The sequence below is a fragment of the Pollicipes pollicipes genome, unplaced genomic scaffold (genome assembly GCF_011947565.3).
Source record: "Pollicipes pollicipes isolate AB1234 unplaced genomic scaffold, Ppol_2.1 Scaffold_3447;HRSCAF=4054_pilon_pilon_pilon, whole genome shotgun sequence".
NCBI lineage: Eukaryota > Metazoa > Arthropoda > Thecostraca > Pollicipedomorpha > Pollicipedidae > Pollicipes > Pollicipes pollicipes.
In genome coordinates, this window is record NW_023596297.1 from 10,619,205 (window position 1) to 10,680,152 (window position 60,948).

Consider the following 60,948-nt stretch of genomic DNA (forward strand, 5'->3'; position numbering starts at 1 on the left):
GCGGCCCGGGTCGGAGCAGGCGCAGCCGGCGCCGACCGCCACACGAGACAAGGCCGCCGCCAGGGACGCCGGGACCGCCGGCTCCCGCGAGAAGACCCCCTCTTCCGGAGCGCGGGAGAAGACCGCCTCTGGTTCGCGGGACAAAGCCGGCGGCGGCTCTTCCAAGCGCGAGAGGGTCTCTTCCGGCGTGTCGTCCAGTGCGCAGGACAAGACGCCATCCAGGCGCGAGAGGACCAGCGAGTCCTCCGGCACCAAGGAGAAGACATCCCCTGCGGGCTCAGGTCGGCGGGACTCGACCCCGGACTCCGGACGGGACTCCGGGCGGGACTCCGGGCGGGACGCGGGTCGGGACAGGGCCGAGCGGGACGCCGGCCACGCCGAGGACGTGCAGCCGCCGCGTCGCAAGCCCTACATCCGCTTCAGCTCGGTCGAGGACCACCTGAGCCACGATGACCTGACGTACTTCAAGCAGACGATCGGGAATCCTACCGGGCGGCGGCGCCATCACGCGCACGCAGAGCTGCCACGACGGCCTGAACGCGCCGCCCAGGCCGGCGCCGGTGTCGCGCACGCTCAGCTTCAGCTCGCTGGCCGACGTGGGAGGCGAGTCGCGCTCGCTGAGCGGCAGCCGCACCAGCCTGCGCCGCGTCCCCTCCGTCGAGGAGATCCTCGAGTCGGTCAAGGTGCTGCGCGCGCGGCGCCAGCAGGACGGCATGGTGCGCAACACAGAGCCCGAGGCGGAGTACCAGAACGTGGGCGGGCTGAGCGGCGGCGGCCAAAAGTCGCGCGCCAAGGGCCGGCCGACGCCGTGGAGCGGCGTCAAATTCAGCGGGCCGGTGCGCGCCGCCGACGCCGACGAGGGCTACGAGCTGATGCCCGACGACGCCTGCTACGAGAACGTGGCGCCCGGCCAGGCCGTCTACCAAAACGCGCCGCTCAAGTCGGAGGTCATCTACGACCAGCCGGTGAAGCAGCGTCGGAAGCGACGCAGCAAGGCACCCGAGGAGCCGCAGCAGCTGTACGAGAACGTGCAGTTCAGCGAGCCGGCCGGCGGCGAGTACCAGAACGTGGCGCCGCAGCCGACGTACACCAACCTGCCCGAGCCCGACACCGTGTACGAGAACGTGGAGAAGGGCGCCGTGTCGGTCACTGGTAATGGCCTGCTCGCGTCCGGCCAGTACGACGTGCCCCGCACCGCCTCTCACATCTACGACGCGCCGCAGCGCACGCGCGTCAAGCACGTGCCGCCGGCCGAGGCGGGCGAGTACGACGCGCCGCGGCCGACGTACGCCGCCGCCGGGCGCGCTGAGGAGGCGCCGCCGTCGGTCCGCTCCACCAGCATCGTGGTGAAGGGTGATGCGGCGCGCGGCCCGGCCGTCGACCCGGCCGCCGACTGCGACCGAGACTCGCTGGAAGGCGAGGCCAGCCGCCGCCCGGACATCCCCTCACCAGGTGGGTCGCATGGCGCCGTCACCCGTGACATCTGCCGTGGCTCTTCCGTGACATCTTACATGATGTCATCCGTGACGTCTTCCGTGATGTCTTCCGTGATGTCTTCCGTGTCCGGGTGACGCCTGCTGAGAGGTGAGATGTCTGCTGTGATGACGCTGTCTGTTGTGGCGTTGTCCGCTGTGTCTGATGTCTGCTGTGAGAGCGCTGTCTGTTGTGGCGTTGTCTGCTGTGTCTGTTGTCTGCTGTGGCATATTCCTGGCTGCGGCGGTCGGTTTGCCGTCTGCTGCAGACGACGCCCGCCGTCTGCTGTCCGTATAGCGTCTTGTGTGTATCGTCTGCTGTCTGTAGATGTGGTCCAAGTCAATATTTTGTCTAACGTCTGTACGACGTCCTGGATGCAGGCGTGCCGTCGACTGTAGACCGTGCCACTGGCTGTCCATGTGACGCCGCCCGTCTTATGGACACAAACCGTGACATCTGGTGACGCCTGCTGCGATGTTCGCTGTCGGCGTGACGTCGTCTGTCACCTCATACCGTCACGCCGTCGCGTGTCTGTCGGGGCGTGGTGATGAGGATCGCGCCGTGCTCTCCGCTTGCGTCACGTGAGAAGGCAGGGGGGGAAAGGCCCGACACCTCACGCGCGAGACGGACTGAAGCCGCCGGCTAGACGAGACCCGCGGGCGCGGTTGAGGCCTCGGCTGACCCACGTACCCTGTGTGGGATGCATCAGACTTGGCTTAAGAGATGGCGCACCGCAGCTCCGCAACACGCGTGTCATTCATATGGCCCGTCGATGACGGCCAGCTTGCCGATCGGCTACGTAACGGGCGGCCACGCGCCAGAGGCCGCGCTCTGCGTGCGGAGCCGGCGAAATTGGCCAACTGTTTCGGCGGTAACGGTGTGCGGCAGATCGGCCGCTGTGATTTATTGATAAGCAGCTGGCGGTGGCAGACGCACCAGCCGAGCCGGACCACCGATACCGCAACTGGATCACACCGCTGAGTCAGCGGAACAAATGAAGCATCAAACGTTAGGTCGGCTGCTATTCACCAAATGAAAGTTCATGCTGGATTGGCAGCTTTGGTACACTCAGGTGAACGCACGTTTCAGTGGTCTTATGTTGTATGTGTGCTTATAGGCGTATCGAATTGATGCGTATACACATATATACACGCGTTAAATGAAGCACTATTAAAGTAACACTACGACTCCGCTTGCTTATTCTCTCAAGGAACTTGAGGCAACAAGATGGACGGAAGTGCCATGCTCGACATGCCTGGGTAATACCCAGCTCCGCTGTGAACTGTTCTTCCCTGAGAATCACCTTCACATCAGGACAGTAGAGCGTAATGATCATCGGGATAGCTTAGGACAGGTCAGCTGCGTTTAAATGATCGTAATCTGTACTGTCTGCCTGCAGGATGTCTCCACTCTCACCGTCCTGGGGCTGAGCACTGACTCGGCACCATCCGGATGGGTTGTTCAGATTGCTTTGAAAGACTCCCGCACTTTTTTTCGTAACCCCCAGCTTGCAAGGCAGCTGAGTCGAAAAGTGACAGTTCTTCGTTGAAGAGCCACTCGTGGATGGAATAACGGGTCTAGACTTCCTCTCCATAAGCTGTTACGCAGTTGTGCCGCCCGTGTCTGTTTTGATCGGCGTGCGTCCGTGCCGATGTCACACCTCAGCACGGCTGCCGTCCAGGCTTGCCTGGACGGCAGCCGTGCTGACCGGGCCTGTCTGTTCTGTCCTCCCGTCACGATCGGGCCTGGTCTCACCTGCCACGTCAGGTCATCACAGAGTGCCTCGGCCAGACGCCCACCTGAACCACTAGGTGCTTGTGTGTTATCCGGCTGCAGCGTCCTGGCCCGAGGTCATCCTCAGACGTCTCCGCCAGAGACGCACATAATGCCAGGCTTTTATCTGGCTTCATCCTTAATCGCCGGCTGGGCCGTTAGTCCTGCCGAGCTGCCTCCTCGCGGCGGCTGTCCTCCTGTCCTCCCTATAACGTCACACCGGCCGTCAGCCGGCCAATGGGCGTGCCGGGTCGGCGCCGGCCGTGTCCCGTAGGCCGCTGCGTCTGCCGGCCCGCCGGCTGTTCCGGGTGTGCGGTACGGCCGCCGCCCGGCCCCGTCCGTTAGGGGGCGGCTGGTGCGGCTCTGGCCTGCGCCGAGAGCATCAGGAGCACCTGGCAGCTGCCCGCAGCTGCTGCGGCCGGCAGCGCCGCAGGTCTACACGTCACGTGACCTCGGTCCGGGCCCTGTGTTGTAGCTGTCCGCAGCTGCTGCGGCCGGCAGCGCCGCAGGCCGGCATGTCACGTGACCTCGGTCCGGGCCCTGTGTTGTTGGCTGTGTGTAGCGTGGACGCGTATATACGTGAGTCGCCTCTCTGTTTACGTGCGTGCGTAACATAACCTACGTGCGTGCGCCGTGCGCGAGAACCTGGACTGGTCTGCGTAGTGGTGCGTGCGCATGTGTTATGGCGTTGTTTTAACATATGGGGGTCACGCACGCTTCATCGTATCTAATCGCATGCACCTCACTCGTGTGTGTGAGGCTACGCTCTTTTTCGAATAAGTTTTCATGTCGTGGGCATGGAGCAGCAACGGGCTGTTTTGTGCGGGCCTGGCCTTCCGCTGAAGCGGTGCAGACTCACAGATGGTCCCCGTTTTCACACGGAGAACGCTTCTTGTGCTTTCGCCACAGAGATATTCGCCCCTAATTGTCGTGAAATTGTGTCGCACCACCTGTTCCTTCGCCCATCATAGCCCGGAGGAATAGGGTCTGAACTTGGGGGCGACAGTGTTATTATCTGGTGATACATTACAGCTCGCTTTCATTTCTCTGGGGACATAAGGAGTAGCTCTGATGTGTGCATATACAAGTAGCAACGAATTATTCTGGTATGACCACCGGCGTACCTTATTGGACGACCGTGTACAGGTTGCATAATACTGGACACGGGCCAATCCAATGTTATTGCTTCCTGCAGGGTCTGATAACGAAATGTAACCATGCATGTGAAAAGCATCCGGTCAGGCTCCCATCCCACCTGTTAGGCGTCCCATATTCCAGACGAGGAGGAGAAAATTTTACCCCTGTACTGACTGAAGGGTTGTGTCACGACTCTGCATGACATGTTACAATCCCCAGTGCTGATTGGCTATCAGACTGACGCCAAATGCCCACACAGCCCGCGCCAATGCGGCCGATGGCAGTGTCACCGCCCACACGAGAAGCCACGCTAGACGCATAGGGCACCCTAATCCCAACGCCATTCCAGTAAACCTTCGATGCGGCCAAATGAGGGCTACACAACTACTGCATTAGCTCATCACTAAGGCATACCGCACATTTTGCATTCTTTAGAGCAGCCGTCTTGTACAAGTGTGCGAACGTGCTCGGTGGATCGTAACGCGAGGTCGGTCCGTGTGCTGCAGACTACGGCAGCGACGCCGAGGACGTGGACGGCATCCCCAACGACTACATCGGCGACGACCAGCTGGACGAGGGCCTGGGCGAGTCGGACGCGCGCAGCTACTACAACGAGGACCCGGGTAAGCGCGCCGACTGGTGCCGGACGCGCCCAAGGGTCACTTCGCCCGCTGGTGAAACTCACTGGGTGCAGGTGAAATCGCCGAGTCCTTTGTCAAGTCTGATGCCTGCTAGGCTGCCGCTGCCGCCGGATCTGTCTGGATTTGATGGAGATGGGCCTTAAGCCCTGGTTTTCCGCCGTCGTGGGTTGATGTTAAATGATCGGCATAAAAACTTCAAAACCGACTTGATTTAATCTGACCCCATCCGACCTTACTTTTGTCTGATCTGGCGCGATACTACCTGATCCGACCTGAGTTGATCCTATCTGAACCCGATTCATGCCGATCTGAGTGAAGAAGGCCGTGCCTGCATCGTCGTACTTCTAAAGTCATTCCATTTCGCTCCATCCAAAAGATCCCGTATTGCACGGGCCTACGTGACCCCACGCGGCCTGATCTGACCTCCGGCCGACGGTGGCTGCGTCGCCGGCTGGTGAGCAGCCTCAGTTCCGGCGGGGCGTGCTGGGCGCCGCAGCGGGCGTGTCGGACCGCTGCGCCGCCGCGCCGCCGCGGCCCGCCGCTCGTGCGGCGCAGTCCGCTGCTCCGCCCGCCGCCGCCGGCTCGAGCCTGTCAACAACAGCCTTCCTGGTCCCCCTCCCCCATTCCCACCCATCCCGGACCTGGCCGAGCTGAGGAAGCGTCAGATCTTTCTGCTCAGGTGCTCTCAGCAGGTTGTTCGGTCTCTCCCAGGGCAGGTCCTCTGAACGGACTGTGTTGCTCTCGGTTTCGTCATCGAGACCCAAACCAATGCAACAAACGGTGTGCCCCGTCAGTTCAGCTCCATCTGCGCGGCAGTCCGTGTGCAGCTGGCTGCTGTGTTATCTGAGCACACCGCAGCCCGGGCCTATGGGGGATTTGTTTGCTCTGCGTCGCCGCCGGGAGATGTCGCGCGCATTTATGGCACCGCTATCAAGGTGGCAGAAACCGACAGTCACGCCGCGCGAATCGCTGCGATGACTGGCAGATGGGGCTGGGAGCCTCGCCTCCGTCTCCATAACTGTGCCGAGTGTTTTCAAACCAACTGAAGGGAGAAGGGCGCACGTGCTGTAACCGACTGATGAAGGGATAGGAGCGCACGTGCTGTATGCAAGGCAGCCATGCATGCAGGGCTCGGGCAGTAGAATGCACTTGTTCTGTGCGGAGTACCGGGCTTTGGCCAGCAGGGGCACATGCCAGATCGGCAGAGCGGGGTTTGTCGTTCTTGCCACGGGTCAGTGCCCAGTAACGTTTTGCTTATTGATCTGATCAGGTGATTCACCGACGTCGTGTGGCCACAGGGCCAGAACGTCCGACCAGGACATCGCCTGGGTACCTTTGCCTGCCATTCCCTTCTCGTACAGTCTGTCAGACCAAACGCCAACAATATCTCACGTGCGCGTTGTCCACGGCCAGTCTCTTCTATATCCTGCGACCATACCCTGCAACCAACCTTTAAACTCTGCAACCAACCCATAGAAAGAACTCTGGATTCGCAGTTCTTTGTTGGGCCAACTTCTCCCGGCCTTGCAGTGACTCCCGAGCGGGCGCCCTGCCCGCGGCCGCGCTGACCATCATGTTAAGTGGAGCGGAAAAAACGGCCGACCCGACATGACCGAGTCGGCGGCAGATGGGAGTCGGCCCACGCCGCCGCGTCGCGGTCAGATCGCGAACGCGGCGGTCAGGCGGCGGTCAGATCGCGAACGCAGCGGTCGCGCTGCCCCACTGCGCAGCTAACTGTCGCCGCGGACGTGACCGGCGCGGGGCCGCGCCGCCGCTCCGCCAACTGGCCTTCATGTGACGGGACGACACGGCGGCGGCGGCGACAGTCACGTGACGTCACGTGACCGTGACGGTCCTGTGACCTGAGACGCGCTGCCGCCGAGCGTCGAGTGACGACTTTGACGACGACGATGGTTGGTGTGGCGTCCGTGGCCATGCCGTGACTAGCGCCCCGCGCAGCCGAGCGTCGCGTGAATACTGTTTACCCCGTCGCTGAGCGTCACGCAATCGCCGCAGGCCTGGAGGTGATCCTCGAGGAGCCGGAGGACGAGTACGTGACGTCATCAGAGGAGGAGGAGGAGCCGGCGCAGCGCAGGTCGCTCCGCTCACTGGAGGGCTCGGAGGGCATCGGGTCCGCCGAAGGTGACTCCGGCTCCAACGCGTCCGTCGAGTCCAGCAGCGGAGTCCACAGTGCAGGTGAGGACGCGCCGGCCGGCTCGGGGGAGGGGGGGGGGGGGGGGCACGCCGCTGTGGCGGAGGCCTCTGCTGCCCTGGTGTTACTCAGTCGGCTCCGCCCCGCAGCAACTGCCGACGCCTTAATGCCTTGTTAGGTCCTTATTTACTTGCTCGCCTAGCAGATGCTCACGGCCCATCTGTCGGTGATTAAGACCGAGTTTACGCTCCGATGGGTTGGTCCTGCGGTCCTTTTTTATCTACAAAGTTATCTTTTCTTGTTTCTCTCGCATTTCTTCAAACATTTTCGTGCGACATCGATCACGCCCAAACCCGGGGCAGGCAAATCCTTCACGGCTAGACAGTAGACACCTAATCGAATGAACTGTAGCATGAAACCACAAAGCTAACGTCACGGACACAGCTTTACGAAATGACTGAGACGATGTCATTCCGTCCGTAACGTGACGGGGCGCCGGCACGCGCCGCGAGTGCGAGAAAACACTCGGGCTCGAGGTTTTGCAACAGAACCTGGCCGGACCATGACATGCAAAGAAAACAACAGACTCAACGTGGCGCCATGTCACACGAACTTAAGGACCAGAGCACAAACCAGTGTAACACTGCCACATCACCTGCGGCGTGCTATCGTGTGGGCAACTGCCGCATCAGACAACGGAGAGCGGCGGGGCTTCTTCGCCGGCTGTGTGGCCCTCCCCCCCCCCCCCCCCCCCCCGATGCGCCACCGCGAGACAGCGCCGTGACGGTTTACAACGGACCGGAGCAGTTTCACCGGGCACAGGCGCGCTCCATCACTGCCAGGCCGGGCCACCGGCAGCCAGTCGGCGCGCGCGCACGGACGCGCCGCGTTCGTCGCACTTTCACGGCGCACGGACGCGCAGTGATACGCGGCCGGGCGGCACACCGCGCTGCGGGCCCCGCGCGGCGAGCTGGTACGGCCTGGTGCTGGCCACACGGCGGGCTGGTCCGGTCTGGTGCTGGCCGCCCGGCGGGCTAGTCCGGTCTGGTGCTGGCCACACGGCGAGCTGGCCCGGTCTGGTGCTGGCCGCCCGACGGGCTGGTCCGGTCTGGTGCTGGCCACACGGCGAGCTGGTCCGGCCTGGTGCTGGCCGCCCGGCGAGCTGGTCACCTAGCTGGCATCTCCGGGCTGATCTGACGGGTACTTGGTGGGATAGGTGCCGTTCAGGCCGTCGTGCCGTGGACCACAACGCCTTGAAAATTATGCGGATGACAAGGTATTAGAGTTTACTGTCATATGTAAGGGGATGCGACCCATATCACGGACTATTTCCGTCTCTGAATACGCTGCTCGAGCGCCGCACGGGGATACATAGAATATGAGGGCGAATTTGGAAGCCAGACAAATCTGTTATCACAGCTGTCAACAGGTCTTGACAATCTCTTTTTGCTTTCGCTCGATACCGTTTTTACCAGCATCTACGTATTACATTCACGCTGCCGTACTCACCTCGCAATCCTTATATACGCTCGGGATCAGTGTGAATCACCTCGGGATCAGTGTGAGTAGACAGTCCTGGGAAATTCTGTCAGCGGTGAGAAACACAAGGCAGACCATAAGGCTGCAGGCAATTTTCTCGGTAGTGCGTCTCAGGTGCGTTTCAGTACGCCCGGCAGTGGTTTCAGTAGTGTGTAGGCGGCGAGCAGCGTGCAGCCCCCTTCGGGGACGACTCTGTCGTCGGCAGCCAGCCCCGATGAGCCGCCAGTGCTCGCCGGGCGCTCCCTGCGGGGTGGGCTTGATCTCCCCGGGGCCTGTCTCACTGGAGCGGGCCCGCCGCCCCCGGCCCGGCCGACAGCCGTGACGCTCGGCCGGCGGGCAGCCCGAGGTCGGCAGCGGGCCGCGCCGTGACCGCCGCCGGACACCGTGACCGCCGCTGGACACCGCGGCCTCGTTGCTCAGTCGCTGTGTCGGCTGACGGACAAGCCGGCGGCGGCAGCGGCGGCGCCGCTCGGCCCGTCTAACGGAGCGCGGGCCCGCGCGCCGGCACTGGCCTGATTAGGCGGCAGTCGTCGACGCCTCGCCGGCCTGCCTCCGGGCCGGGGTGTGACCGGCGGGGACGAGACAACAGGCCGCCTGGGACCGTCACCGATGGGTGACCGATCGGCTGAGGTGATTAGCCCAGACGGCCAGCGGGGCTGACCGTGCTGGGCCTCGCTCCGAGCTCCGAGCCAACAAACGTCTTGACATTGAGTGATCTCCGCTGGCGAGTGGCCGCTCGCAATGGCTTGGTGATTTGCCGTGTCTAATGGCGCCAACGGCTCGTTATGCAGGAAAGCTATGGTGCGTGCAATGATAAGCCGCGCAAGCTGCATAATTGACTGAAGGAATGCAAGGTTTTCGCAGAAGGATGCATTGTTGCATGCTGTTGCTATCGCGTACGGTTTTTGCAACGGCAAAGGCCTGTTGTACCTCGTGGCTATCGGCACGCTCCACGAGACTCGGAACTTCAATTTCCTGTGTGAGTGAAGATAGTGTGAACTGCGACGCACGCAGCCGCCGAGGTAGACGCTGCGACACCGGACGGATATTAATGGATGCACTTTCTAGTGAGGCGAGACACTTCCTAGCAAGGGCACGTTGTGTGTGAAACCCTAACAATAGCAATCGAATCCGAGCGGCATCATTGCGGCAGGAATGCACCATAACAAAATCGTGACACCATGCTCAAGATCCTCTTTATTCTACAGTTGCTCTTTCCCTTTGTTCCTACCGAAGAACCCCCTCATGCGCTATCAGTCAGGGTCGCAGTGCTCCTCGAGATTTGCTTTAACGCTGAGCCGCGCCTGTGTTCCGTTCCCCAGACGCCAATCCTAGCCCAACATCCAAGCTGCGCTGACGTTTCCCTGCGCGTGCCGCTCCTCTCAGTGCTGTCGCGTAGCGGCGGGGGCTGGCCACCCGTTGACCAATCTCGCGTCGATGCGGCCCGTCCCCGGTGCGGCACGTGTGGCCCGTCTCTGATGCGACCCGTCCCCGATGCGGCCCGTCTCCGGCGCGGCCCGTCTCCGGTACGGCACGTGCGGCCCGTCCCCGGTGCGGCACGTGCGGCCCGTCTCTAGAGCGGCGCGTCTCCGGTGCGGCACGACCGCGTGCCGCCGGCCGCGGTTCAGTGGACTGGCGTGTCCACGCTCTCCACGCAGCGGGCCGGCCATATGTCGCCGGCCGCCGGCCCGCTCCCACAGTATGTCCGGCCCACACTTCCTGGTGCTGCGCCGGCTCCTGCGTCCGGCGGACAGGCGGGACAGGCAGGTGCCGGTGGCCAGCCAGGGCTAGCAAGCACGGCAGCCAGCCGGGGCTAGCAGGTCCCGGCAGCCGGCCAGGGCTAGCAGGCCCGGCAGCCAGCCAGAGCTAGCAGGCGCCGGCGGCCAGCCAATGCTAGCAGATCCCAGCTGCCAGTCAGGGGTAGCAGATCCCGGCAGCCAGCTAGAGATAACAGGTCCCGGCAGCCAGCCAAGACTCGTATGTTCCGGCAGGCGGCCGAGCGTATACAAGGCTATTTATTTAATGGTGTTTCATTTGTTCGGCTTACCACGCGCCGGAAACATGTTTTTAAGCGAAGCTCTTTTACATTTAGTTACAGTTAGTTTTATCCTGATTTTATCGAATAGCAGTAGGTACGGGCCATTTCTGGGCTCCTGCAGCGTTGACTCACTTCATCCGGTAAACATGGGTGCCCTGCTCCGGCGCTTAAGGAAATTGGGGTAAGCCACCCTACTCGTTTCGAACACAGAATGTTTTCCGCTGTCCCGGTAGCCTGTGGCTTAAAAGGCTTAGTTGGGTCCATGTGGAGCGACCCAGGACGACACGAAAGGCCCACTTCCCAGGCTGTGAGTGATGTGATGACGGACTAGGTGTGAAATGTGACGCAGCTTGAGCATGTATGGCCGTCAGAGGCCGCAGCCGTGGTCTCTGAGTAGCCCGTGCCGAGGCCGGCGCGGGAGATGGCTCGACGCGGCGCCTCCCGCCGGCCGTGCGACCACGAGCGTGCCGTGCCGTTAGTCGGGCCGCCGCGCCGGAAGACTCGGCCGTTTCCCAGCCGGCGCGGCTGGTCGCACCTGCCTGGGAGTCTCCGCCGGGTGACGGCGCCGCCGTAATCTGCCTGGAACACATAACTCTGGCCTGGGGCGCCGGCGCCGCCGCCGCCGCCGCTGGCGGACGCACCCCGTCGCTCGGGATTTACTCCGGGAATGGGCAGAGGAATCGTCGCACGGCGCCGCTCCGGCCAGCTCTGGCGACCCCGATGGGCCGAGCGATCCCGACCAACAACTTGATGGCCAGGGAAATAGGGAAATGATGTAAGATTGTTTCCGGTCAGTGGAGACTTGTAATGCTGCGGCCGGAATGTGATGGGTCGGCCTGGATCATCACTGTTGACCGACATCAGCGTCGCGCGCCCGCGCGCATCAACTAGCAGTAAGACATTAAGACTGACAGAGAACAACTGCCAGATCATTTTTTCCAGCTGCTGATCGCCACGGCCCGGCTGTTTTGCTGAGCATCTGTCTTGTCTGAGAGGGGCTAACGGGACAAGGCCTCCGCTATGTGGGATTTATTACGGTTCAGCGCCGCTTGCTGTTGTCTGGCCTTTTCGTTACGCACGAGAGGCACGGCACCGAGCGTTGTTTGGCTCTTGTGTACAGCTGTTTTCGCGCGTGGCAAACGTTACACGTAGTTTTTACTAGGATCTCTGTTAAGTTTTTCAACTTAAGTGCTTGAAGACCGGCTACTGCCATAACCCAGTCTTTGGTGAATGATTTTTTTGTATATCAATTGCTGTAGTATGTATCTACTATCACATACAAGTATTACCCATATGGGATTTATGTAATTATTTGTAGCATAATAACTGACTAGACGTTATATATCTAATGAACTGTCATCTGCTATATGACGATGTTGCGGAACATTGAAGCTGAAGACCACTAGCGACCTTCGGTGGCCAAGCCGACTCTAGAAAAGCGTACTTCGAAACTTGATCTTTATGACTAGACTATGGCCAACGCGGCTTGCAATCTTCGGCGGCTCTCAGCCGCTCTGTGAGCGCTCTGAGCCCGCTCTGTGAGTGCTCTGAGCCGCCCTGCGAGTGCATGTGCGGCCGCTGAGTACTGCCGTGGGGAGGTAGCTCACCAGCCGTGGTCCAGGCTGCCGGCTGCCGGCAGTCAGCGGTCCGAGGCCGCACAACTGCCGCGGGCGGGCGCCGATAGCCGTTATTGGATGTGTTCCGGCCAGGTATATGGCCTCACCACGTGACGGGAGGGTCTGAATGGTTGAGCGACAGGCAACAGCGGGTGGGTCATGTTCTCGAGCGAGGAGAAATGCATTGACGGGTTAAGTCATCGAGTGGGGAAATGGGTGCCAGGTACGTGCTAAATTTCCACCACTGACCGAATAGAAGCTTGAATCCAGCTATGACGTCGGGAGGTGACAGATGTTTCCTCGCGGAGATATCGGTACTGTGCCTTGCGGTGCTTCGCTGATGTCAGTCACTTGCCTCGTTGCTAATCATTCAACCAAATGTGATGGCATTGGCAAACATCTATGCAAATCAGAGCTGGCACTTTATGGTGATGCTTGGTGCAGCGAAGTGATGCACCGTTTGACAGGTGACCTCGTCACCACCCACCCGTAACGCTTGCAGTGGTCGGTCGGTCAACCGGCGCTTGGGGCGCCACCTATGATCTACAATTTCCCTTTGTGCCGCCAGGTGGCTCTCCGACGCTCCGCCAGCCCACGGACGAGCGTGAGGAGAGAATCCAGAAGGACCGCTGCGTTGAAGTCTATCCGGAGACTATGCGGCAGCGGAAGCAGGCCAAGAAGCACAAGCAGGTACGTCCCCAGTGCCAGGGGTGGGCGCGGCTGTTATGTTAGGTTATGGTTATGTTATGCTGTTATGTTATTCTCATACAAACGTCTGCAAATTAGGCCCGCCCGCTAGTGTGGATATGTCATAAATTGTTAAAGAAAAGCCTCTGGTTTGGGGGTGCACCAAGTAGAATCGCCATTCCATCCGTTACACCGGATAATTCTGGTTACTTTAGGCGCAACCCCGGTCACCTCTTGTGACGCGTTCCCCGTTACCAACAGCTGTCCACAAGTTGTAACCTATGATGTCAGAGGTAATTGCGTCGCAACAACTCCTGCGGCTTGGAGGTCAGGCACTTATGTGTGACGTGGGTGCTTGCGACATCATAGGCAGCAAGTCAAGTAGGTACTTTGCCAATGAGGAACGCCGGAGTGCCGGTAGTGCAGTGGTTAACACGCCTGCGCCTGGGAAGCCAGAGGTACGGGGTTCGATTCCGCGCGGTGTCCGCCCTTTCTGCCAGGGTGAGAGGCAGGCGACGCCATATAGCCTCAGCAGCTGAGTGCGTCATAAAGCCCCAAACACAATGAGGAACGCCACGCTGGTGTCGCCGCCTTTCGCCTTCGCACCCGCCCGCGCCCGCGCGCGCGCGGGCTGACACGGCACGGGCCGCGCGGGCTGACATCTAGCGGACGCCGGCGAAGTGACCGGCGGCGTTCGGGCAAGTCCAACGCCCGGCGAGGCTGGAGCGGACGGGAGACGAGCGTGAGTCGGTCACGCTCGGAGCGCGCCCACTAGTGGCAAGGGGTGCAGTGGGCGCCGCGCTCGCCAGGAACAGCTGGCCGGCGCGGTCGGGAGCCGGACGCCAGTTGCCCCGCCAGACGGCCGCTGCCCCGGACAAGTTGCAGGCTGTAGACTGGTGCTCCTGTCAGAGGAGGCCGAACACCATGGCGACGCAGACAAGCTAGAGGCCGTGCGAGCTTTCCCATTTTTCACAATAATCACCCCTCATGGATGCACAAATTATAAAGGCTGTGAACATTTTGCCAGCGTTAACTTGGCACGACAATGTAGCTGTATGTGGAGAGTAGTCCTTCCACTACGACTTTGTCCGTGCTTGCCATTGTATTTTGGTGATCGGCAGTGAACGCATCCATGGATAACAGGCACCTACAGAGCTTTGGTGCAGTTTGTATCGAAATCCGCAGTCATCTGTAACTGTGTGTACAAGTGCCGATGATCAGAAGTGATCAGTTTCAATGTCATTGGGTCTGAGTGGCGCGATTTACAAGGTGCTTAACTTCGGATCTTGAGGCACGAGACGAGATCCCAAACAGCTCGCAATATATCACCGGTTCCATCGCGGCATTCGGCTTGACAGACTACGTCGCTTGTGGAGTGCTGGCCGTATGAACCCATATGTGATCGAGACAAATGTTTTGTCAAGTTTGAGCTGAGTTTGTTGAACAACTAAGGCGTGTTTTGGTCATCCGACGCTTTGTGGATAAGTAGCGATGCGCGAGCGAGGCCACAGACCGAGAAAGTCTTGATCTATGAGAAAATGTTAATCTGGAGCGACCCGGTCTGGTCCGGCCAGCCGTTGCTGTTCTTGGAATATTCACAGCCACTGATAACGTGTGCACGTGATTAACAAAAACAAGAGACACAATTAGTTAAAAGTTGTCCGTTGCAAATTGTTGGACATCGCTACGCAAGACATTGCACCAGGTGGGTCTCCCTGCGACACTGAAATATCACGGTAATCTGGCGTCCCCCATTAACTATTAGACTAGCACGAAAACCGTAAATTTTCAAACAGCGAAAACACAGCGCAAAAAACAGATGGAAACCGATCCAGGTTTAAATGACTTGGTGTCGCCACGAAGCGAAAACGACAAATTGGCGCTATGGCAGAGAAAACGGACGATCATGTCGGCAAACGGATGGGTCATTGTTTACAGACCGTTATGCGATCTCGTCTGCAAACCATGGATCTGCCCGTTTGCTGGGCGTTCTAGTGATGCACGTCAGATCTCAGCAACCAGAGTAGATTAAGACGTGATACCATCTGCACGGTGTAGTTGGACGTACCGGTTACAGGACGCTATCGCATGGCTAAGCCGTCCGCCGCGTATGCGCGCCTCTCACAGACCACTAGCGAAAGCGTCGCGATTCCGAAACCGATCTCGCGCCGTTAACACGTTGTGGCCAAAACCGTAAGATATTGGCGACTGAAACAAGACAAAACTATACGGGCGCTTAGTTCCATTTATAATGATTATCGTGACGGTTGCGCGCCGAAGATGTCAACGTATTTTTCAATGCTTTGATCACACTCGCAAAACCGTAAATCATGGCAAATTCATCTACCCCGTGGGACTGCCAAGCCTGAGAAGACTTTATCATACCCGGCCATTATTTAAGCGACGCCATTTGCGATTATCGCTCGCATGCTACATCATGGGTCATGAAATCCTCATCATTATGCATCACGCCTGCTAGGTTCCCATGACAGTTGGACTTTCCAACACATTGATCAAACTCACTGGTGGTGGTGGCCGAAGGCGTCCCGCCCAATTAGCCCACATTTTAACGCCATCTATGCGATGTCAGCCGACAACTCTCACATCTGCTATTGCCCGACTCGTTTGACAACGCACAAGGTGTCCCACCGGTGCCTGTAAGAGCGTTTGTGTGCGGAGGGCTGCTGGGCCGGCTTAGATAACGTTTATCAACTGTCATCGCGCTGTCAACACTTTAATAGGGCGCGGAGAACTTGTAACATAATTGCACTTGGGCTGAGTGGTCCGATTTGTTTTTGTTGGACCTTGCTTGGTGTTCATAGTTTCCTCCTGGAAGTGACACTACTTGCATCGATTATTACGCCGCGGGGCTGCTCGACCTCACTATGCCTGTTTCTCGTGCTGTTATCCACTTTTTTGCCAAAGCCCCAAGTTTGCGGTATTCCTTTCCCCCCTTCAAATTTCCTGGTCCCTTCTTTTCCACATTTTATTCACCTTTACCTTTCCGTTTGACCCTTCCGTCCCTTGCCCGGTCCCCGGCTGGCCGCCCCGGCCGCCCTGCCCGCTGGCGGTGTCCCGGTCCCCGGCTGGCCGCCCCGTCCGCCCTGTCCGCCGGCGGTGTCCCGGTCCCCGGCTGGCCGCCCCGGCCGCCCTGCCCGCCGGCGGTGTCCCGGTCCCCGGCTGGCCGCCCCGTCCGCCCTGCCCGCCGGCGGTGCCCCGGTTCCCGACAGTCGTCCGCGACAGCCGTCACCCGTATCGGGCCCTGTCTCGCGTCAGGGTCGCCGCCGAATCGATCGGCTCACCTGTCCGGGGCGCCCGGCACCAGCGCCGCCGCGCGCTGCGTGTTGCACGCGCCCCCTGGCGGCGCGCACCCGACACCGGTGCGCTCCGCCCTCCGGGCCGCACGCGCCCTGCCGCCGGCCGCCCGGCCGGCCGCGCTGCGCCACTGTAGCGGCAGCGGCACGGGCGTGCGGCGCGCGGTGGTGACGGCGGCGGTGCAGCCATGGAGACGGCGCTGCCGCACCTGGAGAGTGTGAGTGTGCTGAGGCTGCCGCGGCTGCCGGGAGCAGGACACGGTGGTGTTGCCCGGGTACCAGAAGTGGAGACGGGGCGCGGGGCAGCAGGTCTGGTCTCGGGATTTGTGGTCATGTGTGATTAGTGGACATAACTATCTAGGAGCTCGGTGACTGAGGCAATGGTTTAGAACCATACTCATCATGTTCGGGTTGGATGGATAAATGGTCGTGATAGCTAATTGCCGTCATTTGCGGGCTTAAAGCCTGCATATCCGGGATTATTTTGATCTCTTTTGTTACGCAGCCGTGTTTTTAAGAGTTGGTCATTGCCAGGTGTATTGCTTATTGGAATCAATATGCAGGCCAGTAGACTAACATCAATTTTCCTGGTCAATGCTTTTTTTTCATTCGGCCGCTCTTATCAAGTAGTGTCCGTTGCATATTTGATCCATCAGCGCTGTTTTGACGGAGCATGACACAATCTGGACCGAGCTGTTACGTGTGCATATGCTGCGGGTCTATTTGGTTACAAAATTCCGATTGTAAATTTCAGCTTAGAATGAAAAGTGTGTCGTTAGAAGCGCAAGATGTAGCAAGATGTATGATGTAGACCGTCCTCTGCTAACTAAACACACCGTTCTCGGCTTATGCCGTCTCGCATGTCATCCATATGGGAAAGTTCCACCTGCCGCTGTACACCCCACTGCGCTGGGAATGGCGAATGCTCGGTGGTCGGCCGTTGCTCCCCGCAAACGTGTGGGCATGAGAACGGGCGCTCACGGCCGACACTCCCGACGTCTGGGTCTGAGAACGGGCGGAGCGGCCGACACTCCCGACGTCTGGGTCTGAGAACGGGCGCTCACGGCTGACACTCCTGGTGTCTGGGTCTGCGAACGGCCGCTCACGGCCGACACTCCCGGCGTCTGGGCCTGACGCTGAGACGCTGTTCCAGTGGAGTGTCTGGCGATGTCTCCGTCGGGATCCGCGGCCCTGCAGTAGCCGTGTGGAAAGCCCCAGACGCGACCCGCCCTCTCCCCTGCTGAGCCGGGCGGCCAGTCCCATGCTCAGACCAGGCTCGCGGCTCGACTGGCGGCCTCGCTGTACCGGCCTTACCGCTGCCGCTGCCCGTACGGCACCGCACGCCGTCTCTAACAATGACGCGCATTGTTCTGAAACGGCGCGCTGTTCTGGCCGGCTGCGGCGGCACGGGTAACGGTGTGAGTCGGCCAACCCACCGAAAGAGAGGTCGGGCAGGCGGTGCCGGCCGGCGGGCGCCCGCGGTGGTCAGGTGCCCGCCGGCGGGTGAGGGGCGCTAGGGGCGGAGTCCGCGGTGGACCGCGCTGGCGGGAGAGCGACGCCAGTGACGCAATCCGCGGCGGACCCCGCCGGCAGGTGAGGGGCGCTAGGGGCGGAGTCCTCAGCTGTGTACCCGTGCTGTCGATCGAATTACGGGGCGGCGGAGACCCGTGTTGTGGTGCAGCAGGTGGCGACAGTTTTAACAAGGCCACGTCATTTGCTGGTAGTTGCCAGAGCCGGATATTGTTGTTTTTATATGAATCTAGCCTGTGTTCAACGTGTGTAGAAACTGAGTCGTCTGCTTCAAGCCTGCATCAGTTTTCGTTCTCTGGTGGGCGGCAAGCCGGCCAGGTGGCGACGGCTGGCGAGCTGGTCGATTTGTTGGCCAACTGGTAGCTAATGGGCAATTTAGGGACTAATTATTGGTTTTAGTATTGATTGTGAATTGGCAAATGCATCCCCGTCGCTTCAAACCCGACCAAATCTGTTTTAAATGATCTAGAGCTTCTATAACAACGTTAATGTCTAAGACCTAAGTATGTTTTTAACTCTGCCAGACACGCCTCACGACAAGCCGGACAGTGCAGTAACCATGGGGTTGCTTCGGTAGCACCTTGCTACCCTGCAATGCCGGTAAATTTTGGGGAAAATGGCTATCGGAAATCACAACACCACCGACTTTTCCCAAAGACAAGCAGTTTGTTGCTCTTCTCTCCTGTTAGTGTTTTTTCCTTCCCACCGGTCAAGACTCGTGTTTTAGGAAATGTCCCATAGGATTCGTGTTTACGTGTTCGCATTTTAATCAAGCGTAACACAAAGGTGACGTGTAATTAAAACTCTACCAAATAAAACGTATATAATCAATTCAGTGCATATGGACGTTTTTCATTGTGGTCAAATGGCTAACGAAGTGGATTTATGCATCCCAAATGCATGGCTCAAATCCGCACGAGATTGTTTTTCATCAGCTTCCTCATGTTTCCACGGGTGGTTAGCCGCTCATTGCGGCTAGCCGATCGATCGGCGGCTAACCGGCTAGCTAGGTAGCTGAAAAAGTGGATTTGGCATTAATGGCATCAATTTGTAAAGGCTATTTTCTTCCTTCATGGTGTTACAGATCGCATCCTGTCAATGATGAATAAGTCATCGCTCGTATGTGCGTATACCGGCTTCAGCCATTCGTGTTACCATTTTTGTGTATCCTCATGTCTGACTAGAACTGGCTGTGATCCACGAAGCCAACTTCGACGCGTCTGTTTATTGGCGCAGTTGCCACTTTGATTTATTGGCGGGCGTGCTGGAAACGCGGGGCGGCTTAAGCTACTGCCGTGCACGCTCAATCAGAGCGTCTGCTCTGTCCGGGCGTGTGCTGCACGTAAGGACCGATTTGGCATCGGCTACACTTGGAACTGGGCGTAACTCACAGCGGCTGTATCTGCCGATCGCATGAGGTCACCGACTGAGCGGGCCGGTTGCCGCAGGTGGATGCCAAACAGTGGCCGGAGACCAAGGACGGCGGCCGGCGGGAGGACGGCACCAAGACCATCGACAGCCCGTCGAAGATCAAGAAGCTGCTGCCGTCGGTCAAGGCGCTCAAGTCGCAGTTCGAGAGCGGGCCGGCGCCGGACGCGCCGCGCAGCAGGTCCAAGGACAAGTCGCCGTCGCCGCCGAAGCCGACCGCCGACCGGACGCCAGTGGCGCCGCCTGCCGAGCGGCCGCGGCCGACAGGTGTCGCCGCCGGCGAGTCTGCCGCCGCGCCGCGCACCGTCAGCCCTCAGCGGCCGGCGGCGCCGGGCCCCGCGTCGGCTCAGGCGCCACCAGCCAAGAACGGCGCCGGCGCCAAGAAGGTGTACATTCCCGACGATCCGGTGGAGGCGATCTACGACAAATTCGGCGAGGTGGACGAGCGGTTGCTGAAGCAGAGGATCACCACCCTCTCCTGGGACCCGGTCAGTCATCCGCCCCCTGTTCCCTTATTATCGCTTCAGCCTGCATCCTCGTGACCCCCCATTTATCTGGGGCAAGCCACATTCGCCGGCCATGAGAGAGCCTGTGTGCACCTGGTCAGGGCCCCGTCCGAGCGCCGAGCACTACCCTTGTATATGGGTCCCTGTGTGAGCTACGTCTCGGCAGATGAATCCCCAGATGCATGTATTTTTGTCCCAAGATTATCCACTCTCCTTCATCCCATGCCCCGGAAATGGTCACTGCTGGCAGGGAGGCTCTGATCCAATCCAAACGAAGCTCGTTCATTTGAGCCTGACTCAAACAGCAGCAGCAGCAGCAGCAGCGGCTTTCTATCGTTTGTATGGTCGTCCCGTTGCTCCATCCGACAGTTCGTTGCCCCTCGACATTCTTAGAACCCCATTACTTTCATGCCGGCAGAACGTTCCACGGTAGACGATCACGTTCTGCGCCGCCACCCGGCATGTTCAGCCAGCCATTTGTCGGCAATGGTGCTGCCTGTCAGGCAATGGCTGAGCCTCGTGGGTGGATTCTCCAACTCGATCCGTCACGGTCCACAGACGTCGCTGGTGAGCCGACTGTACGAGGTGCCCGAGCCGGCGCACCGGCCGCAGGGCCAGGAGAAGGGCTACATCAACATCGAGGGCTGGCTAGAGAAGCTGCCGTCCGGCCGGAAGAAGGCCACCTTCTGGAATGCCTGGAAGCGGCGCTACTTCAAAGCCAAGGACGGCTTCCTCTATTACTACCAGGTGCTGTGTCTTCTGCTGCCATTTGCGATTCGCTGCCGATGCGATGGTTTATGCTCAGCCCGGCCCTTGCTTTATTATCATCCGTCTTCACAACAAACTTTCAGACTCGGTAGCGTACTCGAAATATACATCCATACAGCCACAAGTCCGTCGCTCCGGCCTGACACATGTCGCCGCCCACACAGTGCAGTTCCGGCTGACGCAACAGCGCTGTGTGTGGGATCCACCAACGCCGACTGATTGGCAGAGAGGCTGGTGACGTCACTGTTCCCACTCCAACAGACCAACACCACGGAGAAGCCGAGCATGGTGCTCCAGCTGATGGGCGGTCACGTGGAAGCCATGGACTCGTCCGTGGTGGGCGTCGACGACGGGGTGAGTTCCCGTGTCACGGAACACCCCCCGCCCCCCCCCCCCAAGCCGATGGAATGGAGAGGCATGATGGGGATGGTGCTGGAGGGACTCGACGCCGCCGGTTGGAATCAAGGAATGCGGATTGAGAGCATGGTTTGTGTAACAACCAGAGGTCAGTTTCAGATGGTTGCGTTGTTTTGTACTGGGCGGTTCACACGCCCGATCAGCGCTGACATGCATTTTTTCGGTCGATACACTCGCGCACGCAGAATAACGGGACAACGGCGATTTATAAAAGGGCATGCCCTGAATGCGTTCGAGGCGAGCCTTGCATGTACGTAACTTTATTTTGTGTGACATCAATTAACCCGGCGGGTGAAATGTATGTCAGTGACTCTTTGACGCGGTGTGAAGGTTGTTGACGTTTCCGATGAACCTGGTGTTTGGCTTTGGTTGTCTGTCCCATTGACATTGCTAATCGCACCGCTTACAACTGTCTGTCGTCTTCTTAAATATGAGCGAGGTCGTTTCCACACATAAATCTGATTTAATGTGCGGGGCGTAGCCAGGCTGACGAGGTGCCGTGCCTTTCCACTGTCTAAATGACCTCTGGGAGGCACATGCGAACACTTCTGGGCGCGCACACTTCTCGAACCAATTATATTTGGGTTAGCATGCATGTAAGGATTGGGAATGGCTACCACAATAACAGCCGAGGCTACGCCCTGCCCTTGACTCGACACACACGTGTTAACGATGTGCATCGCTCTAATCCTCCATCTGTTTCTTCTTCGTCTGGTGGAAGGTGCCTCAAACGGTCCCCATGCTGGGGCTGGATGATGGGGTGAGTGAAACGCATCTCGCCACGCGCAAGGACAATGTTGGCTTTGCATATCTGAGTTGCTTGTATTTTTTGGGCGAAGTTATGTAACAAAGCTTAAATTAGCAAATGCTCAACGGTAGTGTTTAACTTGTTTGCTTCAAATTCATGTTTCGTTGCGCATTGGTCACAACTTAGCATGTCCCCGGGGGCTGCTGGTTGGGATCTCCCCAGTCCTTGACTCAGCGGTGTGGTTTTACGAAATGAGTGGAGGGCCCGAACAGTGAAGATGACTCAATGTATCCCCAAATACACCAACAAATGAGTTTCTACCGAGACTCGGCCTCTTTCTTTTCAAAGCTGGGAGGGTGGCTGGAGCTCAACTTGGAGGAGTAGGTCAGAGCCTCCCACTCCCGTCAACTGAATAGGAAACTACATATCTGCCCTGACTGTGTCACCTCGCGAACATTCGCTCCAACGCTGCCGCTCGTCCTCATCTGACTGCCCCGGCCGCTACCGCTCGTCCTCATCCGACTGCCCCGGCCGCCACCGCTCGTCCTCATCCGACTGCTCCTGCCGTATGAGCCGCTCCTCACCGCCGGCGCCCCCCGCCCGTCGCCCGCAGAAGGGCCGCTACGTGGTAGTGCGCTGCAGCAGCCGGCAGGAGGCGGAGCGCTGGTCGCGCGCGCTCCTCTCACACACAGTCGAGGACTACAACGCCACCTACGTGCAGCCGGTGGCAGTGCCGGCCAGCGTGGCGCCGGCGCGCCGCTGCGTGGTCATTGACCTGGGCAGCTCGTCCATCCGCGCCGGCGTGCTGCACGATCAGCGTGAGTACGAGCTGTCACCAGAGGACGGAGAGCGCCACAGGGAGTGGCGCTGTGGCGCTGCGGGGGCGGGGCGGGGATGGGTGGGGTTTGTCACGTTGAAGCCAGTTTTTGTTGTGCTATTCAGATACAACGTGTGTCACTGGGGCTTTACGACGCACTCAGCTGCTGAGGCTTTATGGCGTCGCCTGTCTCTCACCTTGCAGAAAGGGCGGGCACCGTAGGGAATCAAACCCCGTTTCTCTGGTTTCCCACACACGCAGTGGTTGACGCAGACGCGCTAACCACTACACTGCCGGCACCCCTGTTCAAATACAAGGCGTGAATTAGAGTGCTGCTGACGTTTCAAACGCCTGACAGACAGTCTGAAAGCCTGTGCAGTTGTTGCTAGACTGACATGTAGAACGTCTCACCGCCAACGTCGGCGTGCCGCGTAGCTGGAGCGTTGGTCGCTGGTAGCGCCCGCAGCGCCCTCTCACCGGCGCCTCCGTGTCCACAGCCGCGCTGCCGCAGCTGTTCTTCCCGGCGGTAATGGTGACGTCACGCGAGGGCCGTCAGCTGACGTTCGGCGCGGCGGCGCTGCGGCCCGAGGTGCGCGCCACCGGGGCGCTGTCCTTCCCGCTGCGGCCGTCCAGCAAGATCACCAAGTACTCCGTGGACGTGCCGGCGCTGGCCGGCCTGCTGCAGCTGACGTTCCGCGAGCTGCGCGTCAGCCCGGCCGACTACAGCGTCCAGCTGAGCCTGCCGCGCAGCTTCAACACGGCCACGCTGGGCGAGATCCTGCGCCTGCTCTTCGACAAGTTCGGCGCGCAGGGTGTCAACCTGACGCACCAGAGCATCCTGGCCATGTGGTCGTACAACGCCACGAGTGGCGTGGTCGTCGACGTCGGCGACCGCATGGATGTCGTGCCCGTCATCGACGGTGAGCGGCGGACGGGGAGGCGGCCCGAGCGCTGCGGCCCTCGGCGGGTGGGGAGGAGGCGCGAGCGCCGCGGTCCTCTGAGAACGGCACATCGGAGGTGTCTTAGATGCGGGCCTGGGACAACTGTTCATCTACGCAACAGTCCATTTTAATCAGCGTGAGCTGGCGCTGCATTTTCCGTACCTCGACGCAGCTGTACTGGCGATACTTTGACAATGACCAGCTCGTTATGCATCCACATGCAATGTATGATATTTGCCCCCGTGATATATTCGTGTTTATCCCATGTTCTATGATGTTATCTATACTCCTCGCATATCACGTTACGAAAAGTGTTTGTCTGAGTGGTCTGCTCGCCTTTACATTGCAGTGCCCCGGCTCGGTAGCATTGGTCCCGCGTCACACCGTGTCCTCGCCGGTCTCCGGCCACTGAACGCCACGCTCTCCGCGGCAGGGTACATCGTGGAGGGCGGCGTGTCGCGCGTGCCGTACGGCGGCGTGCGGATCCAGGACCACCTGCGCCACTTCCTGCTGCAGAAGCACTACTCGCTGGTGACCGAGGTCGAGTCGCTGGTGGTACGGCTGGCCATGGAGCGGCTCTGCTTCGTGTCCGAGCGGTACGCCGCCGACCTGCAGCGCTTCCAGGCCGACCCGGCTAGCCTCGAGAAGTCCGTTTCGGTCAAGGAGTTCCTCGGTGACAGCGTGTCCTGGAGGTGGGTGCCGGCCGCTCGGCTCGACGGCGCCCCCGCGAGGCCCAGCCGGTCTAGTGCGGCTAAACTTGTGGAATCCGGTGCGATCTGTCGGATCTGGTTGCTATGTGAGACGTGCGCGGAGCCAAGGCGCTGCCGCTGAATTGGGGAAGCTCTGGTCGGTATGTGCTGCTTATGCCGCAGGAAGTTCTCCCATGTCGATTTGGATTACTCACCGCATAGCTGGCATCATCCACGTGTACTAAGCTGCCGGAACCACCTTCCGGTCGCGCCTCTTCTGCTGTTGTCACCATCCCGTGCTCCGACAAACCTGGTGTTAGCCGGGCTGGGGACGGCTATTTCGCCGACGGCGGCGGGTGCGTGAGCGCTGACTGCTGCTTTGCAGGCGGATCACGCTCGACAGCGGCCGGTTCCAGGCTGCCGAGGGGCTCTTCACGCCCGAGGCTTGGGGCCTGGACAACAAGGGCGTCCACAAGCTCGTCCACAAGGCCGTGCAGGTGCGTAAGTCGGCTGTCGTTCCGGTGCGTGGTCCGCCAGCATGTGCATATGCTGGCGTACATATATATATATATATATATATATATATATATATATATATATATATATATAATTTCCAGCATATGCCAGGCAGCGACCTGCATATGCTTGGAAAATTCGGCGGGAATTCCTTCTTTGAAATGTGTGTTGATGGTTTTACTTCTTTAGTTTTCACAGAGCAAAGGCTCTGTAAATGCGATATCCACGACGATCGCCGTTTAAACGTTTAACAGTCGGCGCAGTCGGTCTTCAACGTTTAACAGTCGGCGCAGTCGGTCTTTAACGTTTAACAGTCGGCGCAGTCGGTCTTTAACGTTCAACAGTCGGCGCGGTCGGTCTTTAACGTTTAACAGTCGGCGCGGTTGGAGTGTTGCTGTGTAGATGCTCCTGGCACTGGAGTGCAATCCGCATGGTTATGGTCTGGCTCCGTGCGAGCTGAGCCAACTGCTCCGCTGCGGCCCTCAGGAGTGCAGTGTGGACATCCGCAAGGAGATGGTGCGCTCCATTTACCTGGCCGGCGGTGTGACGCTGCTGCCCGGCTTCGCCGAGCGGCTGCAGGCCGAGATGGACAAGCTGACGCCACCCTCAGTCACGCCCAAGGTCAGTCATCGGCCACATCCCGCGACCGGCAGATGTCACATCCGGGCTCAGAGGGCCGTCCGATGACCGTGGGCTAGATGTTGGCGATGTCGTCGGTGGTACGCTCGCTGCATGGGCTAGGCGCTAGTCCCGTGTCACATCTCGGGTCAGATGTCCGTCTTCAGCCGGGCTGGGACGTCCGTCCCGCGTCACATCCCGGACTTGACGTCCGTTCCACGTCACATCCGGGGTTAAATGTCTGTCACATCCGGCGCCAGTCCTCCAGTTTCGCTCCTAGGCTAGCCGCCGGTGACGCTTCGAGTAAGTCTGTAGTCTCATCTTGGCCCAGTCCATGTGCCGTACTCTGGATCACAGAACTGAACTCGGACTGCTCACACGCTGGCATGAGACATCAATATTGTTATTATAGGTCTACTATACCGAGTTGGCGTAGGCTTGCGACCTGTTGCATGCCAGCGACGCACATGACATGGATGTTGATGTCATCGTGCTGGAAGTTTTTGTTTTACGCCGTGAGTTAGAACGCTTTGCTGACATAAATACGCTCTTCTGCCCGTTTCGAAATAGCACTTGCAGCGTCAGTTCTGCGTTCTTAAGCCGGTGATGTTTGATGCTGCCGACCCGGTTTCTTCCCCTGGCTGACAGCCTTCCCAGGCCGCATAGCATGTCCAGTTGACTAACCCAGTTGACACGAGCCCTCCGCCCTGCCGGGTCCAGCTGACCTGTACCCTGTACCGCAGGTGCATGCATCTCCGTACCGGTACCACGCCGCGTACCTGGGCGCCTGCGTGTTGGCCGGCTCCGACGGCTTCCAGCAGGCGATGGTGACGCGCGACAGCTGGCTCAAGCTGGGCGTGTCGGCGCTCAAAAAGTGGACCGTGTAGCGCCCCGGGCGCCGCGCTACCAGTGACGTCATCGAGGGTGGTGGTGCTTCGTACTGGCCATGTGGCGGCCGCGTGAGGCCGCCCTGGGCCGTCTGTGATTCTCTGTGTTTCGGAGACTTTGCCGCCTTCGGCGGCATACCAGTTGGTGAGGTTGTACAAATAGTCGAGGAGCAATTATGCAGCGTTGTGTGGTCGAGGGCGCGCGGTGCGAAAGATGTGTGCGACTACACCCTGAGTCAGCTCGTGGGAAGGCGAAGTGCCCGATGTTTGATGGCAGCGCCGCAATCCAGTGACGTGCAAGCTGATGCCAGATCCATTCCGTCGTGTGACGACCACAGCTGGGTACAGCTAGCGTGTCGACGCTGTCCGCCGGGTTCAGCGAACGGTACCGCGACCGAGCCTCCATTCCGATTGGCTGACGCCGGCTGACGTTATAGGCCGACGTCAGACGTGCTTCCCGACGTCGCCGCGCGATTGGTGCAAGGTCGAGTGTTATTGCTCGTGAGCGTTTTGACGGTTTGAGACGCCGAGCTGCTCCTGTGTAATGATTTATCTTTGATGTTATGATTTCTTGCACTTGTAACTGCTGATACCAGTCCATAGTTGGTGTTAATTTATTATATCAATGACTGGTTCGACCATAATACATTCTATAACGGACATCACATTGTTTTCCATCTAATATCTCATTGCGACACGTTTGCAAACATCTCATGTGTGTAGCTGCTAATGCACGTACGGCAGTTAATGTCATCGATGGCCGTAAACGCATATGCTCGCAAACGCTAATGTACGTGCAGAAGTTATCCATATCGCAGGCCGTACAGCAAACAACACCTTTCACACGTTGGTCTCGCTGAACAACAATAATATCCGAGTGTATGTATGCCTAAATGGGCTACCCATGGTTGAGAACAGGGCACTTTTCACTCATTTTGGCATTCGCACGCCACCTACATGGGACATCTGCCTACCAAATGGCATGGGACTCTAACGCGTTGTTGATGGCTCCGCCTCAGGCTCTTTCGGACGGCGGCTGGTTTCATCACCCCCAAATACCGTCACATGCTGTTTTGACATGACATGTAAAGAAAACTCACCCAGCGCATGTTTCAAAATATGTGTGAAGACGATGAGCGACGTAAACACGCGTTCGGTTAGGGGTCAATTTGCCCCCACCACCCGGGGGCTTTACAGAATAATTTCGTAACGGTGATTGGCATAGTCGCGCCAGACTTTGCTTGCCTGTCAGCAACTGACTAGCCGATCTTTTCATATAAACATTAGACATGCCTCGAAAGGTCGCTGACCTACGGCAGGGCCAAGCCTGGCCATTACTGTCAGCAAACGCATTCGCTAGGGAATCGTTTGACATGACACGATAACGGAGCGTTGGACGACGTTATGTAACTTGATGCAACAAGACGCATTAGATCTCCTCCCAGCGGGAAGAGATCTGAGAGCATTTCAGGCACTGATCTTCGGTTTGACCTTGTTTGACCTAGTTTTACCCGACAGCTAGGACCTAGTGACATCCTTAGGGAGAAGGGAGGATAGGGATAATAATTCATTCGTATCTGGCCAAATATTTGATAAACACGTGCAAAATTACTGCATTGTATTTGCTACAATCCCATAGCATGCAATAGTTTTGTGTTGCGTCATTCCATTTTCACCAAGGCTATGAGTGTGTTAACCGTGTACTGGAATTCATCCAAGTACATCCCCTAAGTGGCATCCTGCTGAAAATGGGTATAATGTCAGACAAAATCGCTGATAACCAGAGCTTCATCAAGCGGGATGGACGCCTTTGTTTGCGATGTCACGATGACGGTCGAGTTTTTTATTCTGCTCAACGTCACCACACAATCGTGGACATGTTTGGCCACCACCACACAATTTGAGGCAGCCTGTGGACACCAATGGCTGTACCAAGGAATGAGGAGGTATTTTGCGTAATTTCCTTGTGCAACAGCACGGAGGGCAAATCCAAATCCAATGGACGCAAGCTCCAAAAACACTTTGAGCCATATTTTGTGACCAGCTGGCCCGGCACTATAGATGTTATGGTCCATTACCCTGATCTGTATTGCCCCACACGATAACTGCACTCGTGCAGCCTACTAGTCAACTGATCCAACGCAACTGCGTGCACCCAAGCTGCCCTGAGGCCTGCTAAAGCCGGTGCATGCGCACCCCACGAGGGTCTGACGCTGAACATGTAGTATACGATGGCGATAACGACGAGGGTCAAACGGAACCGGCGGCCGAGGGTCGTTGCCGGCGCTACATTGTCAAAGTGTAGGAGCAACGTGACCTTGTTTCTTAACGCTCATATTAGTCAAGTATTTGTATATGTGCTACCACAACCAACACATATCAACGTTACGCGAAACCCTACGAATACCCTCGTGATTTTATATATATATGGGTGCATCATGATACGCGTGTTAAATAGAGATGATACTGTGCTTGATGAATTAAACGCGCCTGATAGCTCCTGATATCGATTTGTGAATAAATCTGAGTGATTATCAATACTTAAGAGCCGCGTTACAGTCACTTGACAAGCGTCCCAACCTCGGTATCGTCCGAGCGTCAAAATGAATGAAAAGGGTCATGTGTTGGGGTGCGTGAATGCTTCTTAGCACTCGTACCCACGAATGTCGCTTTTGTTTGGAAAATATGTCATACGAAAGGTAGGGGTATCGCTTTCTGCAGTCGGTTGGGGGGAGGCTGAACCGGTAAGGCTGGCGTAACCTATCCACAAAACCAGATTCCTCCCGGATTTCGGGCGCTCCAGTTTGCAGAAGGGTATATCAATATACCTTCACGCCTCATCACTATTCATGAACGCACCGATTTCCGAAAGCGTTAAAATAATGCCTTAGTACGTTTACTCACACGTGTCCATTTCAGCGGTGTACTTACCTGGAGTTCTTTTCTGGAGGACCAAAAAATGTTTGCACATCTGCACTAAAGACACGCCCTTTTAAGAACTCCTTATGGCGCACATCAAGTGACGAGCTATCGGCGGTACGGAAACGAAACCGTGCACATACTGTCGATATATTGACGACGTGTTCGTCAGTATATTCCCAGCGAGCAGCAGCTTCTCTGCCAATGTTCAATCCTTGAAGAAACCTCAGCTCTAAAATACACAGCAGAGCCATCGTTTGGCCACACAATTCCGTTTTTAGACGTAGCTGTTGATGCGTCATGCAGAAAATATGTAACTTCAACATTTCGAAAACTCACAGGAAATAAAAATTGCCTCAGTGGTCGTAGTGAGTGTCCAGATCAATGTAACAAAGCGTGATCCGATCATACACACAACAGGCATTCAGACACTGCGCGGCATGACCGTTCATGACCGATAGTTCGACGGTATTAGACACATCCTGGTCAAGAACAACTAGTCTAACTTGTGTAACTGGCAAGAACTGACATTAAAAACCGTATTACCAAAACAATATGCCAGCTACATACAGGGATGAGGAAAAAGCTACTCGCGTTATGATGTCCATAAACTACTTCCCAGCAACATCACGCCGCTTCCCGCTTCGCGCAGACAACAGCAAGCTGACAACTTACAAAAAGTCCTAGCATATGAAACCTTAGTATGCAGAGCAACATATCCACGAATGGCTCACCACTGAAAATGACCAACGTTATCTGCGGGTTCTAACGGCCCATTGACAATTGCGCGCGTCGACCACACTCGTATGTCGTATGTATGTACCACATATGTATGTCGGCCGTACCACGACCGTACTCAAGAGATGACGATGTACTTCCAGGACGGTGCGCCAAAGCGGTATGTGACACCAGGTCATGGAAGGACACTACTTTGGTCCGAATTGGTGGAAAATACCACTATACTGGCTAAGTGCAAACAAAAAGTGAAAGTGAATGTGCTGGAAGTGTCTTTCTTTTTGTCCGGAGAAAGAGCTGGCAATCAACCGGCAGACGGATATGCCGGGCACACTGTGAGTGTAGGATGGGCAGCCCTGGCACATAAGAGCGTATTTACCGTACTTGATCTCTACTCTGTTTATGCGACAGCGTGCTGCATTCGAGATCAGTTTCAAAAAAGAGCATCGCTGGCTTACCGATCGATTACTGGCGTCACCGACGGCCAGATAGTTTTTGGGCTGCGAGGCCATCTGTAGACAGTGCATACACCTACTGCGTGGAGTTCGTAGCGTCACACAGACGGACTGCTGAGATCTGAGATCAATTCTGGCCCTAACACCCCGAAATCTGGGGATTTAGCACGACCTTACGTGCACCACCGCACGCATTGGCCCATATTGTCGTGGGTGTCATTTCCCGTTCTTTGCCAAGTCGAAAATGTGCTGATTTCGTATCGCTGTAACTCAGCGATACGAAATCAGCACATTTACAGCACAACATGTAACCCTTTGTTGTCAAACTAAAAACCTGATTTTCGCCGGGCATTTTGTCATTTTTGGAACTTTACAATCTTTGCGTTTACTGTGTAAAACGAACGCATTTGCGCGTCCCGCAGGCAGCAGATCCCGTTGAGCAGTGGCACATTTCACACGAGTGCATTTTGCTACCAGATCTGAGAGTTCAACGCACTTCGAAAACTACCAAAAAAAACCCTGAAATAATCACCACGAGCTTAGGGATATGTTGCACCGAAGGTGTCTTTTGCAATTCATTGCACAAATTATTTTGTTTTACGTGCTGCTTTGGAGAGCGCAAGAGCCATGTGAGAGCCTTCCATTATCCTAAAAAATAGTGAGTTTTTCAGTCCTCATGCTTTGTGGGGATGGGACGGGATGGCTTTCGGAGGAGGGATATGTCTTTATTGACTGGTTTCCACTTGCCCCTCCCACTGGTACCTGGCAGCGATAGTGGCCGAGACATGACGTGAAATATGCAATTTTGTGGCCTCTCTTATAGTGAACTAGGTGGCTGACTCTAGCTACTCTTACACTGGTTATCACTCAAGACTCCGGAGGCTCCAGATCTATGTTTCTGTAGTGTACCGTTGCGCCAAAGAGACAACATTGAACTGCGATCGGCAAAACAGTAATTTGCCGATCAATTCTCTTCAATGTGGTAGTGATGTTCACTTACCTTATTTATTTTTGCTCTGATATATTCATGTGGATAAAAAAAGGCGCTGAAAATGTTGACGAATGTACCAAGCAATCATATAAATATACATTTTGCTTCCTTCATTGGTGAATAGCAAGCAAAAACAGCAATACATCAGTAACGGTATCTGCTCACTACTATTGGTTTGGCAGTAGTCGGATCTGGCGTATTCTTCTGTTATTTTGCTCTCAGGAAGCTTGTATTTGATACAGCTGTGATTTATATGACTCGCGAGATGACTACAGCATACTATTAGCTCGTTTGACTGGGTATATTGCGGCCTGTTGCATGGTAATAGAAGATTTAAGTGCTGCGCCAGAATTGCCCCAGTGCGAATGGGTATGTATGCTTTTAACTCAATGGCCGTACCTGTAGAAGGGAGAAACTTCGTAGAGTTCAGCCGTATGTTATTAGTTCCAGCACTTTCGACGTCCTGCCATTTCATTTAAGGGCTGGGTCTCAATGCAGGCCAATGGACCTTGTAATATGGCAAATATGTTCACTTATCATTGCCATGCATGCCAAGGTGTGCATAAAAGGGCTATGTAGACTGTTCCCAAAAGCTGCCAAATGTTTTGCCAAATGAGCAGAAAATTTTCATTTTTGAAAAAGACTTAACCCTTGTTAGTTCAGAATGGCTAAAATTTTCATTTTTGTGTTTTACACTGTCCTTAGACTGCTAAAATATTTGTTATGCCTGAGATACTTGCTGTAGCTGCAAATTTCTTTACACATTTTGCAATGAATTTGTGCAGCTACCCTTAGATGCTCTATCTCCACAAATTGTTGTGCTTGGAGAGTCATTGTAGGTGTGATTAGGGATAAAGTAGTGGTAGCTTCAGGGTGCAACAATCTGAATAGTCCCCAAGAGGTGTTGTTTTGAGCTTAATTTTTAGGTAACATAAGCTTTACTTAGCCCTAAACCATGCCCAGTGCACAAATGTATGAGGTTAAGAATATCATTATCACTTGAGCACTTGGCAGGTTGGTCACATTTGTTTCAGATTGGCATTCTCCTGTGATGTTACATGCCATAAAAAGATTACCACTTAAAGAGGGTCTGCTGCCCTTTGGGTGTATTTCAAAAGCATACTGAGGTGAAATGTCAGGGTCAGATATTTTGGTAACACTTGTGGGTAGTGTCACCAGTGCACCAACAAGATAAAGTAGGCAGTCAAATTTAATTATTGTATGGTCCAAATTACAATCAGCATTTGCCAAAGAACTTCTTTATTCTTTGGAGCCCCAGGATGCAGCATTTGTCCATATCAGCTGATAAGGGCAGAATGTGCTGCCGGCCATGATCAGCTGTTCCAGGCCTAACATACCACTTGTTAGCTCTGTTAACCTGAACATTGTAGGCTTGCAAGCTGAAAAGTGGCATCTATACTGGTATAAATTACATAATTTGAAACAAATATATGTTGATCAGTACAGTGGGTGGGGCCATTTGCAAGAAGCTCATCAGCAGAAGCCTGTACCAGTACCAGGTACTCTTTAGAACACATGATGCATCTGTTTTCATAAGCCAAAGTATACTTATAAAAGAATCATTGTGTTAAACACCTTAGGGAGAAATAAAGACTATTGTGTAATGTTGTGTTGAATTTGTGTGATAAAGATGGTATATTCTAATGTTTTCTTCCTAGATAGAGAACTCCAAGCTGTTATGGTCATAATTGCAAACCATTTTGACATGTATATTGCAAGCATTGTGTAAGGCTATGGAATAGCCTTAACAATAGTTGTCATAGTAAGTGAAAATGCCATTGGACACATAACTATTACATTTATGGGCACAAGCATGTGTCCAATAGGTTTTCCCTTTGGAGTAGCCACTGCAGATCAAAATTCTGAGCTAGTATTTTGGAAAAACTGGTTGACTGATCAAGTGGGACACATTTGATAGGTGAAACAATACATAACACAACAATAAGGTAAATGCCAAAGAGGTGGCATCTGATTGAGTATCTAATCTTAGGATTGTGGAACATTGAAATGAAAGGTTTGACATGATTCACAACATCATCTCAGTTGGACATGGGGACAAAGGCTGGCTTCAAAACTGACAACAAAGCTGAGACAATGACATGAGCAGAGGTCAAAGCTGAAGGGGATGGCTTTGAAGTTGATAACTGTGAAGCTGAAGTTGTAGACAAAGACTTATATATATATATATATATATATATATATATATATATATAGTTCATTTATATTTAAGGCTTATGACTTTGTACATGTTGATCCAAAGCCAAATATATATATATATATATATATATAGTTCATTTATATTTAAGGCTTATGACTTTGTACATGTTGATCCAAAGCCAAAGGTTTGAAACTCTGGTAATGTGAAGCTAAAGCCAAACCCACCTGCCAAAGTCACTAGGTTAAAGCCCAAACTGAATCTAGAGTACAGTGATGCTTTGCAGGCCTGAAACCATTTTTCAATCAGCTCAACTTAAGTGGCATGAGGAAATACAATGGTGCTGCAGAGTGGGTGAGACAAGTTGTAAGCTTATGTAACAGAAATTCTCAAGTAATGTTTGTGTGTTAGTGTGCTACCTGTGTGTACAACATTTCAGAAAGTTAGCTCTTATGAGGTGTTCTTCATCAGGTGTTGATTGCTCTTCAGAACAGCTGCTAGTTTTGGCTTTCAGCAATGTTTGTGTTGCTGCCTTGCATGGCTGTGTGGTATATTGGGGGGTAACAGGAAGGGAACTGGTTTTGTGAAATAGAGCCTGTAAATAGAGCCAACTGTAATGAACAATCATGACAAAGCCTTAGCCAGCAGATTAAAATTGGGTGGAGCCAAAGCTGGAGCCATAGCTCAAAGCTTTTTTAAACTGAGGAAGCAATGGAAACAAACTGTTTAAGTGACAGGAAGCTGAAGGCAGGGCTGAAGCCAGATGTGAAAAACGGCTCAAATCTGGAGCCAAATCTAAAGTCTTTGAAGGAAAACTGCAGCTTCATGAAGCAGAAGCAGAAGCTGGCTTGGTCCTTTGGTGCAATGACAGCACATTGCTATCTTGTTCCCCCTTGGTATGTTATGGGCCCAAAAATGACCTTTGTAATAAGTGGGCCCTGAAACATCAAAACACAACAAAAAACATTGTGATGCTTTGGTTTTGGGTACTTAACTAAGTCATTCCCTCTCCTTTACATCTTTTTCCTGCAACCCTTTTCAAATTTGTTTAACACTTTTTAAAGCCCTTAACCACAACCCCTGTCGAATATAATCCTTGTCCATGCATACTTATACTGATACAAACATACAACAAACTTCCTGCCAAGAATTTTCCCAGTCAGACTTTATTCTACATAAATGGTGAGAAATTCGTCGTTGCATTATTCTACATCGAAATTTACGTTATAATTTTTCTTCGGGACGTACGCTCTCCTGATATTTTCAAGCACACAGGACTTTATGGCATGGACAATTTATGTGCGAAGGGTTTTCTATGCATACTTTTGTCTGCAACTAGTGTAAAAGGTATGGCAAATGCGGCTGGTGCAGCTTTAGAGTTCACAGTTGTCCAAAATGATCGGGAGGGATTGCTGTATATGGTTTAGTCAATTACATTACACTGCTCTTACTGATTATATCCTGCAGATGGAAGTTGATGCTGGTTGGAGTATTATGGGCTGGGAGAGGGCGACACAAGGTTGTGTGGACCTGCTTACCCTGTGCTGTGCTGCAATCGCTGTGAGATGGAATATCGCGATACTATGATGGTGCTAACACATTGTTTGGATGCTTCCAAGCATATATATGGGACACATTGCAACCAATATTGCTCAATGCAGTTCTGGTTTGCAATGCTTTTGCTAGTTTGCGTTGATCGGCATGTATCTAGGGGTGCTCAAACTCTTAAATGATATTGACTACATGCCAATTATTTTGTGTTCAGGTCCGTCCATCTGCCGTAAATGCTGTTCTGCTCGCCATCGCTTCCTCTAAAAGCGCACGTCCGTCCCCATACGTCATCCGTGTCCTGGTCTCGGACCAGCCATCATCGCCTCCCCGCTGTGTCCGCGGCCGCGGCCGTGGCCCGGCCGGCGGTCGGCGGCTCTCGTCCGGACCGATGGCGCTGGCGGCCGGTGACGCGCGCCCGTGTGCGGACAGTGTGGCGCCGTGGGGGATGGTGATCAGCAGGGTGGAGCGCCGGCACGCTGGCGGCGGCAGCGGCAAGACGCTGTCGCCCCAGGAGCTGTCCGACTGCGACGACATCGCCACCGCGCTCACCGTCGACCCCTACCTGGGCTTCAACACGCACAAGATGTGCATCAGGTGCGCCGACTGTTGCCCGTACAGAAGATGGCCTGAGGTCGGACTGCAGCATATGCTATGTGTCCAGCTTTTCGCGAGGGCTCATTTGTATCCTGTGTAGAAAATGTCTGTAGGTGCTACATGTATATTGCAATGGGTGTATAGAAGCAGCAATCTCAATTGCTTATCCGATCATGTACTCGTCCACGATTTACCCCTGTGTCGCTCCAGTGCCCCGATGTTTCCTTCCTCGCAAACAGCACACATCCGACATGGTTGTTCGTACCTTTACCGTGTCGTCACGGTCACGCCCTCCCACTGTTAGCGCCACCGGGGCGCTGCGGCCGTGCGGTGCCCGCCGCGGTGGCCGCGCGGAACGAGGCCGTAACTCTCGGCGAGCCTTCCGTGACGGCCGGGCACGTGCGCAGGGTACCGGCCGCCGCGCTGCAACAAGGACGTGCTGCGCAACATGATCTTCTCGTTCATCAAGGACCAGAACTACGAGGAGACGTACGAGCGGCTGGAGCGCTCCGAGGCCATGCACCAGCTGATGGCCTTCTATAAGCACCGGGTCAACCGGGATGACCTGCGGGACCACGTCAGTGGGGCTTCGGTGCCGACCACGGGGGGCGCGGCTCATACGGGTCGATGGTGCACTCGAGTTTATCCCGATCGCAGGAGACGGGAAAATCTAAAACAGGGACATGGTATCTTTATGGAATGGCCGCTGAGATTTTTACCAGGGCATATTTGTCAGGATGTAGAATCATTTTTGCGATGTTGTATGGGCTCTGTAAATGCTGTCGCGAATGCGAGTGAATAATCTAGTCAGCAGCCTGAAGTGCATTCATGCAGACGGTCCATTAAGCTCAGAGGCTTATCTGGACTTCTTTTATGGTCCCATCATAGGCTGGTATGTGCTAATGCCCCCTCACCGTATTTTTAACTGGTTATTTAGACGCTAAATTAGGTATATATTTAGCCGCCTTTATGGGATGTGTGGGTCATATTGCGTTCCTGTGATGGGGTCGCCCACCATTTATCGGCCGCCAGCTGAGGATTGTGTCTGTCGGCCGCGCTGCCCAGCCGTCTGACAGCGTGCTGACCGCCGTGCAGATAATGCGCTTTCTGGGCGTGCTGGACGTGGAGTCCGGGATCTCGATCATGGGCTGCAGCCGGTACTCGCTGGAGGATAACGCCGGCGCCCGGGTCTGCTCCACCAAGGCGTGGTGAGTCACGGTCGGCGCCGAGGCCGGCCGGAAGCGGGGGCGGCGCGAGCTCGCGTGATCGACTCGCGCACCTGGCCGGACAGGCGGCGCGACGCAGCGGCTGCCAGGCGCCAGACGTGATGTCGGCATTCAGGTCAAGGCACGATCTAGCTGGAGTACTTGCGGGATCCGTTGGTAGCGGCACCGCGTCGCGCACGCTGTCGCCGCGGGGTGCTAAGACGGCATCGCGTGCGGCTGACCAGGATCAAGGCCATCAGGAATTGTGGCCACTACTGTCCGTTGTTCCTCAGGTCTGAATCATTTGCTAAGTCTCACGCTAGGAGGGTTGCGTCATTGCGGTCAATTGCGACGGCATCGTTAGTTTGTTTTACGTGAATTATGCTTGCCGTAGCAATTTAGGTGCACATAACTAAGCGAACCTGCGGATAGCGTAGGAGCCAGCTTAGCTATGTTCACACTTGCGGCGAATGTGGCATCCACAGCCGACGATTTCCGCAGCGGCGCTCAGAAAATCAGCGGATAGGTGTTGGATTCAATATTTCTATGCAGCTTCGTAGGGCAATCGCAGTTTTTCGATTGGTTACGAAACGCGTCCCCGTCCCCTCTCACAATGGCGCCGTCCCCGCGTCACTCACAAGTCAAACTTATCAAAGGTCACTTAAGTTTGATGCACTTAAAGTGCGAAGGACTGGTCATATTCGTGTATGTTAAGTGTATTTGGTATTACCGACGTTCATTTATCACAATTTGTATTCGCCCGTTGTGTTGACGACCATTCCAGTAGATTGCTATGCCATACTGTTATGATGCATTATGATGCCTGGGGGACGTGTAGCTTGTCAGTATATCAAGTCAGGCGCATTTCTTACCAGGGGCCGGAACGAGGAAATCCAGTTTTTAGTGGGTTGCATCGCTGAACTTTCGGAGGAAGAAGAGAACCACTTTCTTCACCCGGGCAAGAACGATTTCTCAGTCATGTACAGCACGAGGAAGAAATGCGGCCAGCTTTGGCTCGGCCCGGCGGCCTACATCAACCACGACTGCAATGCCAACTGCACGGTAACGACGGGCGCTTTGCGAGTTGCATGATTTATGACCAACCCCCCTAACTTACCGTGTACCGTGACCGGCCTGCCACATTGCTGTCTATGTATAATTTGTCAGGAACGATCCCTTTTATCGCCAATGCGAGCCGGGCTGCTGTGCGCCGGTGACTTCGGAGTTGGCCAGGAACGCTCCCTCCAACCAGGTGCGGAGTGGGCCGGTCCGGAGACGCCCAGCTGCTAGGATGTTCTCGACGAGACACTCGCGGGGTCATGACCACGCGCGCTGACCATCGGAGCGGTCCTGCGCTGCATGTTGAACCTAGAGGTCAGGCCAGCTCCCACCCTCCCTCCCTTGCCGCGCCGTGACCCGAGCCGCGCGTCTCTGTCGGCAGTTCGTGGCCACTGGCAGGAACACGGCGACGGTGCGCACCCTGCGCGAGATCGAACCCGGCGACGAGGTTACCTGCAACTACGGCGGCGACTTCTTCGGCGATAACAACTGTTACTGCGAATGCGAGACCTGCGAGAGGTGAGCTCTCTGGTGACGGCCCACGCTGGCGTGAAGCGTGCTAGATTACGATGCGTAATGTCTTTCGATTATAACAGCAAAGGGAGGCAAACCGTGGTTCTTAAGGGCACCAGGCCCACATGATGATGATTTGGGCTTTGGGGCGCACCGACTACGTTGGTCATATGGCGCTCATAACGTGACACCACCGGGCCCACGCGTGGAGTCGTTGTGCATATGATTTGGCCGGATGCCTGCATATTGAATGCTGTGACCCGCCGCGGCTATGGTAAATCAGCCGTGTCTGTGCGCGGCTCACTCCCCGCCGTGCATCCGCCAGGCGGCAGACGGGCGCGTTCGCCAAGAAGGACGCGGACCAGCAATCGGAGGGCTACAGCTGCGCTACTCGAGTCGACGGCAGGCGGCGCCGCCGGCCGCCGGCTCCCACAGCCTGGAGCAGACGGTCGAGACGCTGCGGCAGCGCGGCATGACCCGCTACGATGCCCCAGATTATCGCCGAGCAGCGGCTGCGGCTGGAGCCGGCACCGCCGCCGCCACCGCCGCCGCCGGCTCCCAGTGCCGCGCCGCGCGCCCGGACACGCACCCAGCGCCGGCTGTCGGCGGTGGCCGAGGCCCCGACAGCGGCGGCGGCGACGGCAGGTCGGCGCCGCGGCTCGCTGGCTCCGTCCGAACCACCGCTGCCGCCGCCCACCGCCGCCGTCGCTTGCCGCCGCCCGCGCTGCCGGCGCCGGCGCGCCGAGGGCCGGGCCGCCGCCGCGGCGACTGCGGCCGCTGCCGCCGGCTCGTCTCCCTGCCACGTGAAGCTGACTCTGCGCATGAAACGCAGTCCGGCCGGCGACGACGTCAGCGAGTCGGCGAGCAGCCACTTCAGCGACGACAGCGCCACCAGCGGCGAGGTGCAGTACGAGGTGCTGCGCGTCGAGGGCGTCGGGGAGCTGCCCACCGCCAGCTGGCACAAGAAGAAGAAAAAGCACAGCCGCGAGCGTCGCCGACGCGCGCAGCTGGAGGCGGTCGTGTCGGGACTGGGCGCCGAGCGGCCGCCGGGTGCCAAGCGACTGCGACTGAAGTTTTGGCGGCGTGTCGCGGACCATCGACCTGACGGGGTGACGCCGCCGCCGCCGCCGCTACCGCCACCACCGCCGCCGCCGCCGCCGCCGCCGCCGCCCGCCCCGTCTTTCACTGGCCGTGCGCGCGCCACGGCCCATTCCATAGGCCGAGTACAACGTTGTTATACCTCCAGTGGCCATGGCCGTCGTGCGCGGCCGCTGTTCAGGGCCCACCGACCGCCGTGGAGTATGTTTTATTGGAGCTATATTATCTGATCCCGGCACTGCCATGGTCAATTTTGTGCATGAGCAATCAACTATCCTTGCTGGCGATTCTTTTGTAGATGTTCCTCAGTCCGATGCCGCATTTACCTTGTGTGGAGTGGAATAGTAGGACTTTTTTGATCTCATTGTTCTGAGTACGCTAGTGACCTTTTTTACCGCCGATGAGTGAGCCTTTCTTTGGGCTGCGCTGTGTGGTAGCTCCCACGGAGATTCGTCCTGAATGACCTCGAGGTTGTAATAAATGTATGCATTTGCCTTTTGTCGACATACCCTCGGCTTTATTCAGTGTAGTTGCTGAACTTGTCGCTTTATGCCGCTTGGCAATAATTATCTCTAGCTCCAGCGCAGATCCGCGAGAGCGCATGCTAAAGGCATTGCGATTTCCCCCTATGGCCCAGGTATTTGGAGGGGTCGGGGGTGGGCCTTGCAACGAAGTACCTGTCCACGCCGCAACTTATCTTAGGGAGTGGCAAAGTTTTACGCGTAACGCACGTACATATGCAAAACAAAACTGGACATGACGATGGCTAGTAGACATGACGCAATATGTAGGTGATATTTAATCATGACGGCATCCCCGTGACAAGTGGAGCTCGATGGCGGCGCACCGGCGTCCAACGCTGCAGACCCGGCTAAAAACGGGATCGCGAGGTAACAGCACACGCATGAATTGTGCTAGGCATTTTCTTGGCCACTTTCTACTCTCCCGCTAATTGCTCACTTGTTACCTGACTCACATGCCCCGGTGACGCGGCGTGACGTTCGCTTGGCATATTGGTTGAGGTGTGAAACGAGAACGAGTACGCTGCATGCAAGGGGCGCAGCCAGGGTTTTCTTAAGGGCAGGGCGGAGGGTCGGGGAGCACATAACACGACGATTTTTGACTCCCTGTCAGGAGCCACGTATGGTGAGAAAGAAAAGGACGGGCCTGATGGGCGTTTCCCCTCTGGCTGCACCCCCCGCTCCTTGTAACGAGAGGAAGTCATTGGATTCTTCGGTATTTGAAATGTTTCAAAAGAATCGAGCCAGCTTTGTATCCATACCTGAGCGCAACGTTACTATGTCCAAACCACCCTCCTAAAGCTAGGCCTCGGTTACGCTCGCTCAAACTCTCCCTCCCCGCCCACCGGTAATGTAAGTCATGGACGACTCCTAGCCGTTAACCTTGACGGAAAAGTGCTTCATACGTCAAATATACCGTTGGGGATTTCCAACGTAAGGGTTATATCTGTTTAAGAACGAGCAAGATGTCGTATCAGAAATTCAAAATTCTAATGTGATGAAATGTACGCGCTCTAAAAAAACGCACGGAAGCCAATGCAGATGAAATAAATCATAGCACCAAGTATACTGACGTCATTTGAATTTTTCCCTCCCGTTCCCTTCTCTTGGTGGCACCACACCTCCCATACTTGATTCCGTCCCTCATTCAGTCAGTTCCGCTCCACGGCTGGGGTCGGGTGGGACGGGCCGCGGTGTTTTAGGGGGTGGAAGTTGGGCGCCGGATGGATATCTTTGCTTAAGGCGGACTGTCCACTTAATCACATTTCCAGAACTGGCATGCGGGTAGAGGGAATGGAGGTGGGTGTCGTGAATACAATGGGCACCCCCATCCGTCAAGGATATTTTCAAATAAATTCGGTTCGCCATAAGGTTGTCGATGGGGCAAACTTACATTTCTTGGGAACCGGAAGGAACTCCAGATTGTAAGTATCCTATTCTTGTGTTCCGGTCTTGAACGGGCTTTCCTGTTAATGCTTGTTTATATAATGAGAATATGAGAATGGGAGACACGCTGCATAATCCTGTTGTGCTAAGCTGCCATTTAATACGCAAGCAACTTTTTTGTTTTGTGTCTTTTTTCCCAGCCAGTGTAATAAAAGAGGTTTTTGGGAATGATACAATTTGAAAGCTAGTACTTGGAACACAAATTGTGCCTAATATAGATGTGTGTATATGTGTACATGTGTAAAATATGTTATCATGCAGGGCATTTTGACCCAGGTATTGGGATTTTCAAAACTAATTTTGAAATCGCCTTCTAAAAGGGGAATGAATATGTACTAATGGATTCAAATGCCTGGATCATATAACATTAAAGCTTTTATGGTGAGGTGAGTGTATGACTAAGTTCAATACAACAAAATCAATACCAATAGCAATATCAGTCCAACCATTATCCAGCCAATGTTCAGCCCCTCCAAATTGGGCTCCAGCATTCCAAATTTGATAAGAAAGTGGGCTGAAGTTGTGGAAAACCAGTTGGCATTTATTTAGCCGGGGTTATCAGATTTCTTCCTCTCAGCCCCCTGGTGTCTAACACATTTTGCAAAACTTTACCACTGGCAGATAACATAGTGTTCACATCTGTGGTGTGGGAAATGAGCAAACAGAATTTCTACTTTTTCCATAGACTGATTTAGGGTTAATGTTAAATGTTGCCTCAGGGATAGAAGGGGTGGGGAGGAGGATGAGGAGGAGGGAGAGAGGAGAAAACTTCTTCCTGTCACCTAGTCTGCCATCCCTGGATATGGCTGTTGGCAGTCAGATGAACCAGTGTGTCAGTAGCATACCCTAAAATAACCTATAGTGGTTGCAGGGCCATCTTCCAAGATTTGGTTTTCTAGCTAGCTGAGTAGCTCACTCTGCAGCTAGTTGATAAGGCTGACCAACTATGGGAAGTGAAGAGGGGCTGTTCAACAAGGCATCCCAAGCATTGAAACTGGGTTTGGGATGCTTATTTTGATTCTATTGATAACTTGGTAAAATTGCAAATTCCTATACACATTACTGGAACCAAATACTATGGTTCAAACTAAGTGGTTTATTCATGCATTCTAACACATATTTGTTAGACTTGACCAATCAGGCAATCTTACAAAATGTGGCCTGCATGTTGACTGTGATCAGTATATTGACAAGGCTTCAAATGTAATCGATATACAGTTCTGATAGAAAGTTTCACTCCTAACCAAACTAGGTTAAAATGGATAACACTCAGCCTCTTGCTCTGCCTGGAAAGACTGAGAAATGTCCTAAGTTTTGCCAGACCTCGCAAAATATATGGGAATCCTTGACAATTGGCTTTTCTGTGGATATATCAGTGACAAATTTGATATTAAAGGGAATGCTCCACATTTGAAGCTCTTAAAGCATGCATCAGATATGATGAAATAAGTTCACTTATAACTATTGGTATACTTTTAAGTATAGAAATAGGTTCACTTGTAATTATTGGCATACTGTTAAGTGAAAAAAGCTATGGGATGCTTTTAATTAGTCTACCTGAAAAAGTCTGCACATCCTCGTGGGCATGTAGCTCAGAAACTAGAGATGTTTAGGTCTTAAGAAGGGCAGGGCTGTGTACTGCACCAAATAATCTTTAAGATGCCATTTCTGTTCAAGGCATCATGCAAATGTTGAACACTCTTTAAGGTACTGGAAACAAATAAGGCAATGCATGTTGTACTCCACCTCAAAATGAAAATGAATTTTAGGACCCAGCATGGGTCATTGCCATCAGGGCTTAGTTCCATAACAAGGAAAACAGGCCTAAGAATATTTTAATGGTGAGATATAGACATACAAGTCAGGGATGAACAATATTCAGTAAAAGAACATCCTGAGGGCCCCTATTGAACAAAATATGTCCTTGACAATTACCAGACATTATCACTGGATATAGGTGACATTTGACAAAGAAGATGAGAGGGGACCCTTTTTCATTATCAGCTCCATCTGATTTCTCTGGATGCATCCTTGTGAAGGGATGTCTATTTCAGAAACAAATTGTGATGAATTTCACACTAATCTTCTTTGATGCAAAAGGCTTAGCCATGATGTTGCACAGCCTGCTCCATCAGTGGGCACCCATTTGGGGAGCTGCAGGTGAGGCTGCTTGCTGGAGGTAAGATGCGCCGGCCACTCAGCCAGCAGTGGTGGTGCGCCGTTCTTTGCTCCGCAATAGTGCTCACTATTTAGCAGCCCACCAAAGCCCCAACGCTGGTCTGAGATGTATTCGGGGAACGTTTTGTCTGGCGTGCTTACATTACTTTCACCGCCGAAGAATGTCAGTTTTGTAACTATTCACATGATTGAATAGTGTTTGGTGTGACATTTTGTTGCCTTTTCATCTTGCCTCCTGTTCGATCTTTTTCTCTTTCGTGCTCTCTGTTCCTCCCTTTCTGAACTTGCTTGCTCTATTTGTCTTATTCTGCACGTATTTCCATGTTCCGGAAACATTATATGCCGCGGCCCGCCACCTGCCTTGTGCACTAGCCGCTCTGAAGGAAGTGACCTTAAAAGCTGCTTTGGATTCGTGTTTTTTTTTCGAGGAGGGTCTGTGTGGGCTATTTGAAGCTCAGTGAATGACTCAAGTAGCTGCAATTGGATAGGTCGGTTGGCAAAATGTAGACGAGACTGAAGTTCTTTTAACCCTTTTTGATTAACGGTGTCTCGGCAGCATCGATTACAAGCAGAAACATCGCCCATGGCCTTTGAATTAGTAAATCGTCTAATGGGTTTAAGCAGTCGTTGTTAGCTTGCGTGACACACATTGTTTGAAGTAGATTCCTACTGAAGCAAGCTGCATCAGGTCCGCTATCGTAGTCTATTTTAATCTTGCATGACACACAGAGTTTGAAGGGAATTCGTTTAGGCCACGGTAGGGCCAGCGCCCATACCCGAACACCGCGCATGTGAGCGAAACGTTACAAAGGTTACGACAGGCGTACCGACAGGGTGAGGACGTGTTTGTTTACAATGTCTGCATAACAGAAACATCAACTACATTGCTTATGGAGGCATTGCCATTTCCTGAAAGCCACCCGGAAATTCGGTCACACCAGTGCAAGAATGGCATGTTTCGCGACTGATGCTCGTTTTGAGTCCGTTCATTCATGGTGACTGGCAGTTACGAGTTGGAAGTTTGTTAACCACTGTTCCGGGGTTCTGCTGGACCACCAGGGACTGTCCCTCGGATCGCCAGAGCGCGCCCGATGTGCGTGCGTGCTCGGTCCCGGGAGGTGTTCGAGGTGTTCGGCTCCTGTTGCAGTGCGTCACCTGGTGCCGCTGAGCGAGGTGGTGGCCGTGAGCCGGCCGCAGCCGGGCCGCGCCGCCTCGGCCGGCTCCGGCGCCGCCGTGTACCGCGTGCCGGTGCGCGAAGACGGCCAGCTCGAGCAGGCCGCCGCCACCTGCGGCCGCTCCTTCGCCGTGCACTACGCGGAACGCGCCGGCCGCCGCTGGAAAGTGCGCGTGCAGCACTTCCACCAGCGCAGCGCCGACACGCTGCGGCAGTGGGTCGACGAGCTGCACACGCTGCTGCAAGGTCAGCGGCTGGCGCCGGCCAACGCGCGGACGGACACGTGCTTCTAGGCCTTCGGGCGGTGCCCTCAGTGACCTCTCACCACTGTGCTTGTGACGATGGGAGGGGGAGGGGAATACGACCCTGCGGAGTCAGCACTCTGGCAACGCTCTATGCAAACTCGTCATGTCCTTGGGTTTGGGGTATACGTTTTGTTTTGTATGGAAGGAGCAGCTCACCGCGAGAACAGCTCTCGGAATCAGGGTGGCGTCTTCCTCGTCAGGAACAACCAATTGTACATTATGACCTCGATGTGGATCATAAGCGATTGATTCGCAGTCATATGGCCGTAAACAGGGAACATTACGGTCGCATTCCAGACGCCTGGGAACAGACATTGATGCAGCGTTCAAGTGGCCGAAAAACGCAGTGTTTTATCTAACGTGATCAAGATTCATGATGTGTGTCATTTATATACACGTTTGCCATAGCTGGCTGTTTGAACCGCTTGTTCAACTGGCAAACGGTCCATCCGTTTTCAATTTCACCGCTTGTACTTAGGAAAATTGTCCTTCAATCTTTCGCTCAGTTGTAGCGATCAATTATAAATTTGGGGTCTTGAGGCCCGCAGAAGCTTGCACATGTGCCTTGCTTGGCTCTTTCATACTGCTGCAGTGGTGTGTGTCCTATAAAACGATCTCGGGAGGTGCATTTGCGTGAGTTTTCTTTCCTGTTAATGATATAACCAGTGGCCTTCGCGCTTAACGTTAGCCTAACCACTCAGTAGCTGCATTGTAATGCCCTTTCCGCATTCCGTGGCATATAACCCCGTCAGTCCCACTGGCAGCTGACAGCATGCGTCTGCCCGCCGGCATCTGTGATACCGTCAGGTTTTCGGAGACCCCAAAGCCTCATGGTGTTCATTAACCCTGCCTGCGGCCGCCGCCGGGGGCCGGCCATTTACAAGAAGAAAGTGAAGCCCATTTTCGCGTTAGCGGGTGTTCAGGTAAATAACAGCACGCGCCGCACCCGCGTGGCTCCTCTTACACGCAGTGTCGTTCGTGGCTCGGCTTTCTCTACACGATGCCTACATGCATGTAGCACGGCGCTGAAGCACGATTTCAGGGTGAGCACGGAGCGTGGTCGACGTGCTCAGAGTCCGGGCAGATGGCGGGGATTCATCGTCGCCGCGAATGTTGCTTTGCCTGTCAGCTGAATGGTTCGTCCACGCCGCTTTAGAAGCACGCTTGCCTGCCTACCTGCCTGCCTGTCTGCCTGCCTGCGCACGCTGTGTTTGCGTCTGTGTGTGGTGGCGCTGGCTCAGCAGTGACCCGCTCGTCCCGCCGTCCCGCCTGGCGTGTCAGTGCCGGCCGCCGGCCGCCCGACTGTTTGCCGTGGGCGGCGCCGTTGTCACAGCCTCGCGCCGTCCAGCGCGCGCCGTTCAACTGGTCGCTGTGTTTGTTGACGAGTGTCGTCATGGTCACAGTCGGCCGTGACTCTGCCGGGTCGTAGGCGCTGATCAATGCCGGCGGTCACGACGCGTTCGCCGCCTGGCCCGCCTTCCGCACCGCCCCCCGCCGTCTCCGAGCAGTGTCCCGCAGTAGCTAGGGACGACGCATGGACTAAACAACGGTTTCTAAGCACGCCCAATGGCGAAGGCGGCCGCTATCGCACGTGGGCACTTGACTTGAATGGGATGAGTGTGCGCGCGGCGGCACCGCCCTGCGGCCCCGCCCGTCGGCACGTGGAGATGAACAGGCATCGGGCGTTGCGCGCTAGAGAGGGGGGGGGGGGGAGGTTGCTTCGTGTGGACCCTAGCACGCCCTCGGTCGCTCGCCATGCCTACGTACAAACTGGCTTGGTCGTGGCCGTCGGTGGGCAGTATCGGAAGTCAATGGGAACTTGCGCCGGCCGCCCTGAGACCGCTCCATACGTGCTAGTGACGTCAGGGTGGTGATGTCACCGCCGGCACGATCGTTGTAAGGGGAGGGGCACCAGAACGTCCAAGATCGCAGTGTCCACTGTTCATGTCATCCCAAGTCGCAGCATACAGCGTTCACAACATCCCGAGCGCGTCTTATTCCGTACCCATTGGCGGATTTGATGTGAAACAAACAAGCCACGTCCAAATTCATAACATCCAATATGTATGACACCAAGTTACGACAACGGCCAAAACTAGTTTTGATTCCTGCTGCTACATGGCACGACACTGCAGCGTACTTTTTCCATTCTTGTTGCTAGATGACTCAACAATACCATATTTTCCTCTGCCAAAAAGATGGCTTAGTCAGCTTCGCGTTCACCAATGATCACATGATAAGTACCGTGGAACATGGTTGTTCCGAATTACCTAGAGCGTTTGGCGGCTGGCGGTCCTGTATTCGGCCCCGGCATAGGTTCCGTTGTAAGAGGGAGCCTATACGGTGTCACGACTTGAGCGCTGCGGCAAAAACTCCTGCGGACGGGAGTGCCACGACATCAGTTATACGCGACATTATTTCCACTGCAAAAGCTTATGTAGACTGCTTGTACGCGCCATTACTTCTATTGCAAAAACTTGTGCACGACATGAGTGCTACACGACAAAACAAAATTGGCTTCAAAAACTTAAACAAGTCATTGCATCTTCTGCAAGAACTTATATTACTTATACGGACATTGCTTCGTCTGCAAAAACTCATACATGACGTGAGTGCTACGCGACACGAATGTATGCTGCAAAAGTTTATGCTCGTCATTACGTATGCAACAAAGAGTTGTGATCAAGATTAGCACTTGTGGCACTTACTTCGCGTAAGGGTTTTGCAATATAAGTGAAGGTAAGATGTGGTCGTGTAGCACTAACGTCGCGTTGAAGTTTTTGCGGTAGAACTAATGCCGTGTATAAATAATAACTACGAGTGTTAGTGGTAGGAGTGTCCAGTCCAACCAGTCCAGTTTTTCAGCATGAATTTCGTTTTGTAACACTAATGTGTATGAGTATTGGCAGCAGAAGCAATGTCGTAGCACTCCTGTCTGTAATAATTTTTGTTGCGGCTCTAACGTCGTGAAACGGCCTACAAACCATCGGCATCGATTTACTTATGGTGCAGCGTCACGCCTGGCACGCTCCATTCAAGGAAATTGTTTAGCAAGAAGCCATCGATGCCGCTTCTCAACTTTGACTCAGCGGCGGAGCTATCGGTTTCAAACAGCCATTAACACCAATTGCTGCTCTGAATATAATCGATGTGCTAGCTGCGGTAAAGGTGATGGTCTTAGAAACGACGCAAACTCACGAGGCTTTTACGAATTGGAAGAGGTAATCGAATCCATCAGCAAAATGATTCGTGAAACATGACCGGTCCAATAAAGGAGCTAGGGGAACCAATCACCGCGGAGGATTTTATCCATCGCAATAAAAAACTAGCAGGTGATCCGACAATAGCCTTTCACGGCCACCGTGCACCTACTGCCCAGTAACCAGAGATCTTCGAGGTCACGAGCCGGGGATCAATAATTCTAAATTCGTCATAAGCATACTACCGAACACATGCAGACACGGTGAAATTCGCGTGCGTAAACAGAACGTTGTCTTTGCCCACGCACAGTAGTATTAGTTAGGTAGCACTGTACCGGATGACGTTACTCGTCGGCATAGCAGGACAAATCAACGACGCCACCCCTTTATCGGGTACTAAGCCAATAGTTAAGTGTTCTCCAACTTTTGGACGGTATGAACGCTGGATGTTATGAACTTTGGGTGTTTCTATTTTGGATGCTGCTAGCTTGGATGTCGTGATTCTCTCCACCCATGGACATAAAATATTTTTGGGCGCAGGTTTTTTGGGGGGGCGCGCAACCTCAGGTTTCTGTGATTTTTGACGTTTTGACCTTGGACGTTAAACTCTGGATATCTCAGTGTGCGCCCCTTTTGAAGCCACTCCGTGCGCGACGGTGGCGATTGGCCGTGGCGCGAGGGCTACGGAACGATGGCGGTCGGCCGTGGCGCGAGGGCCACGGAACGATGGCGGTCGGCCGTGGCGCGAGGGCTACGGAACGATGGCGGTCGGCCGTGGCGCGAGGGCCACGGAACGATGGCGGTCGGCCATGGTGCCAGGGCCACGGAACGATGGCGGTTGGCCGTGGCGCCAGGGCCACGGACCGATGGCGAGTCCTGGGACACGGATCGCCTGCTGATTTGCTTTATCGATATGCTGGGTGGAGCTGGCTCCTTTTGTCCGGGATTCCGGCTTGCGGTGTTTTGAATGGAGCGCTGGTATTTGTGGACGTGCGTGAATACCATTGTACCAGGCGGTATGAATGCCAGCTTTTCACGCCCCGGATGTGTTTGGCACTTCTAAGTCTTACGGAGCAGAGTGATGCGACGATCGACGGCGTATGGGCACTCTATAGTCATTCAAGCATGATACTTTTATGACCAGGCCTTCACACGATCTGTGAGAATCTCGCAGCCATTTTCAATTCCACACGCTACCGCACGGTGGTAAATTGATCGCCATTGAACGGCTGTCTTTTGTTATAGCGAGGCATTTGCCAACTAGTGTGCTTAGATTTGGAAGCTGTTCATGCGTATATGTATATATATATATATATATATATATATATATATATGTATGTATATATGCTTGTGTAATAAATGTTCTTGTGCAAATGTAGATGTTATAAGTAAATGTTCTTTTTCTGTTTCGTGGTCTGGTGGCATTGCCCCCCAAAATGCTGGAACGATAATGTAGCTGCTCTCTTTTCTGTGTTGATTGACGTGCATAAATGAAGGCAGTAATTTGCTATGGCTGATTCAAGATAGCGGCCCTCGCTGCCATCTCGGAATTGCTCTCGCGTGGGAGGAAAGTGGAGGTAATGGTTCCCATGTGGCCCTGAGCCCCAGGGAGCATCCCGCCGCCTCATGGGCGACTCCGGACCGAATCCTGTAATGCGAAACAGGCTCGCTCCTCGCGACGTCTCCATGCCTGGAGCTCCTCATGGCACCACCACTATCCTCCCCATGCCACTCCTGGTCACGTGCGATCTTTTGCCGCCTCTGCCAGTCCGTGCCGAACGAGCCATGGCAGCGCTGTTTTCAGCCAGTTCTGCCACCCGCAGCACAGCGTGTTGTGACGGAGGGCCGCGCAGTCGTGCACCTCTGCGTGGCGTTGTCAGTTGGCTTCGATGTGCGTGCTGAATCAGGATGTTGTGTCAGATTGCGGGAACGCTCGGCAGCACTCCGTTGGTGAGCGGACGTGATCAGGACACACCGTTGTTGGGCTCCGGAAACAGCATGCGGGCAGGATCGGGCGACTCCCGGTCGGCGTTTGGAGCGCCTGTTTGGAGGCTAGCGCCCACTGGTCGGGGTTTAACGGGGACTTGTCTAGGTGTTTTGACGCTGGTTGGGGCTTAGTGCCGCGTGATGAATACTCAGTGCCGACGAGTCAGGATGTCGAAGCGACTGATCAGGATGTCGATGCGACCGGTCAGGATGTCGATGCGACCGGTCAGGATGTCGAAGCGACTGGTCAGGATGTCGAAGCGACTGGTCAGGATGTCGATGCGACTGGTCAGGATGTCGATGCGACCGGTCCGGTCAGGATGTCGAAGCGACTGGTCAGGATGTCGATGCGACCGGCCAGGATGGCGAAGCGACTGATCAGGATGTCGATGCGACTGGTCAGGATGTCGATGCGACCGGTCAGAATGTCGAAGCGACTGGTTGGGATGTCGACGCGAATGGTGAGGATGTCAAGGTGAATGGTCAGGATGTCGATGCGACTGGTTAGGATGTCGATGCGACCGGTCAGGATGTCGAGGTGAATGGTGAGGATGTCGAGGCGACTGGTCAGGATCTGGTGGCGCGTGGTCGACTTACTGCGCTTCGCCGCGAGGCGCTGTTACCGACTGTGACCGGCCGTGACCCGCTCTGACCCTCCGTGACCGCCGCCGGCCGGCAGACGGAGGTGATCCAGACCACGCACGCCAGCCACGCCTCGTCGCTGCTGCAGCAATGCTCGCTCAGCGGCTGCGATGGCGTCGTGGTGGTGGGCGGCGACGGCACCCTGATGGAGGTGCTGAACGGCCTGCTGAAGCGGCAGCCCGACGACCAGTCGCCCAACGCGCCCGTCCCCATCGGTGTCATCCCCGGTAAGTGGTTTCTCACCGGCGCCATTCCCGGACAGTGGGCTCTCTATGGGTGTTATCGTCGCTCAGGAGTGTCCCCTTCGTTTATCGTGGCTTACTCTGATATGGCGGAGTGCTGGGATATGTACGAAAGCAACGTAAAATCGCTGCCGTTTGTTTTCTGCGTCGTTTTCAGTCATGTTTTGTATGTTTATGATAAACCGTCGTCACGATAAAGTTTCCCGTTACTTAAATACGAGTTGACTTTGATTTGAAATTAGTTGAGAAAGTTGTTATTTTCTTCCTTTTTTTTAAACACTCAACTTGCCGTAAAACGCTGTTCACTACAGGCCTCTGCGCGAACGTCGATATCCACATAGTCTCACCCGAGCATACTACTACATACACGACGGCTTGTGTGTGCCGGCACCGTTGCGGTGGTGTCGGCGCCCTGGGCACGGCTTTGCTCATGAGCGCCCTGTCCGCTCCGCAGCGGGCAGCACGGACGCCGTGTGCGGCAGCCTACAGGGTAGTCAGGACGCCGTCACCGCCGCCCTGCACATCGTGATGGGTGCGTACCGCGGGCCGGCGGCGGCCGCCCGGCCGCGCCCGCACGCTCACGCGGCGTGCGTGCGTTTGTCTGACGGTGGTGGTTACCGCTGCAGCCATGCAGCCCACATGCGATTGAGTGGTGCGCAGTAGTCAGATTTTCTGCCCGTCGGTTGCATGTGAGTTCCCGCCGTCTTGTAAGATAGTGAAAGGCAAGAAGGACCCTGCTTTTTTGTTCCGATTTTGTCTGGCGCGAGTCTCCCGTAATGTAATCAAGTGGTTGTGAACGGGAACGGCTGTTGTCGCGAAGTTTCGAGCACCGGTAATTCCCGGGGGACAGGTACCGGTGTGAGCGGCTGGCCCTTATGCAAATATGTAGCACGCTTGAGGTCGGTTACACGTGCCTTGTGCCATATGTATGCATTTCTGAACCAGGTGGGTTTGGGAAGGCACTGGCTATAAATTATTTGGGATGGTGGCGTGTCACTCTGGAACAAATGCTTGGTCGCTGAGCCTTAGTTTTGGTCTAACATTTTTTGCTCGCGCCCGGATTAACTTACACCAGTGTGGGTACTAGTGGTGATATAAAAAATGGCGAATTGATGTGTGGCACGGTTTAATGTGACTTGTACAGTTTCCTACGAGTTTTCCTTTCATTTCCAGTGGTTCTTTACCCTCTGATCTCCTTCCAGTGTCGCCCCTCACTTTTGTAATGGGTGAGGTCATGTCTGACGCTCCGTGCCACTCGGATCTCGGTCGGAACATGTGCACCGACCGCGGCGGGCGGCCGCTGCCAGCTCAGCCGCGGACGTCGGGCTCCCTGCCGGCCGTCCCCGCCGCGAGCTCAGCCGCGGACGTCAGGCTCCCTGCCGGCCGTCCCCGCCGCGAGCTCAGCCGCGGACGTCAGGCTCCCTGCCGGCCGTCCCCGCCGCGAGCTCAGCCGCGGACGTCAGGCTCCCTGCCGGCCGTCCCCGCCGCGAGCTCAGCCGCAGCCGTCAGGCTCCCCGCCGGCCGTCCCCGCCGCGAGCTCAGCCGCAGTCGTCGGGATCCCCGCCGGCCGTCCCCGCCGCGAGCTCAGCCGCGGACGTCAGGCTCCCTGCCGGCCGTCCCCGCCGCGAGCTCAGCCGCAGCCGTCGGGCCCCTGCCGGCCGTCCCCGCCGCGAGCTCAGCCGCAGTCGTCGGGCTCCCCGCCGGCCGTCCCCGCCGCGAGCTCAGCAGCAGCCGTCGGGATCCCCGCCGGCCGTCCCCGCCGCGAGCTCAGCCGCAGCCGTCGGGCTCCCGCCGCGTCACGTCCGGTCGGCTGCATACCGGCCGTCTGGTGCCACCTCCGCCCTGCCTCGGTCGTCACCGGGCCTGGCCAACGGCCGGCGGTGTACACACGGATCGGGCGGCGCCAGATAACCGCTATCGGTCCGTATCGACGGCCGGCCCGGCGTACGCGGCCCGCCGCCGCCCCCAGCGCCGTACGAGGCCACGGCCGGCCGATGTGGAGCTGGTCTGGCCGGCCCAGCCGAGACGAGCTGCCGTTTAAGACGATGGGGGAGCAGTGGCTCGACGATTCGTCGCGTTGTTGCTCGGGATGGCTGTCTGCCTCACATTGGAGACTTGCGCTTGATAACGCAAAAGTACGTTACCATTCCGGATGGTACGTGCAAAGCGTGATGCGTGACGTCGTGGAGAGTGCACGCTGGGTCTTAATGTGACCTCGTTTCCCGAATATTGTCAAAGAAGCTGATTGCGTAGAACAAGCACGCGCTGCTACAAATCCACTGCAGCTCGAAGGAGACAGTCGCGCCGTCTCTGTAGATAACCCCTGAACCAACGCGCGGCACGACACTCGTCACCCTCCACGACTGGCCGTGTCCACCGGAGTTGGGACACACCAGTCGCACCACGGGCGCTCCATGGCCGCGCAGGCGCAGCGTCCGTCCGCCGAACCATCCACCGGCGGTGCACCATCCGCGAGGTCGCGCGCGGTGCGGGCGCCCGGCCGGCCTGGACGCGCCAGTGTCGCTAATGGCGGGTCGCAGGTGGCCCCGATCGGCCGATGAGGCGTTGATGAGCCTCGTGACCCATCGCCGATCGCCGTCATGTGATGTGTCGGCAGCTGTCGACGATGGGCGAGCCGCCAGGACGGAGGTGTGGTTCTCACCAGAGCGCCAGCGCCGGCGCAGCCAGGCGATCAAGGCTTTCGCGCGGCGATTGTTCGTCACCCGCGCGAGGTCACCTTTGTAGATTTACTCGGAACCATTTTGTTTGAGTGACCTTCTGAAAACGGAGCTAACGCCAAACAGTGCTTGTGTGGACGCTGACTACCACCCGATCGTGAACTTCCAGTGTAACGGCAGATATCAGTGATAAATTAACGTGCCGCGATGCCCGCCAGGACCTACGTCGTTTTCTGACCTTATCTGACCTAATTCGGATAGAACTGATATCTGATCTCATTCACACAGCAGGTGGACATTACCTGCATTGCGTTTTAATACACCCACACGTATGCTTGTGGGTGTCGTGGAGGCTGCGCGTGCCCTAGTTCGGGTGCCTCGCATGTCAAGACACTCCCGCGAGGGGGAGCGGCCCCCAACGCTGGTGGACTTGAGCGGTTACCACAGCCATTCCCAGGGACACCGAGCGGGTGGTGTGCTGTATGGTCGCCGCCCCGACAGTTTGTTAGCTGTGCTCTGTTGGCTGGTGCTGTTAACAACGATCTGGCGTGCATTGTCGTTCCCGGAGATTCGAAGCACCTCCCGCCTACGTCTTGCCTATGCCTCGTGACTGGCTGACCATGTTTAGTGTACTCACACTTTACTGCAGCTCGAGCTTAATCCTCGAGCACTTCCGATGGGGCAGATTGTCTACACAGAATCCAATGTCCTTGAAATTCGAGTGCTAGATCAGTCAATAATGATCTTAATCGAACCCGAAAGGAAGGAGGATGTGCACTATTGTCGAACGTACTCAGTTCATTCGCAACATCCCCTTTACGACGTTTGTGGCGCTTCCGATTAATGCACGCTCAAGTTTCTCATTGCACGGGTTTGGGTGAAGCGACTTTTTTGTGCTAAGCTCACCGTTCGTCCCTTTTGTTGAAGCATGCTTGAGCTGGAGAAATGCAGCCACACAGGTCTGGCTCCTGTGATTTGGAAGTCTCAGCGGCTGCTGTTAAGTTTCTTGAATATAGGAGGTGCTCTAGCATATAATAAGCGTGGGCGCGTCCCCGGCCAGTTTGGTCCTTATGCTTACGTTAGGATCAAGAAGTTGGGTATGACCTTACCAGCTGCCTCTAGCGCCAGGTGACCTTAATACACAGCCTCACTGATAAACATCGCTACAGCTGCCGATGTGGCCGCCGGCTGAGCCCCTCCCCTGCCCGTGTCCGGGTCGGATGCGACGTCGGTGCCGGCTCGGTTGTCCGGCGGCGCCGGAAAGGCTCCGGTTCGAGCCTGGCCACGCCCCGTCGCCGGGTGGCGCGGCGTCGGACGCCGGCCCGGCACCTGACTCCTCTTGCGCGGGCTGGTGGCGCCGCATCGCGCTGCTCGGGGCGTCCGTAAGCGCGGTGTCGCCAACGCTCGGGGTGATCCCGCCCTCGCACCGGACACCCCAGGCGCCGGGCGGGGCTGGCCGGAAGCTGCGGTGACACGGTTCACGAGACTCTCATCGGGGACCTGGGACGAGGCGGGGTGGCCGAAAGCTGCGGTGACACGGTCCACGAGACTCTCCTCGGGGACCTGGGACGAGGCGGGGTGGCCGGGAGCTGCGGTGACACGGTCCGAGCGGCTCTCCTCGGGGACCTGGGACGAGGCGGGGTGGCCGAAAGCTGTGGTGACACGGTCCACGAGACTCTCCTCGGGGACCTGGGACGAGGCGGGGTGGCCGGAAGCTGCGGTGACATGGTCCGAGCGGCTTTCCTCGGGGACCTGGGACGAGGTGGGGCTGGCCGGAAGCTGCGGTGACATGGTCCGAGCGGCTCTCCTCGGGGACCTGGGACGAGGTGGGGCTGGCCGGAAGCTGCGGTGACACGGTCCGAGCGGCTCTCCTCGGGGACCTCGGACGAGGCGGGGTGGCCGGAAGCTGCTGGTGACATGGTCCGAGCGGCTCTCCTCGGGGACCTGGGACGAGGTGGGGTGGCCGGAAGCTGCGGTGACACGGTCCACGAGACTCTCCTCGGGGACCTGGGACGAGGCGGGGTGGCCGGAAGCTGCGATGACACGGTCCACGAGACTCTCCTCGGGGACCTGGGACGAGGCGGGGTGGCCGGAAGCTGCGGTGACATGGTCCGAGCGGCTCTCCTCGGGGACCTGGGACGAGGTGGGGCTGGCCGGAAGCTGCGGTGACATGGTCCGAGCGGCTCTCCTCGGGGACCTGGGACGAGGTGGGGCTGGCCGGAAGCTGCGGTGACACGGTCCACGAGACTCTCCTCGGGGACCTGGGACGAGGCGGGGTGGCCGGAAGCTGCGGGTGACATGGTCCGAGCGGCTCTCCTCGGGGACCTGGGACGAGGTGGGGCTGGCCGGAAGCTGCGGTGACACGGTCCGAGCGGCTCTCCTCGGGGACCCGGGACGAGGCGGGGTGGCCGGGAGCTGCGGTTGACACGGTCCGAGCGGCTCTCCTCGGGGACCTGGGACGAGGCGGGGTGGCCGGAAGCTGCGGGTGACATGGTCCGAGCGGCTCTCCTCGGGGACCTGGGACGAGGCGCGCCCGGCCGGGAGCTTAAGGCTGCTCCACTCCGGCCTCTGCGTTGCGTGACGTTGACGATGTGAGGCGGAACGGAACTGAAGAGGAGTATAACGTTGGAAGCAATGATGTTCCCAATGCGCCCCACGCTGTAGCCTGCGTGCGAGTTGGGAGGGAGCTGTCCTTGCCAGATGCAAGTTGAATCTCAGTCAACTATTTCCACCGCTCGCTGGGGATTGCCGTGGAACGCACCATGACCTGCCGTTTTGACAAGCTACTCTTTGTCGCCGTTGTTTTGTTATGCTTCGGTGCGGCCTATTTTGGTTGCTATACTGCTTTTGGATTACGTTCTGCCTCGCATCGCAACACATCGGAACGCTCAGCGAAAACTGGGCCGGGCGGGATGGCCTTGAGTTTGCTGCCTGGATGTGGGCGCACTGATCCCCCCAGATCCGGATGTCACGCCCCCGTCACCGTCTGCACCCACACTCACCCATGGTACCCCAATCCAATCATTCGGACTGAGAGGCCTCTCCTTGCAGGGAATCAGTGGTCATCCACTGTTTTCTAGCTGATGAACCAAACAGCGGCGGGCAGGACGCTGCGTCCGTCCCGGCCACCGCGCACATGCGTACGTGAACTAAGCCTGGCTTAAAGACGGCCGTATATTCCGCTGGCCGTGGATTAAACCCGACACGTTTTGGCTGCCTCTTCCCCCCCCCCCCCGCAGCCAGGTGCCGCCGCCGCCCAGCCGTGACCGTGACCGTGACGGGGCTTGCGTCCTGCCGACAGGTAGCACCCGCTGGGTGGACGTGTGCAGCCTGCGCAGCGGCGGCCGTCTCCTGCGCTACTCCCTCTCCATGATCACGTACGGCTTCTTCGGCGACCTGCTGAAGGACAGCGAGAAGCTGCTCTGGCTCGGTCCGATGCGCTACAACGTGGCAGGTCAGCCGGCAGCCCAGGAGGCCGTATCGGCCTCACCCTCGGCGCTGGTCCCGCGTTCTCTCCGTGCTTGTTTATACCTCGACACGTGGCGAGGGACGTGACGTTCGTTTGTTGTTGCGTTCCGCCGACTCCGTGACGTCGCCGACGCGTGGCGTGCTGCGCCCGTCAGGCCGTCGGAGGGGCGCGGGTGTGACGCCGCCGTGGGCTGTGCCGCAGGGGCCGGCCGGTTCTGGCGGAGCCGCGCCTACCGAGGCTCGGTGGCGTTCCGCACGGCCGCTGGCTCGCTCGCGCCGCACAAGCCCTGCTTCGCCGACTGTGATGTGTGCTGCCGCGAGCCGCCGCCGCCGCCCGACGCGCAGACGGAGCCGGCCGAGCCGACAGGTGGGCACTCCGGCCTCGTGAGGTCACGGTGGAGAGGGGCCGTCCCGATGGGGATGGGGGGGGGAGCAGTGTGGGGTCACGGGTGGCGGCCATATCTGTGTTTGGGGATGTGGTAACGCGGACGGGTCTCTGGCATATGTGACATCATATTGTTGGACATGTAAACGGTACATTTTTTGCACAGATCAGCAAAGGCTTAATTATTTCTTGGCCTGTCCGGGCAGAGTGTTTTCTGGATAGTAATTGACTCTAATGGTAGGTTACCGTTCCCTAGAAAGCGTTATTGCTTTTTTCCAAAGTGCGATGAACCGAGCCGTTCGGCGGTGGCGCTCGTGCTGAGGTGGAAACACTTGTCCGATTGTCCGCCGCCGGTGGCGCTCCGTTGGCTGATCTCCTGCCCGCTCTGACCTTCCGCCGGCTGTGACCTCCCGCCCGCTCTGACCTTCCACCGGCTGTGACCTCCCGCCGGCTCTGACTGAACTGCCTCCCGCTCTAACCTCCCGCCGGTTGTGACCTCCCGCCCTCTCTGACCTTCCGCCCGCTCTGACCGCACGTCGGCGCTGATCTCCCGCCCGCGCTGACCTTCCGCCCGCGCTGACCTCCCGCCGGCCCCGACTCCCTCCGTCCCTGACCTCCCTCCGGCCCTGACCTCCCGCCCCCCCTCTGACCTCCCGTCGTCTCTGACCTCCCGCCGGCCCTGACTTTCTCCGTCCCTGACCTCCCTCCGGCCCTGACCTCCCGCCCCCCTCTGACCTCCCGTCGTCTCTGACCGACCGCCGGCCCGTTTTGACTGACCGCCCGCCCGCTCTGACTAACCGCCCGCCCGCTCTGACCTCCCGCCGTCTGTGACCTCCCGCCGTCTCTGACGTCCCGCCGGCTCTAACCTCCGACAGGCGAGTGGCATCGCGTGAGCGGCCCGTTCCTGGTGGTGAGCAGTGCCAACGTCAGCTGCCGCTGCAAGATCACGCCGGCCGGCATGTGCCCGCGCGCCCACCTGTCGGACGGCTGGGCGCACCTGATCCTGGTGCGCAAGACATCGCGCGCCAACTTCCTGCGCTACATGTACCGCTCGGCGGCCGGCAAGGACCCGGTGTGTGCCGCCGCCCCGCCCTCCGGAGAGAGGGCCGCGGCGCGAGAGGGCTGGTGCTGGGGCGCTGGGCGTTGTTTAAAAGTAAAAGTAATTAAAAGTAAAAGTAGTTAAAAACCCAGGCAACTTCGTTGTGCACCGTGCAAGAAATCTGACGAACGCGGGACGTGCTAAAATGCTGCCTTCTCCGAGAAAAAAGTTTTGCACCCCGCTTATTGAGGAATCCTGCTTATGCTCCTGATCATTGTATCTACATTTCGCAATCCTGCGAATAGAGGGCGCCCACTCCACCGTCTGCTAGTGTTTCGTGTATGGTGGATAAGTTTTGACTGGTGGCGATTGCCGAAAGCAACACGCAAGCAAGGGTGCCGATGGGTGAAATAGGAGTGCAAAAGATGTACCCGAGCAGTATCAACCAGCCCATGTCGCCAGACGGGCTTAAGTAAATGCATCGGCTGATCGTAGGCTCCATTGGGCCGGACCATGTCTGGGAGTGTGCTGCGGCGCCTGCCACCCCCTGCTGGCGGACGCCTCCCCGCAGGCTCGCCGCTGCTGACCGCTGCTCCCACCGCCAGTTCGACCTGCCGTTTGTCGAGTACTACCGCGTCAAGGAGTTCGAGCTGCTGCCGGAGGTGGTCGGCGATGGCCACCGCCTGCTCTGGGAGACGCACGTCAACTCGGCGCTGTCGGTGGACTCGGCGGCGGCCGGCGACTGGCCGGCGGCCGATCCGGAGGTGGCCGTGGTGCCGCCGGCTGCCGGCGACGCGCGCGACAGCGTCTGGAACTGCGACGGCGAGGTGGTGGCCCAGCCGCGCATCAATCTCAGGTGAGCATATCCAGCCGCCAGCAATTTCGGGTGAGCACATCCAGCCGCCATCAATCTTAGATGGGCAGATCCAGCCGCGCATCATTCTCAGATGAGAATGTCCAGCCGCCAGCAATCTGAGGTGCGCACATCCAGCCGCCAGCAATCTCCAATGCCCACGACACATGGCTGATCAGGCGGCACGGGTTACCCTGGTCCAACGGCTATGCCAGTTGTCTAGCTGTCGGCCCGCTCTATCCCCTGGTCTGACCTGGCCGGACCTGGGGTGTCGGCTGTAGCCGCCAGTGCACCGAGGCTCAGTGGGCGGTGTCGCTTACCGGCGGCGAGCGGCGGACGGCAGTCCTGTGGCGCTCGCCCGCCGCCCTCGGGCCGTCCGGCTCAGCCGTGCTGAAAGCGAGCAGCCAGTCAGCCGTGCTCTCCGCTGTCCTGACGCCGCGCGCACCGCCCAGCTGACGCCGCCCTGACGTCCATACTCTGCCGTGCTGAAGGCCTGCTCTGCGCTGTGCTGGGCTGCGCTCTGCGCTCTGCGCTGTGCTCGGGCCACGCTCTATGCTGCGCTGGGGCCGTGCTCTGCGCTGTGCTCGGGCCGCGCTCTGCGCTGTGCTAGGGCCGCGTTCTGCGCTGTGCTAGGGCCGCGCTCTATTGTGCTGACACTGTGTCGTCCTCCGCTCGGCAGGGTGCACCCCGCGCGCCGTGCGCATGTTCGGACGCGGCGTGGAGCGCGTGGAGGAGCGCGGCTGCTGCGGCGGCTGCGGCGGCCGCGCCAAGAAGCACATCTGACCGGCGGAGCCGCCGGCGCCAGCGGCCGCCCGCCACCCCCACGCCGCCGCGCTGCCCGACTGCGTTGTCTGAGCACGCGCCCGTAGCCAGCCGGCCCCGGCGGTTGTGGCTGGCCGCGGCCGCCATAGCCTGTCGGGATGGACCCTGCGCTCGAGCCGGATGGGTCCGTGGGTGTCGTCCTGACGCTGGGTCACGCTGATCCAATACGGGAATGTTCTGGCCGCTCGTTGGAGTCGCGGGTCCGGCGCATCGACGGACGCGACGCGGCGGCTCGAACCCTATGGTTTGAACCGCAAAGTTGCTTCTGAATCGACACGACCGAACTGACCCGACCCTTGGCCAGGACGACGCAGCCCGCCGGCTGTGGCACGACTCATTTATAGACACTTAAGACTTGATACACTGCAAACACTTAACTTTGCTCAGTCTTGTTCAAGGGCAGCTTGCGTGGGTTATCCTTACGAGGACCAGTACAGGTTGCAGTTGGAGTAATGCCCTTCGGCTCTATGGGCATTCG

At 56.4% G+C, this 60,948-nt stretch overlaps 2 protein-coding genes across 2 annotated transcripts; both read left to right on the plus strand.

Moving 5' to 3' along the window:
* The first annotated feature begins 30,017 nt into the window (after positions 1-30,017).
* On the plus strand, positions 30,018-39,994 carry LOC119091608 (histone-lysine N-methyltransferase Suv4-20). Its single transcript, XM_037214416.1, has 9 exons — positions 30,018-30,052; positions 35,492-35,656; positions 36,065-36,233; positions 36,752-36,864; positions 37,737-37,923; positions 38,303-38,439; positions 38,759-38,828; positions 39,243-39,387; positions 39,969-39,994. Exons 1-9 carry the CDS (start codon positions 30,018-30,020, stop codon positions 39,992-39,994), a joined length of 1,047 nt encoding a protein of 348 aa, XP_037070311.1.
* A 1,436-nt stretch (positions 39,995-41,430) lies between these two features.
* On the plus strand, positions 41,431-60,431 carry LOC119091612 (ceramide kinase). The gene is made up of 11 exons (XM_037214418.1): positions 41,431-41,476; positions 44,824-45,096; positions 45,963-46,078; positions 51,021-51,210; positions 51,680-51,757; positions 57,205-57,357; positions 57,574-57,738; positions 58,632-58,828; positions 59,401-59,651; positions 59,930-59,973; positions 60,328-60,431. Exons 1-11 carry the CDS (start codon positions 41,431-41,433, stop codon positions 60,429-60,431), a joined length of 1,617 nt encoding a protein of 538 aa, XP_037070313.1.
* Positions 60,432-60,948: the final 517 nt, after the last annotated feature.

Bases quoted from the DNA above. Each gene is read 5' to 3' on its own strand.
- LOC119091608 (XM_037214416.1), top strand. From the start codon at position 30,018: ATGACGATGTACTTCCAGGACGGTGCGCCAAAGCG. The intron at 35,657-36,064 runs GTGCGCCGACTG...CACGTGCGCAGG, and splicing joins ACGCACAAGATGTGCATCAG to GTACCGGCCGCCGCGCTGCA. The intron at 38,829-39,242 runs GTCGACGGCAGG...TGCCACGTGAAG, and splicing joins GCTACAGCTGCGCTACTCGA to CTGACTCTGCGCATGAAACG.
- LOC119091612 (XM_037214418.1), top strand. From the start codon at position 41,431: ATGGGGCAAACTTACATTTCTTGGGAACCGGAAGGAACTCCAGATT. The intron at 46,079-51,020 runs GTAAATAACAGC...GCCGGCCGGCAG, and splicing joins TCGCGTTAGCGGGTGTTCAG to ACGGAGGTGATCCAGACCAC. The intron at 51,758-57,204 runs GTGCGTACCGCG...TCCTGCCGACAG, and splicing joins CGCCCTGCACATCGTGATGG to GTAGCACCCGCTGGGTGGAC.